At 40.2% G+C, this 60,311-nt stretch overlaps 2 protein-coding genes across 2 annotated transcripts; both read right to left on the bottom strand.

The window, feature by feature from the left end:
• Window positions 1–4,325: 4,325 nt before the first annotated feature.
• Window positions 4,326–8,946, bottom strand: slc5a1 (solute carrier family 5 member 1). The gene is made up of 12 exons (XM_068573715.1): window positions 8,887–8,946; window positions 8,686–8,790; window positions 8,478–8,583; window positions 7,988–8,068; window positions 7,660–7,868; window positions 6,990–7,125; window positions 6,753–6,860; window positions 6,514–6,664; window positions 6,254–6,422; window positions 4,846–5,061; window positions 4,623–4,728; window positions 4,326–4,540 (listed from the first exon to the last, which is right to left on the bottom strand). Exons 1-12 carry the CDS (start codon window positions 8,935–8,937, stop codon window positions 4,326–4,328), a joined length of 1,653 nt encoding a protein of 550 aa, XP_068429816.1. The 5' UTR covers window positions 8,938–8,946.
• An 18,999-nt stretch (window positions 8,947–27,945) lies between these two features.
• Window positions 27,946–53,402, bottom strand: gnaz (guanine nucleotide binding protein (G protein), alpha z polypeptide). The gene is made up of 3 exons (XM_068574007.1): window positions 53,156–53,402; window positions 37,126–38,458; window positions 27,946–29,340 (listed from the first exon to the last, which is right to left on the bottom strand). The coding sequence occupies exons 2-3, from the start codon at window positions 37,846–37,848 to the stop codon at window positions 28,996–28,998; spliced, it is 1,068 nt and encodes a 355-aa protein (XP_068430108.1). The 5' UTR covers window positions 37,849–38,458; window positions 53,156–53,402; the 3' UTR covers window positions 27,946–28,995.
• Window positions 53,403–60,311: the final 6,909 nt, after the last annotated feature.

Below are 60,311 nucleotides of genomic sequence, written 5' to 3'. Positions count from 1 at the left end.
AAAATGTTAACAACCAAACACAGTGGCGTCATGTGTGCTCATTCTGTCTTGACACTTTAAATAAAAAACAAAAAGATGTGACTGCAAATTGTGACAAGGCTGTGTTTCTATAAATTCACCAAGAAACTTAAAAGTAGCATCCTATAAGCTCCCATAACAGATCTGCCCATTCAGAGATGTTGCATAACAAGGATTTTACTTTACATGTTTTGTATCTGCTCGCGCCTTCATGCTGACCAATAAATAATCCTCAGATCAAAGTGGGGAAAAAAAAACATGATGTAATGTTTCAATCAATGTAAGAGGGTTGTGCTTATACAACATGGGCATCGGCTGTATAATGTATGAGACATAATCACTGCGAGAAGAGATTCTAGCAGTGAGTACGATACAAACTTGCTCAAAGTTTAAAGAGTATTTGCTCAACACATCATTGGTGCAATATAAGTTCCTCAAAAATGTGGTGCAGTTTTTTAAACTCTCATTTTTTACATCACATAGTCATGACTAGTGTTGGGCAATAATTCATTCTCATTTTTTACAGTCATATTTTTTTTTTTATCTCAGTAAGGACTGAGAGAGAATAACAGCACTCCAGCCGAGGCTCATGTCAGCGAGCCGTAATGGTCCGTTTATATAATAATACCTCCAACTCAACATGAGGCCTGCAGCTGGTAAAGTTAAACGTAATGAGTCGTACTACTGAGAAGTTGATTAAATATTAAAGTATTAAATATACCTACTATTTTAGTTTCAAGAGTAATTGATTGAATTCTAATTATTAGTGCAGTTAATAAATAAAGCACCACACTAGCATTCATTAAAATTATAAAGGCAGCTAATCTGCTTTGGCTCGCCCATGTGAAATAACCAGAACTGGGGACGGAACAATAAATGAAAGAAAGCTAAATCACCAAGACATTAGTTCAATCACTACACTTAAAGTCATGGCTGACAGATGTTTTAACAGTTTCAGATATATAAAAAGGAAAAGCTGCAGGGAAAATTGTTTGTTTGTGTAAGAATAGACGAAGAAAGCTGTTATCATTAACTTTTTGGAAATGTCAGCGGACCAAAACACTACAAAAATGTGTGTGGGAGACTCAGTTGGCCATGAACTAAGGTTTTACAGCAAAGTCAAGGTCTTTTGAGTGTATGATTTGTTTTTCCTCCTCAAAGAATTTTCCCATTGCTGTCTTCTAAGACGTGACCTGAAGTTCAGAGGAAGCTAGAAGTAACTGAAGACATAGCCTCAGAGACAATGACACCTGTCATGTGCACAAAGAGGGCATGGGGTGGATCAGGGTGTGTGTGCGCTTGTGGTATAAAGGGAAATACATTTTTGCTGCGAGCTAATTGCTGTGATTCAGGTGCCAACCGGCAGTGCAGGCGACCTTTGACCTTGGTCTGATTCCCTTCTTGTTGCAGTGGGTCTGTTCCACCAACAAACCTCTTTCAACAAGGCTTTATTTCTACTGTACTTGTGAGCCTATTGTCAGCTGAGGGACGGGCTAGAGAGGAAAATAAATCACTTTTTTTGAAGACAACAGGTCACTTTTGAGTATGTCTTGTATTTCGGTAAGGTGGAATCTTTTTTTAGACCTGTAAATAAAGACCAAAATACACAATATCATCGCTGCATTTATTTGTACAGTGTTAACTATAGCAGTTGGTATGTATATAACGATCACCTTTTCCGCCGTTGCATACCTGCCTGTCCTTCTGTACTTTTTGTTTTTTGTGCAAATATAACACGCAACATTTACTGTGTGCAGAGAGAAGTTTGTATGCAATTTTAATTGTGAACATTTATTTTCAAATGCGTAAACCATATCCTGCATTTGTAGAACAGTACTTCACTTGAGTTTTAGGAGCATGACGTTAATACAGAATATAACTAGAACATTATTAATTGTATTAGGAATATTTAGATTTCACTGACAGCCATGCCTGCTAAAACTGTCCAAGAGTGCACTTATTTCCACTGGCGTTGTGCCATGTTTAAAGAAACACAGGCCATATGTCATCAGGATAATTTGAAATATACTAACTCATATCTAGAGACACTGACTATGTTTAAAGCTATAGACAGGAAGTCTATGTGTGGGAGTGAGACCACCACTGCACAATTGCAGTAAATTCTGTAGGGTACCACAGCCAGTGGCGATAATATCCAGACAACTGGAAATGAATTGCTGATAAGTTACTTTACCCAGAGCTCGTCGACAGTGGAAGGGGTTAACTCATGGAGCTATGCAGGAAATTGTTCTTTGTAATGAGAATCCTGAGCCACGAGGTGGCCACTTTGTTTTCACCAGCTTAATTGCTCTTTATTATGGAAGCCCATTTTCGACACAATAAATAAATAAAAATTAGGACAAAAAATAAATAAATTGGACCAAAAAAAAGAAAACGTAATTAGGATCAAAAAAAATGTAGTGACTTTTTAAAAATACTTATTTATTGTTTTTTTTTCGTTTTATAACCATGATGGTGATGATTATTTCTTTAAATTGTTTGGATATGAATATGGCACAGTGATGAGAAACACTTAACTCAGAACAGAGCAACAAATTTCAAGAATATAAATGCTGCACATAAATAAAGGACGTGACATATTTTAAATAATGTTACATTTTGAGAATTGTCAGGTTCACCTTATTTATTGTATGTATACAATAACTTAAATTATTATTTAAAAAAAAAAGTGTTTCATTTAATTCATGCTATGCTGCTGTCAATGATAACCGACTCAATCTTTAACAATTTCAAAGAATTCAAAATGTGTCTTGTTTCATCACTATGAATAACGACGGCTGACAGATGATGTTTGGTTTCTAGCACAAACACAGAAATATCTCCTGTGACTGTGGAGATCCAGACAACTCTCCATGTCGACCTCTGACTGGCTTGTTGCACTTAGTCACCGTCCAGGCAGCAGAATCCCTTCCAGATGTAAAATTTAAATACATATGAAGTCATTCTAGGAAAATTAGGCAGTGGTAAAAGAGATAAAACTTCAGAAAACAAAGTGGGCTAGTCCAAGGCAGGAATCATAAATCATTCAACAGTGGTGCACACATTCAAGGCCGACATTAGTGCACATTAACCACAGTTAGTGATAAGAGAGAGATAATCAGTGTGTCACAATTGTAATGACTTACAATACATTCAAAAGTGGTCAACATTTATTTACCAAGCACATTAAAAGACTGAATTTACCTCAGTAAGAGCAGATTTCACCAGAAATTGAATGTGCAATAAAATAAACAGAAAACTAGTGTCTTACATATTGAGCAGTGAACCACAAGAGGGAAGCAAAGAGAGTCAAACAATAGTTCATGTAATTCACAAACCTACTTCCCTGAGATGTTTGTATGCCTTCAAACTTGAAACAACGAACAATAAGACGCTTATTATTTTTTGAAGGGAGAGCACTCGTGGACTTTGAGCACACATGAGGGAAACAGGCTTATGTAGACTGAGGTAGTAAAGACCAATCACTGGGAATATGTAATGTATTAAAGTTAAAAAGGCATTTTTCTCAAAAACCCATACAAATTAACTTAGGTCAATTTACTTTCTTGTCCCTTCCATGTAAACTACAAGGTGCAAGTGACAATTCAGAATTTCCAGCGTAAATAGTTGAGTTGACATAATGGACATCATTATCACAATTTAAACACATTATTGCTTCAGCTAAAAGCAATCTGATTGTTGTATCAATAAAGTTCATGTGAAGGGCTGTTATCAAACAACAAATAAAATATGTCCCAGTATGACAGCAGATAGCAGAGTGGACTCTTTCTGGAAAGACAAGCGTGAGTCACTGCAGCTCCATTCAAGAGCTGTTCTGATTTACAGAGCCACCTTTGGTCTGTGACGTGTTTACAATCACATAAAGCAAAAGCAAAGACGGGAAAGAAAAGCCATAGTTAAGGCTGGAAGACCTTCAATCGTGCAGGAGATCAGGAATAATTAGATGTGTGAATATTCATACACAATATTAGCGTGTTTTAAGTTGAATATACATTACAGTGTGGTTTACTTTCAACTGCAAATTGTACACCACAACTGTGTACAGTAGTGAACTATTTAAAAAGGTTTTAGACAGGGATATAATTTATAAAAATATCTTCTGTTCTAGAGGAGTACAGTAGCCATACACGGCAAACATACATTAATAATGATACTGTTTATAAAAGTCTGCCAATCATCTTACTGAAGAGGGTTATGGGAAACAGATGACATGGTCTTACATTACACTCATAAAGAATCTCTTCAATGTAAATTATGCGCGAGCATTTAGGGCCAGTCAAGTTTCTTTAACCGTAAAAACCATGAAAGAAAACAGCCACACACAGAAGGATGAGGGCGTTTGCGTTGACGACGTTCCTCCATAGCGGCACCTCCGAGGTGTCTGTGAGCTTCTTCTGCAACTCCGCCTGCTCCTCTGGACTCAACTTGGCGGCTTTTTTCTGCTCCAGGCCACAGAAGCCCATCGCCGCTTTCTTGCAACAGCCCGGTTCCTCATCGGGCTCTGTGATGGAAGGGACAAAGACAATGAAGAACATCTGCTTAGGTGTGTTTTTATACTTTAATAGTATACGTCTGCTGATTACCTTCTATCTCCATATCCTTGGACTCTTGGTTATCAACCCAATCATCCTGTTCAATGTCCACCCGCTCCTCTGTACGGTTCCTCAAGCTCCAGCACAGTCGATACAACTAGACAACACGACACATTGAAATACATTATTTATAAAAATTGGTTATTTCTGTGTCTTCCAGTGATGTTCAGAGATTAATTATAGATTCTAGCCTGATCTCACAGCGGTTACGTACATGCTTGTCGTCAATGGGTTTGGTCACGAGAGAGACTCCCAGGATGACGACACAGGAGACAACAAACAGGATGATGGAGAAGTAGAGGTAGTGGACTCCACATATGATGGTGGGACAGTTGCTGGGATTAACGCAGCTGCCTGTCCCAAAAGCAAACTCAGCAATCATCCTGGACAGGCCAATAAGAAGGCCAATTATGAGGCCATAAAATGCACCCTGAGGAAAGAAGAAAGTAGGAGAAACTCTTAATACACACAGGTCTACAGCTATTTACCTAGCTGCTAAGTGGTGCTACATATTGCTGACCCTAGCATGCTAACATGTCGGCTGGGTCAAAGCTAACCTGGAGATTTTAAAGAAGTGTACAGTATATGTTAACTTTATCCACCTCTTCATTTAGGTGTGATATCTAACAAGAACAATATATAACAATATCTAACTCAAAGTAAACAAGCCCAAATTAATTTCATGGCAAACCAACAATTAGTTGTTGAGATAGGACAGTCTGTAAGTGAGGGACCACCCAACACTAAATACATCCAAATAGCATGTAATGCATTTTATTGGGCCACAGAGTCACTACAATACAATGGAGCAGCATCCAGCACACACATATAATTGGTAGGAAACATAAATAATGCAGATTGCATGTTAAGTCATGGCGTGTTTGAACAGAAACCCAGAGCAGGAAGAAGCTGGAGAAATGAGCTGAGACACTATTGGCAGCATCATGAGGAAGAGGGAGTTGGTCTGATTATAAAATCCCCCTCACTCCCTTCTGTGAATGTGTGAATGTGTTAATGACTGATAGATCAGCTGATGACATGCATGACAGCATTTGCCGAAGCTAATATGATGAACATGAGAGGAAAAAACATATCAACAGGGATAAATCTTTACGTCACTTCCCAGTTTAACTTTTTCAGGACACATAATGCATATCCAGTGATTCAACTGCTTTATGGTTCAAAGACCCCAGATTAGACAATAACCAATATCAATACACACACAAAAGCATTTGTATCCCCATTAGAGGCACGATGGCTCTAGGAATGGCAACGTCTGTCGTTTATTGGCCAACATCTCAAAAACTACTAGATGGAGTGCCATGACATTTTGTACAGAAATGTGTGGTGCCCGGAGCATGCAGGCTTTTGGGATTTTGCCAACATTTTGTTTTTCACCATTCTCAGCTGTGCCAAACTAAGATGGTTAACATAGCAAACATTGTACTGGCTTAACATCAGCAAGTTACCATTGTCCCTGCTCTAAACACCTTACAGATGCAAGGATTGTATTAGACTCTTGCTCTTGTTTACATGCAACAGACAATATATTTATCTCGAGAGAAATGTGAAAAATAATTTAATTGAAATAAACAAAGAGATGAATAAAATGGAAAACTCACAGACTCATTGACACGCTTGCAGAAGATGGCAAGCATGAAGACAGCTGCAACAGGCGGTGTGAGGTAGCTGGTGATGGACTGGATGTAGTCAAAGAGCTGACCACTCTGGGCCGATTGCACCACAGGGATCCAAGCTATGCTCACACCAATCAGGACCAAGATAAACACTCTATACATAGACAGAGATAGTGACAGTAAGGCATGCACAAACTCTCTCATTGTCATAAAGCTTAGTAAACAAAACCCCAAATGTGTTTTACCTGCCGGCAATCATGAGTTCCCTTTCACTGGATGTGCGGCGAATCTTAGTGTAGATGTCCATCGTGAAGAGAGTACTGGCACTGTTGAAGATGGAGGTAAGTGAGCTCATCAAAGAGGCCAACATCACAGACAGCATGAGACCGCGCAGACCTGACACGGATAGAATAACAGATTAAAATGGGAAAACAAAAAAGATGCAGTTTGTATTCTCAGCTCACAGATTTCTTTCGCAACACACCATTGGGCATGAGATCCAATACCAGTTTGGGATACGCGATGTTGGTGCAACCCACAGTGGCACCACAGTATTTTTCACATTCAGCTGGCTCCACACATGCCACCTCATCTTGAATGAAATGACCAAGATCAGAAGGATGTTAAGGAAGATATAACACCCACATTGTGGTAAGACGTGCATGAGCTACATTATGTTCAGCCAGCGAGCCGCTTCCAGTCACATTTCAAACTCACTCACTTGGATAGAGGATCCTGCTGATCATCCCGGGGAAAACCATGAGGAACATAGGGAGCAGCTTCAGATAGCCACACAAGATACAGCCTGCCTTGACGTGAGATAAATTCTTAGCCGAGAGGCATCGCTGGACAATCACCTACAGCGAACGTCGCAGACAGGAAGAGATCAGTGGTGCCATGATGCAATCAGGAAATGGGCTGGGTAAATGGACGTTAAGAAAAAAGGTTATAATGGACTCAAAACTATTATTAACTCTATTTTAGGTTGAAACATATTTGCAGAGAGAATACATCACTTAAGCCATAGAAGAACAATATGGATATGCTTGCTGATAAGTATTCTCATCTGAGCATTGATAAAGGCGAACGATAATGTGTTTATCGGTGTGCTGGATGTCAACATTTCAACTTGCATCTACTTCTCTGCCGAGATCCAGCAATAGTCTGCTTGTTAATCTTATCTCAGTCTCTGGGAGTGCATCAAGCTCTAAACTAAAAGCATGTCACTCCTCATATTGAAGGCCACCTCAGACCGCTTGAGTGAGTCTGCCAAAAACAGGCAAGATTAAGGAACTGTACATTTGTGTGGGAATCAATTGAATGAGCCTGTGTGTTTGGGAGGATTGTGTTCATGCAAATGCCCAACATTGCTGCACATATCGGGAACTGACCTGATCAGTGCACCAGTACCATATTGCCTGTATGGAGAGCCCAAAGACAAGACCAGGCCATGGCAGGTCTCCTGTAATCGCATTCCTAAAAATGTGGAAGGAGTCGTCTCGGGGCTCGTAGCAGCTCGCACTGATGTTAGCCGTGAAAGACGGGACAGACTCCATGTAGCGCTGCTGGAAGCTTTCATAGCCTCCCACCTCATTGAAAGCTGCACATGTGTGTACGTTAGATTGACGTTTTGACTTACTCTCACAAACAGGATTTTTCTGGTCACGATAAATAATACAAACGAGGATAAGGATTAAAAAAAGGAAAATACCATATTACCAAAGCCCATGAGGATGAATGATCCAACAACCACGATGATGGTCTGTAAGGTGTCTGTGTAGATCACTGCAGCCAATCCACCTGAGATACAGTATGTGAGGTTATCAGTGTATGTATGTACAGAACTGAATTTACTGGAGAGAATTTTGTACATGATCCAATTCATCGCAAATTGGATGAGTCAGTGTAAAGCGATTCAGTGTTAAACTTGTCATGTAAAGCTAAAGTTCAGGTGTGTATGCATTATTAAAAAACAGCAACAGAAGGCAATCTCCTGCTTATCGTAGTTCATGGGTAATTTACTCCATTAACACACGGGATAGGAGGACACAGTCTATATGTGTGTGTGTCTCCATCTCTATATGGTCTCCAAAAGACTTTAGCCCCAATCGTAATGCCCCTCTGATAAGACTAGATAAGACTTGTGGCTATTATATATATATTTCTGAGTTTGGTGGAAATGAAGAGAAAGCATCCGAAGGCGACAGACCTGTGACCGTGTACAGCGCAGTAATTGCTAGCAGCATGATGACAGCAAGGTAGATATTTAATCCAAGTGCCAGGTTGATAAAAATGGCGCCAGAGAACATATCTGCCTGAGTGGAGAGGAGAGAGGAAAACACATCATTTCAATCAATATTGTAGAATACAGTGTTGACATTGAGGACATCACTGAGGGTTACGATGTGGGTACTTACTGAGATTTTAGTGAAAACATATAGGAAGAGGGACAGCACGGAGAGATAGATGCGAATACGCTGTCCTCCAAACCTCTTCTTCAGGTACTCCGGCATGGTGACCACCTAAAGGCATAGATATTAAATCTTTATTTGTGTTTGTTTGACTAACTTTTTTCCTCTAAAGTTTTATAATTCCAACATGTGGTGCGTTCTGTTTACCCCAGCTTTAATGTAGATGGGGACAAAGAGCCATCCCAGAATGACGACCATAATAAGAGCCTGAAACAATCAAACATACAAGAATACAATAAATTAGCAACGGCACTTGCTCCTGAAAAGATAAAGTTGACTTCTGTTGTTGAGCTGTTTCCTCTGTTGGGTGAAACTCTAGTGATAATCTACTCTTATCAGCATATCTGACAGAGATAACTGATAATATATGTCACAGGTTAAAAATGCACAGGTGTCAGAAGTGATAATGGTGTAACTGGCACATCAGACACGACTACTCACATTCCATTCAAATCCACCGATGGCGATTCCTCCAGCTGCAGCAGTCCCAGCGATGCCGACAAAGTGGCCACTGCCAATGTTACTGGCAAACAGTGATGCTCCAATCTGGAGAGTGCCTAGTTATTATTATTATTATTATAAATCATCAACTATTCATAACTTTCGAGATTCACAGGTGACGATGCTTTGGTATGCCAGGGAGTCGGTAGAATAGTGAATGCTTTGTTTTTCAACCTGATGTAATATGTTACAGTAACTAGCACAAACAATAAAAACCTATAATCAGTCAACATGAGATACCCACCGGCCACCACACCATACTCCTCCCCGCAAGGAAGAAGCCGCCGACTGTGGATCGGTTGGTGCGGACCATAGCCTGCGACACGACGAGGGCACATTTTAGAAAATCCAGAAATGCATTTGTGCAAAACAGCAACAGACTCGCTATTTTAAAAGTCACTACACATTTGTTAATGATCACATTACACTTCATATGCAGCTGTGATGAAAACTAAATCACAGCATACAACTCAACCACAACACAATCATAGTACTACTCATAAATGTATGTGAATTCCCTCAATATGAAGTAATCTAATCTGGAATACAATACTGTAAACCAGGTTGTGAAAGTAAAATGCTGTGATTGAACTTTATGAGTCAATGCCATTGCATATCATTTATTCCAAAGTGCAGCTGTGGCAGTGCTAAGAAAAACAAGGCCTCTGTTACTAAAAGTCAGATGTCTCTTTTATCAAAACATAAATGGTTATTATCCTGAATTTTCCAACTATAATAAATCCCTATCTTTTCTCTCATGGCTCAATACAGATCTTTTCCCCTTATATTGACGTAAAGCTAACTACAAATCTCACAGCTGTGAAACTGGTGAAGAGTTAATTATTCACAGAGAAAAGGGATTTTGAAGAATGTTCAGCTGAAAGACTGAGAAACTCACCCATATTCCAACAGCCAAGACAACCAAAAAGTAAATGACAATAACGGAGATATCGGCTGGGTTGTTAACAGCCACGGTGGCCGTGCCGTTTCTCGCATTGCTCCTTATTGAGGAGAATCCAAAATAATCCTGAGACATGTTGCTGAGAGGCTGACCAGAGAACAGGACTAATGCTGGAGTCGCTCCTCTTTGATCGAAGCACCTGCACAGACACTTATGTACCTTTGGAGGAGGTGTGTTTGAGTGTGGGACGGATGTGGGGCTGGGAAAGAGAAAGTGTGTTCATCTTACAAAAGGCTCGCTATTGTGTTTGGGTGAATGTGTATTTGGATCTGCAAATATAAACCTTGCTGAGACACTACAGTGTAAATGTATGTTAAAATGTGTAACCTTTCAGTAAATAATAAAAAAAAAAATTCTGTTAATGATCAACCCACGCGGAATTACCAAGTAAAGAAATATGTGGATCTACAGGCTTCAGTGGTACTGCAGCCAAGTTATATTTAATCCAGATCAATTCCAACACAAACATTTAAAAGAATAAAACCAAAGCGTAGTCTATAGAAGACAAAAGGGAAATTCTACTGCTTTAGCCACCATTAAAGTGCACTTCACAATCCTATCAATCAAAGTGAGGCCTTCATTTTTTAAATCTCAAAACAAGTCTACCACCTCGGTCATATTCTCTCATTTACTGTAAGTTTTGTACAAATGAAAGGCACTTAAGACTAACTTCACTCCACCCACAATGAACACTCCTAGTTAAAAACACAGTGTTTAGTTGTGTGTTAACTATTAGACAAAAGGCTAATGTTTGAAGAACGTTACAGAAGAGACTGAACAACTGATGCTGCTCCAGTCATAGTCATATAATCTCCCCCTCCCCCAAAAAAGAAATCAACGTACAAACAGTTAAAGAAGGTACGAGCAGCCACTAGGTGTCTCTATAGGACAGTGAACAGTGAAACTATAGCTGTAGCTCATACATATATTTAAAAGTTTACTGTAATATTCACCTTGTTTATCTGTATTTTACATTGTATACTGCTTTCTATGGCAACTCCCATTTCAGAAGGAAATATTGCACTTTTTACTCAACAAAATGTATTTGCAGCTGTCTTAACATTTACATTTTCCCAGAGTTTGGCAAAGTCAACAACACACATGTTTATGATATGAGAGTGATGGTCAATATTTTACTTTTTATTTAATTTGTAGATTATGTACCTAACAGAAGAAACACATTTAGGTTTTTACCCAGCTATAGTTGTGTATAGATAAGCTAAGCAACATCCTTATAGTAAGTACATCTTACCCTGATTATAAACTAATCCAATTAAAAGAGTAATGAAGTAATTAGATCCTGCAATTAAATGGGCTTTTGCAACTATCACATAAAAAACATCTAATTTACCCTCAATGAGTTAAAGACTGAGTTGCATCCGGTGTACCTAAATGTCTCATGACTCAGTGTACAGGATGACTTCAAGATGTTAAACACTTGTTTGAAATGTATTCAATAATCAGGGTGTACAATGAGCTAAATGTAATTTCATTTTGTTGTTGTGTTAATGTTCCATATCAAAATGATCAAAAACCAAACCACTACATTGACCACTGCAGCTTCGGAATTTTACACACAAGAGAGGCAAAGGAGTGAGATGGGGGGGAGTTATCAGACTGATACTGTTACAAATGGCTGCTTGAAATCTCTAAATGGGGACAATCAATATTCACTTGAATGAGAATCAATTATTGGAATGAGGCCAGTGCACTGTGGGGATTAAGGCTCAGTCATACTCACTGATTTCAGTCCGAGAGAAGCCTTTGAATGTGTAACCCCCTCCAGACAGGTCAAGACTTTCTCAGATTATTGGATTTTGTGTAGCCCAGTATATGTATACATTCACTGAGACGGAAATATGATCATAACCCTGACAAGTACTAAACCCAAACAGAGCCGATCACAACTCAGTGCAGCAAGACCACAAACAAACACAGCTGATTAGTGCAAGAAAGTGATTTCTGGACTTCGTTCTCCATACGTAGTATCTGAATGCTGTGGGAAACTACTGTAGTTGTCTTTGGCAAACAGAGAAGTGATTGAGTGTCCTGACCTGCAGTCAACATACACAATTGTGTCTTTTAAACTCCTCCCTGTCTACAGATCTATTATTCAGGAAACTCTGGCAGAAGGGCCTGTGGACTGAAACAGGAAAAGAAACTCACTGGGCTGGCCTCAAAAAACAAACGGGTGGACAGTAATTATCTTCACCACCATTGGTGAGCACTGCAACTTTTATTCATTTTACTTTTCTTCCACTGTTTTAATGTTTTCTTAACTGTTTTTAAATCTGCATCATGTTTTGCTTTTAATGGTTTTCTGTGAAGCACTTTGAATTGCTTTGTTGGTAAAATGTGCTATACAAATAAACTTGCCTTGCCTTACTCCACACACTTTGTCCAGGTTTCTGACGGGTTAAAGACCAGGGCACAAGTCTACCATATTTACATGATCATTTAAACATCAGCTAAGTTTGCTCATGATTGTCTGTTTCCACCAACATCTTAAAAAACAATTTCACCCAGGAGACTTTTCAAAACCATCCATAATTCTAGACCCATTAACAGTAGTAACAATATTGGATGTAATAGATGACCTTTTTAAAGTTTGTTGACTTTCTTAACATATTGATAGAAACCATTGACTGCTACAAATAAAAATGTGGTGCTTTTTTGTTTATCTTTAATTTTAGTATCTTGGTATCGTCAAAATGGCTGCTGTGAAAAAAAAGTGTGTTCTGAGAATATTATGTTTCCACTTCTGTTCAAGTTCAATAAAAGATACTTTTGATTCAAATACATGTTGTTTCATGGAAACTCATGCAACAGAGCGTACAGAATCCATGTCGTTCAGTGAATTGGGAAAACCTCAGTTTCCAAGTAACTGATATTTATCATTTAAAAAAATATCAATAACAAAGACTGATTTGATAGAGTTCAACATAATTGATGCATAATAATTCATAAAGAGTGGTACTGTTCAGCAACAGAGAGGCATTGTAGCCACAAGTCATGACAAAGACTGCGGGCTTTCCACCCGGCTGTTAATGTCATCCAGCGGGTAATACGGGTGAAGAGAGTGCTTCAAGGTGATTAGCCTGAACGTGCACATGGACCCTGTGGCAGTTATACAGAAGAGGCACAAAACCACAATGCCCCTTGTTTCTGATTGCGCTGGAGGAGCAGAATTTTGGGTCGAGGCATCCAAGGCCTTTTCTTCCGCTCAGTGGCTTGTGCTGAGCCTTCATCCATTTACAGCCACTCTCCTTCAACAGTAAGGGTAACAAGTCCTTGGAGCGGCGGCTTTGGGGTCCTTTTCACAGTGGACATTTTGACTTGGCAAACCCAGGTGCAACTGGGAACATCGTTAGCTAGAACAGAGCCATCGCTAACGTTATTGGTTCCGCCTGTCTTTTTCAGCAATGACAGGTCAAGATGTCTGCTGTGAAGAAGTCATGAAGCTTAACTGTTAAAGGTGCTGTGATATTAGTAAGGGATAATAACACTTATACAGTTCAAAACATTTCAAGTGCAGGAGGCACAGTGTATTTTGAGAGTTGTCAGTCGAATCCAAACGATGAAGAAACTTGTCTTGCTTTATGTTAATCGTTAATATAGAAGAAGAACATTGTATGTTGTGTCTAAACCTCAAAGTTTAACTTGCAAATGTCCCACAGAAGCAAAGACTCAACCTGTTAAAGCTATGGTAGCCACAAGGTGGCAAAGTAGTCCAAAACTGCTGAAATGGTGCATCACTGTGATCTTACGCAGAAGAAACTGAAAAGGCTCTCGCAGCTCGAAAAATAGATAACTTTAAAGGATTACTCAAAGAGTGTAGTCTTAGGTCTTCATTTTATGAACTATACTCTCTTATGTATTGTTGTATTGTATATTGGAGGCTTTCTTTCAACAACTCAGTAATGCCCAGTTAATATCAACTTTACTAATTGTCATGAAGGACTGTGTTGACAGGTGTAAATATTTAATATTAATATGTGTATGCTGTCCTTTTCTTAGCTTTCCCGCCTCGAAACAGTTTTCTCCTATTGTGAGCAACACATGCAGAGTGAGGCTCTTATGCTTTTTAGATTGTAGTTTGTAGCTTTAATGTTGCTAGGCTAACAGTTTCCCTCAATCTAGCGGTAGTCTGTCTGCTAATTAGTGCCTAATAAATCCAGTTTAATTCCCACAGATTTTGTTCTGCTCATTCTTGTTTTGTTGTCAAGAGACGAGTGGAAAAATGTGCCCAACCTCTTGCCATTGCAGAAATACCAGAAAAGTTAGTCATCTATGAAGCCAAGAAACATGGCGTCGCAGAACGTCATGTTAGTTTAGATAAGGCTAATGCTAACAGTTGAAGAAAAACTTTCTGTTTCTCATAACAACCTGCTTCCAGTACCTGACAGGATGAAACGGAGACGGACGCCTGAAGCCTTCTAGCTGCAATGCGCCTTATCATTACGCTACCTGTCAGAAGAGATAAAACTCCTGGGGAGTCAGTCTCATTCAGTCTGTCAACCATCTCAAACCAATTTCAGTCATGCCTGAACTGCAGGAAGTTTCTTTTTGCCTCCTGCTGGCCCCATTATCTTCAACCCTTTATGGGAGGGAAATATCACCAATTTGTATAGTGTCTGAAACTACAAGTCATGTTTCATTTGTTTTACTACCTTACCTTGATGTATGTAATGTATGCACCCAGGTCTAATCATCACCTGCCATTTAAACTGTTTTCCTTTTTCATGAATGTTTTCATAAGAAAGAAAAAACAGTGTTCCAATTTTGCTTCAAAGCATGTTGCTTTGAAGCCCCTTTTAAGGATAGAGACTAGTTCCCTGAACCATATGGAGAAATAAGGAGCACTTAGCCATCCAATCCTTAGCAATTATCCTCTTTGCTCCTAATATACCACATAAGGGTCTACTGCGCAGTACGGGGCAGTGCAGAAGGAGCATTGGAACAACCAAACAAAGCAACATGGTGCATCAGGTTCAATCTGCAAATCCTACATTTCACAATACCAGGACATCCTGGCAATAATGTATAATCTTACAACAAAACCAGAAAGCATGACCGAGAGTATTTTTTCAGATGCTATGTCTGTCACAAATATAAAAAAAGGCATTGCATATATATAGTTTTCTTTGGAATCATGTAATCCATGCATGACTTTGAACTATCAGCTGCAACCTGGCATCACTTTAACTTACATTCGCTTCATCCCCTTCCTTCACACCTCCTCAATCAACTCCACACCAAGATCTGCCTCCAGGCAGATTTGATGATACGGTCATAATAGATAACACATTTAACACATGTAAGACACATTTTGCGACAACCAGGATGTTGTTTCACTAACATTCATTACTAAATAGGATAACCAATTATTTATTACGGATGGAGGTTCGACAAAATGTCATACTTGTGAAAAGTGGCCTTTAGTAAGGGAGAATGTTTCTTTCAGCTCCAGATGCAAATGGGTTGTTTAAAATCTTGGTCAGATTGGGATGTAATACAATTACTATTGCAACAATAAGAGAATGTAGAGAAAACTTTGACGGCCCTTTTGTTTTTTAAAGTGAATTGAGTTTTCTTCCACTTGATTCAATAGATAATCTTTAGCAGAAAACAGAAGCGCTAAAAGAGAAGTTTCTGGGTGCGAGAGACTCCTGTTGCAACCATGTGGGGGTGTCAGAGAGCTCACTGGAGGGCATGAGGGAACCGATCTTGCCAGTAAATGAATGCTTTTTATATTGACTGCCAAATCTAAACGTTGAACACTGGAGGGGATAAACCACCCAATTCCTTTGACTTCATGTCTTGGACATGGGTTGTATATCACCAATTAAAGATAATTATTAATACACCAAGTGCTTTTAAAGATATAGTTTTATTTAACTCAATAAGATGTAAAATATAAACACATGCAATACAATCGTTGATATTTTTTACATGTGAAGACCAGCTGCAAACCTGACTCCTGACCCCCCCTCAAACCTCATCCCCTCTTTGGATTGCTGTACTCCGTCGCCATCAAGTTCCCGTGAGTAGAAACAGTACCACAGGCCTTACATGGCAGTTTGATTATAATTTCTTTAGAAACTAAGGAGCTAATCAGTTTTTCTCACCAGTAGTCATCCCTGACCTCAAGTTTGCCTTGTATCAATTAGTGTGTGGCAATTTGATTAAACACACATTTGTCTGGGGACATGCACCATGTGAGCACAAGTTACACAAACTGAAATAAGATCGGGTCATAATGCAGCAGGCATTATAATGCCCTTATCATTTCAATTAATATTATGTGTATTTCTAGACAAATACATATTTTTTGTCACATTCGTATTTTTTGTTTTAAATCGGTGGTCGTAGCAGGAAAAGCAGGTCGAACCAATGATGTCATGGGCTGCTTAACAATGGTGAGCCACGTAAACTCTGACATTGAGCCAGCGTGCACTATACCTGGACTTAATTAAATGAAATGAAGCCAATGTTATTCGTTCTACATGTGCATTTCCTGCTGTGACATGTCAGAATAATTGCTGTGAAACAGACATATTTGCTATTAATTAAATTACAACAGAATTTGCTCACAGTAAACCTGCGGCTATTGTCTTCCTTAATTACCTCAAATAATAACAAAGAATGATAAGAAATGAATAAATCCTTAATTGATTCATTTTAATCTATGTTATAATCAAATATATGTATTTCTCATTACATAACTCAAATAAATGCATACCCTCCACGATTGAGAAGCTGGAACCAATGAATATGGCATTTTTGCTTGAAAGATTTGTCCGATTTACTCCATCTTTACAAGTGACTTAATGTTATTTAAAAGTAACATTTAAATAGATACTCAAAATGAAATTAGAATATGAACTGACTGGATTGTGTTATTGTAACTCCCCCATCATAACTGATCTCTGACCTGAGTGGGGTCTGTAGGGAGCGACCAGAAATTGGGGGATGATTGGATTGTGGCGAGAAGAGTTGAAAAATACCAAATGTGGAGGTAGATAAAGCAGGGCTTGACGGATAAGTGTTGCATTGACATCCATTTTGAGAAATTGGCGACCAATTCTTGGCATTTGGTTTCCATGAATGGAAACTGCATTTAACATGTGAAAGATATGGACAGCAAAATGAAGTGTTGCATCAGATATATTTGAGTATTTCTGTTACAGTCTGGACAAGAACCACAACGTTGCATGTGATAATACATGCGCCTTTCTGCGGTTACTCGCATGCTCACACACATCTCTTTTAGAGACGACGGCACAGCAAATAAAGTTGTTTGACTGTCAGGTGAAAAGTTCAACTAAGCCCTCATCATCACATGCGGATGTGCAAATTGATTCAACTAACAAAGATTAAGCTGAATCTGCACAAAAAAAAACAACCTAAAAGGACATTTGTGAAGTCTTTAGAGGCAATGCACCGTCTCGTTCTTGTGTCAGAGTCCGGCTCTGTGGCTGCATGTGTCTTTGTGTGTGCTTGTGTTTTTGGTCTTCTTAAGGTTTAAGTGTTTCCTGCTTTTATTTTCAGTAAGTTCACTTGCTCCCTGCGTCCTGTCTGGGATTATTTCCTTGCCTTGTGGGTGTTTTTTATTCCCGCTTTTGTTGATTGTCGCCCCCGCCCTGATTAGTTTCACCTGTCTCATCAGCGCCGCAGTCACCAGACCTTCATGCTCACTTCCCCATTCGCCAGTTTCTACACTAACCAGCCGAGTTCCTTGTTCCTTGTCGATTTGTCTCCATTTCTGTTAAACATTCAATTAACCATATACTAATAATTGATAGAAAAATCTGTGTGCTGTAAGACGAAGGTTGTTGGTCATATATGAACCACAGAACGCATTTTGAAACTAAAAGTTATGTCTGAATAAAATCTTCAGTTTTTTGTTCGCACACTTTTGTACATATGTGGAAAGCAGACATAAATGGATGGGAATCAGAAGGTAAACAATGTTTTGAGTGGAAATCTGTAATAAATTAATGTTGTGATTATTAGAAGAGGATAATTCAATGCTAAAATGTTTTCAAAGGTTGCGTTGGATGTTAGCGATAAAAGCATTAGACAGAGGCAGTTTCAGTCCGGTGTAACAAAGCCTGGCAGGAGGGCAGATTGCCCAGAATTTGGAAGCCAGTAAGCCTATTAATTATAGGTGGATTGCTTCTCTGAAATCATATCTTTTTGAAGTAATGGAACATATGACAACAAAAGGACTTACAGGGGCTGGAAATGAATCATCCCTTTAAGTGGGATCATGAACAGGAGCGTCCTCATGGAAAATTGAGATAAATAGAAGATAAATTGGAAAATAGTTTAGCCGCGTTCCGGATGTGGAAGAGAATTATAATTTACTATATAAGGGTTAGTTATTTATCAAAAAGAAGTGTTTTACAACATCTAATGTTGTACTTATTAGGACAGAGGAATTGTAAGCTGGTCATTCTGGTCAGGAGAGTTTATGAAGATTGTCCTCATCTTCCACTTTGAGTAGTAATGAGAAATGGTCAGAAAGGGTCCAAACAGGCCTACAGTTCAAATACAGTGCTGCCAGTTGTGTGACCGGGACTAGTCGATCTCGTCCCTCTTAAACGAGAGAGCAACAAGAAAACATCCTTCTCTGACTTTGAGGCAGGGTGGTATTCTATATGTTTCTTCATGTCAACAAGTGACATGAAAGGACCAGAACCAGCAGCGGTGAGCTAACACTAACAACTGTGTATACTTCAGATCTAGCTTATGCTTCTATTGTTGTACATAAACAAAACATGTTTACATCCACTGCTGAAAATAGTCCCAATAAATGCACTATTTACTGTTGTTTGAGTAGCATTTACTAAAAATGTATTGTACTGAATACTACAGTGACCATCTGTTTTAGTAAATTATTAAGCCTTTTTGTATTATGAGTTGTTAATTTGAAAAAAAAAAAAGACCATCTTCAGCAGGAACCAGTGAGTTTATGGCCAGTATTGAGAAAACATTGCTTGCTTGGATCTTTTTTTCCCCTGCGGCTTGAATAGCAACCATACCATATTGTTTAAAATGGCAGCTGGTCGGAGTGAAGCACTGAGTCTGTTCAAAATGCAAGAAAGCAAAGTTACCCAAACTGAAAGTCAAAGTAAGAAAAAATGGATGAATGGAAACACATCAGCTGACATAGTCTCTAGGCAACAACTTAAGGGAAACCATTATTTTGACAACAAAGCCGATTGATGCAGAGCAACTTTTGCTTGAGTCTTAACCCCTCCTAGAGCTTTTATTTGTATTACAAGGACAGTCTGGTGAATTGATTTTATGCAAATGTTCCATATGTCAGTCAGTCACGGGAATGATGTACTAGGGGACCATAGCAAATCAAGGTCATGCCCATGAAAAAATGACAAACCTGTGAACTCCCTGAGCAGCAGATGCACACAGCCTCACAGTGAGATACATGAGTGGGTTTGTGCAGAGCAGGCAGCACAGGAAATGACTGGTGGAGTTACCCAAGTCGGTACATTTTTCTCACTCCAATAATGCTGCATTTCCGCCAACAGTCAAACACCTAAAAGGTGTTTGAAGTTACGCAATTGCTACAGACTACCACAGGTTATAGCACTATAGCTGCTATAAAATATTAGGGTAAGTATTGCAGTTAAATTCAGAGATAGCTGTTTATAAATTCACTTTGCCAAAATTAGCTTTTTACTGCCTTCATTTAACAAAAGAAATGACTGGATTAAAATAAGCAGCAGAGTGGAGCTGATGAGAGACAGTACACCTATAGGCTGTGGGTTAGTTGTGTGCTTTTTATTTGTATAACCACAAGGACTGTGAGCTCTACATGCACTGCTTTATGTTTCTATCTCTCAACAAATACAGACAAACTGTGGCTTTACACAAAAGTATGAATCCTCATCAGCAGCTACGTCTGTCTGTAACATTCGAACGCCACTATTCTTCCATATACAGTGACCTTGATTGTGATATATTTTCATGTGATAGTATGATTGTAAACATGTGCTAATCTATTTATTGAAAAGGATAATTAGGCTTCTTGTGTAGCTCAGCCTTCACATTCAGTGAATATGAATCATTTTGGGATGGCATACGCTGAAATCATGATTGGAAATTGGTCAACTTCATCACTGACAAAACTCAGAAGGATTATTTTCCTACCTTTTTACTATAATCAATTGAAGCCTAGAATAAAACACACCTGAGAAATCTTGCTCGGCTACATTTTAGGGTTTCATCCTAAGTCACAGTTCTGTACCACCACGTTTCTTATGGACGCAAAATAGTTTGTGAAAATAACTTCTAATTGTGAGAGCAGAGACAAATAAATACATTTAGGAGATACTTAATATACAGTGAACTCGTACATTTATCATATTTGTGCACAATCAAATTAGAAATGTGGAGAGTCTTTGACTATTGGGCCTCATCGTGACGTAGTGTCGTGGTATTAAGGGGTGAACTGGTGATGCTAAATATCCCCCCGGAGTCTAGACACTGGTGGTGGCGAGTTAGCTGTCGGGATGTGGAGCGGGACGTCTCTTGTCATGCTGAGCTCAGCAGGAGGAACCTCGAGCGCTGGATGTGATGAAGATTTGTTCATACTGAAATGACAGAACTGGCAGCAGGGAGAGAACAGCTCTTTACAGTTCAACAGCGGCGATAAGATTGGCTTTAGGGAGCAGAAGCCGCAGAAGTGAGAGACTGACAAGAGACTGAACTTTATTGCATTAAAAGTCATTCAATTTGCAGCATAACAGCTGTGATATAATATATACTATCATAACGTTTCGAGGTTAATTTGATTTTAAAACGCCCCAAATTAAAATAAAAATACAATCTGTACACATACAACATCCTCTCTCTCGGTAATTTTATGGCATAGTGTGCGCTGGCATTGCCATCTCATAGAGCCGCATCAACGTTCAAGTCCGACAAGAAAGGGCAATATTTTGGAAAATGTACTTTCAAACATATTTTTATTATACTTCACAAAAAACACAATTTCACATTTTTATAAGCTGTTATGATTGGCTGACCGGAGCCCTTGAGCTTCAGGTTAAGGATGTTAAGCTCCTGTGTCGTGTCCACTAGTAATGCAAAGTCCATAACTTATCTTGGATCATCAAATTCGGAAATATCCAATCTGCCACCTTCCATGATTTTTTTAATTTCTGCTCTAAACTTCCCTTGCTGAGACAGCGCACCTCAGTAAAATAAAGTGCATCACTATATGTTAACTCATTTTCTTCTAAAAAAAAAAAAGCCCTGAACTGGTGATGCTGTAAACTCCTGGACCTGATGTAGTCGGTACATTTCAGGACAACAGACATGACATGTTTATGTTTTGCTGCACAGTGCCTGTTGGTGTATAATGAAGAGCAGAACAACTGCTGGATCTGCATTTTCTCCCTCTAACTTTCTTTGTACCAGCGCTACCAGTCTGTTTGTTTTTTTCCCCCGGCCAAAGAAGGAGCTCCATCCTTCCACAGTAAACCAGCTCGCTCCTGAAACATATCCTTGGCTGTGGTGCCAGTGTGCACTGGGCACAAATCTCACTTTGAAATGCTCATTAATGCCCCCGATGAATGAATATGGCGAGCAGAGCATTGTCCGTTTTGTCTGTGCTTTCATCAAGCGCCACGGAGTAGGCTGTGAAACATCTGGCTTGTTCAATATCTGATCATAAATGTTTCTCCATAGCTCATTAATCCGCTCTGCCACTGTGTTTAACCGCTGAACAAGCTCTTCTTTTCTGGACGCCGAATATCAGCAACATGCAACCCTTCAAAAACCGGCCTTTAGTGAACGACTTTTGTGCTTTGGGGATGAACTCACTCACCCTATATAACTTGCCTCAACTGCAGCATTGCCGTCCTTCTCGGCCTCATGAAAAGACGTTGCTGAGACGTGAGTCCTCTCTGAAGCTGCGTGGCTCGTTTTCTCCTCCTCTCAGTACTTCTCATACTGCTCTCCGTGTTTAGTCGAGTAATGGTGCTTGAGATTGTTGCCTTTTCTTTGCATATCAGGCAAGTAACATTTCTATTGACCTCTTCAAAAATATACTGCAATGTCCATCTGTTTTGAAACCGTCTGTGTTGATCATCCACTTTCCTTTTTGGTTTGGAAAGAGACATTTTTGTTGTTCGCAGCCAAACAACAAATCCCCCGTGAAACATTCTCTCCTCTTATCCAAAACGGCCCGGTCATGTTCGGTCACCTTTCACATTATTTTGATTCAAGTGGTAGTTTTAAGGGACGTTTGAATTATATGAAACAACAAAAAATAATTAAATGGAAAATATAATTTTGCAGGCCGGATAATATGCTAATTTTAGCATTATTTAGCAGGCCGTAGGGAGGGCCGTAAATGGCTCGGACACCAGCGGTCCCTCCGGTTTAGGGTTCATGTATTTTCTTGTGTTTTCTGGATATTAAAGATATGTAATATATAGTAAATACATATTGTTGAAAATGTTTCCCATTTGACTGTGTCTTAGTCGTCCACAGTTGTATGTGTTACTACCGAAACGTTGGGACTCTAGATGCGCTTCGTGTTGGTCTGGTGTACTGTTGCAACATTAAGTGAATTGGCACAAGTTTACTTTTTCAAAATGGAAGAAAATTGAACCCATATCATGTGGCTACCACTGAAATGAATGGATTTCTGACTGAAATGTATGAAGCCTGGTAAGACAGAGCCCTAACCCTCTCCCTTATTTAATATGTCTCGCTGCATTTGCTGGCCATGTGCTATCACGTTCAACCTCGGCTGCTAAATATCAGTCACATTTATACGCTTGCTTCAGCGCAAGAATGTTGGCCCCAAAACACTGTGAGATGGAATTGATCAATGTGAGGCCTCTCCAAAGGCCGGGTAAGGTAATCCCATGTTTTTATTGCATCCAGGCCACAGAAGAGAGTGCTGGTTCTTATAGCAGCAAAACAGTTACCTTGCGAGACCTGCTGTTGATAATATGAAAAGACAAGGTTGAATCTTGAGCTTCTTGGACATGGAACCATACTCGGTGGAGAGTCGCTGAAGAAAAAGAGGTTATGTTCGATGTATTCAGTATACCCAGTATTCAGTATGTCTGCAGGGTCTGCAGTCTCCTGGCATGTCCTGCTGGCACAAGAGGAGGGCTAACGATGACGACGGACTGTAACATTTACGTACATTTAAACTGGCAGGGAACAGCAATAACAACTTAATGTGGCCATTATTGTGAGCTGTTTGTCCTCATAGATTCACAAGCATAACATGCTATCCAGTGGATTGTCATGTATCTTTTTATCCACACTGTCAGTTTATTTGGATGTTGGTTAGTCAAACGAGCAGGTCACCACTGCCATGACATTTTGTGGAGACGTTCTTCGTTTTCAATCAGCTCACTGGTTATGTTTTATTTCACTTTTAGCACAGGCTTGTACAGCTTCCTTTTAGAAAACCACTCACCTGGACTCTCGCATAACTTGCTTTAAAATAATTAGAATTAAATAGACTTGCAGCAATGGCAAGAGTGCCAAAGCAAGGCGTGGCAGCAGTCGACGTCCAATCCAGTTTAAGGTTGTGTGAGGAGAACACTGGCTCTAGAGACAGATGGTTTCCAGACAGATGTTAGGGAGGGGTTGGCGATATCAGTTGAAAAGTAGAGCAGATCAGCAGTGATAGTCCTTGAGGAGGGGGGAGTGGGTTCAAGAGTACAGGAGTTAAGTCTGATCATGGGATTTTTCTAAGACTTCATTTTAAATATGTTGAGGGAAATGCCGGATAACCACCACTTCACCAGGCTTTATTTTAATAAGGTGCCAGAATAGATATCCACACACTTAAATCTATGAAGAGATCACTTTACGTTCAGCTTTAGGTCTGAACGACCTTCGTCAGAGTGGGAGCAGATAAATCACTTCCTACACTTAGTGCTGTTGGTGTGAGGAAAACCAGTTCAGGAGATATGTTAAGGAGGGGAGTGGAGAGGGAAATAAGTGCTGGTCAGCAAGACAGCAAGGGTTCATGAGAGATTAGTGGCGAGGGTCCTTGTCCTTTCTCTCTTTTTCTCAGAAATGTCTGAATGATTAAGGAGGCATAGAAATGGACAGGACCGTAGAACATGCTGGGATTATATATATATATATATATATATATGTGTGTGTGTGTGTGTGTGTGTGTGTGTGTGTATTGTTTCAGAACCGTCATATAGCCAAGCATTTCTATTTCTGCCTGTGGTTGTTTGTCAACTACTTAGATTTTAGAAATGTCCTCAATCGCTTTTCCTTATTAGATATCAGATATCTCCATACAGAGGACAAATCTGAGTTTGGCATGGCCCCAGCTGAAATCTCACATCTATGGACAAATCTCCTTTGACGTTTCCAAAATCGAAAAGCAAAGAAGTATTTCTGTTCAGGGTTCCTAAATATTATACAACCTCTCAGAGAAATGCTGATATTGAATTAGATCTGCTCGCAATTATTAAAATTAACTTGGCAGAACATTGGCATTAGAACAATAGATTGGCTGATTTACTCTCCTCCCTTTCTCATGCAGCATTATGACATGTGGCCTATGTTAACCATCATGTTGTACTGTAGATATCACTACACATGGGAGCAGTCTGTGTCAATTATACAAACTTCTTTGCATTAATTGCACTTAGCGATTAACAGTTTAATAGTATCCCACTGGTATGAATTGGAGTAGTTTTTGCACAGCGTGTGTTTGGTCTCCATGATTCATCTCTATTCTGCATTTGAACAACTTTGAATTTCTTGTCAGCTGGTTTGTAGTGTATGTCTCCTTCACATGTAAAACGAATTGTCAACACATTTTGTGATTATCTTTTGCGATAAATACAGAGAGTCTGAGGTATTTTAGTAAAATATAGTAACGTCGCTCTTACGAGGTCTTCCAGAGGTTGTTTATTTGTATTTGGTCACCTATTATTGTAGCTGTTCAAAACTTGTTTAACCCGAGCAATGTAATGTCGAAAATTGCGGATGGTTTGCATTCCCATAGTAAATACTGTTTATCTCCTCAACCCCAAGGTCTATTTGAATCATTTACAAAGCTATGATATACAGAACACCCCTGTGAACATAGATAATATGGGCATATATGTTTTAGTGGTATATTATTTTATGATAGTGCACAAAAGGTAGTTTTTTTCTTGTCGTAACTACATTTGTGAATGTCAGGAACATATGTGCAAAGTTTGGCTTTGGTTGAGTGAAGTTAAGTATTTTTAATAATTATTTTAGTCCAGGATTTTCGAGCAATCGTGTCAACTCAGCCGACACTTAAACTTGCGTACCTCTGTCCCTGGAGCTCCACAGGAGCCATGTGGAGGACACGAAGCTATACAGACCAAGAAAGGCCGTGATGAATCATATTTCAGCCATTTTTCTAAATCCTGGACATAAATGGCAATGTTGTACGTATCTTTGGAGAAGGTTGGTTTCTCGGCGGATTACGTTATTGGAAGATTCAGGAGGCTCTAGGGATTCCAGACCTGTATAGTAATCATGTATAGCTTCATGCCATCCATATGAAAAGTCATATTTTTGGTTTATGCTAATATCTATTGTGGAATAGTGTCATAAACATGAAAACTTGACTAGTATTGACTTTTAAGGCCAGAATGTGCCATTTTGTTTGGCTGTATCACACCAGAGGCCCATATATGGACTGGTGTGGCTTGAGAGATTGATGGAGACCCTTTGTGGTTAGTAAGGTTTTGTTAAGACAAAATAGGACTTTAAGCCCTCCCCATGCAGTATTGGCCAAATAATGTATTCAGTATTTGTACTCATGCATTCATTTAGAGTTGCTATACTGCCAATAAATGTAACCCATGATTTACAGTCAATTACTTGAACATCAGCTGCTTAGCACCACCCTGTAAAACCAGTCGTGAGAAAACCTCAGGCCCCACCCGTTTTACGCTGTCACTTCCTCCCTGATTCATTGGAACAAGTAAAGGAAGAGTTCTATACCTCCTTTGATGAGCCATTGAGTATCTTTTTTTTTGTTATTGTTGCCACAGACTCCGTCCACATGACAGTCACAAGGCAGGATTTCATCTCCCGTCTCAATACTGGATTTTATTTATGGTCATCTATAAAACAGATTCCCACTGTTGCTGAAATGAATCCTTCAATGAATATCCTCATGACTTGATGTTTTCCCTCAGTGATGTACAGTGAATATAACATGAGTAAAAATCATTTAAAAAACCATGAGCCATACAATCATTTTCATGTTTTATGTATGGTCCCCATAGTCTGACAGACTGAACACATCATCAACACTAAAATAACGTTTAAAATGAAAAAAAAAAATCTTCATACCACATGCGTGTAACAAAGAGACAACAGAGTGGCCTGCTGAGTGGAAACATCATCCTGTTACAGGTTTTTATCATTGTATTGTTCTTATGCAGTGGTTGAGGTTTGCCAAAACGTATCTGCATGAATATTGCATTAAATGGAATCAAAAGTGTATATAAGTGGGATATTTCACTTTTTAAAGATTAAAGATGGCAAAACCATACTTTTATTTGGGGATAGACATGAGCAGACGTGTTGGGTCAGCTGGGGTTCATACACTAATTAGAGTGGAATCCGTCCGCTGTCACCTCATCACACATAGGCCGAGTTCATTCAGGAGTAATTTAATTGCATACTTCATGTCCGAATTATTCGTGCCCCAGCGACTTCATTGTATGGCGAGGACAAACACTTTTTATGTCATGGTTTTGTACACTGAGGCTGGAAGCCGGGACTTTGGACAGTGTGTCCTCTTCCGGGTTGCAAACCATTTGATGCAGTACAATTATGAAAGAATAAGAAAGATGAACAGTCCTTCCCCAAACACAATCAAAGCACTTTTGACACCACCCAAAAACACATTTACTACACCATGGAAATTTGCATAAGTTGTTTTATTCATAGTTATTGTCCTCTTTATACTTCTTTTTTAGTTGTTTTGTCTTTTGTTGAAGTGGACATCCCATAGTCAAGCCTGAAGCCCTTAGCTGAGTTGTTTGCACATCACCCTCTGAACTGAAAAGAAAGGGTAAGAGGAGGAGTGGAGTGGGGTTTTCCTCCTTCTCTTTCTCTCGCTCTCTCTTTCTCTCATTTACAATAGCCCAACTCAACCTTTATTTTCATTTGTTTAAACAAAGAGTGTACCGTACAGTATATTTACACATCATACTCACTGGCTGTTTAACAATTTCCACTTAGGTAATGCAAGGAAGATTGAACTTTCAAGATTTGCTTTTCATGTTTTTCTACAGTCTTGTTCTCCTTTTGATCCACTTTTTCATCTCGTGCTAACTTTGCAGTGAGACTCTCCTTGACATTATTGTAATCAGCATCCCCACTATCATCATCAGTCATCTTTTTCATCATCATAATATCATTTTTACCTTTATTATATTGATATAACTCTTTTTAATAGATTCCTCTCTGACAACTGTACAATCGTACACAGTGTTTGACTTATGTATACATGTATATATATATATATATATATATATATATATATATATATATATATATATATATATATATATATATATATATATATATATATATGTATGTGTGTGTGTGTGTGTGTGTGTATATATATATATATATATATATATATATATATATATATATATATATATATATATATATATATATATATATACTTTTGGGAATATATTATTTAAACCTAAGAATAGAGGAACATAATCCCAAAGAAAATATATTAGTATCCCAAAGTAACAAAATCATGCATGTTTAATGTATTTGTCCATAAAAAATAAACAAAAATGAACATAATGGATGGGATCTGGTTTTATTTACAAATTGATCTTGGCACTATTTTTGTTGTCTCTTTGCTGGAAACTGGAATGATCATAAAGAATACTTTTGACTAGTGAGCATAACACTCTCTTGGTATTTTAAGTCAGTGACCTGCTATAAAAGGCAGGTTTGAGAGACCTATTCTTTTTTTAAACCACAAAAAAACGATAACAGATAGAGGGAAAAGAACAACATTAGAGAGTTTACCGGGAGGGAAAAACAGAAATAGTGTATAGAAAACATATTTCACTTCAGCTTTACACTGTGGCAGTTTCCTCTTTTAGGCAGAAACCCTGTGACATCATGTCTACTGACATATTTTTTTTCCTCAGATATACAGGCTCTCCCCACATCTCATCAGGTGCACTCACTGGTTATTGTTAGGGTGACAACCCAATAGAGAACATTGATTCTGTCAAAAAACTTCTTGTAAAGCAGCATTAATTGACTGTGGCAAATAAAATGAAGGAGACCAAAGTAACTGAAAACCATCAGTACAGACCTACTACCTCGGGTTTGGCAGGCAGGTAGGGGCAGCTGTCTAAAACCTCCAGTGTTGCCTTCTCAAACAAGTGCTTGACTGTTGATCAGAAGATCTTTTGTGTGAGCAAACATAAAGATATGTGTTGGTGCGTGTGTGTCTGTGTGTTTGGGTGTCTCTGCATACTCATATTCAGTGCAAACACATTGGGTCAAAATCCCATCCTGACCATGGCCCATCAGCTCTTTTGTTTCAACTGAAACACATAAATCTACAGTATCGTCCGTCCCTGACCATCTCACTACCTCACTTCTTTTGCAGGTCTCTGTTGCACCTCTTCAAAGAGATAAACTGTCAGGCAGACGGACATGCCTTTCGTTTATCCAGCCTGGTGGCGGGCCGACTGCTGCCAAGCGGCCCCCCACCTCCCCGCCAGAATCAGGTCCTAGCACAGCCCGATGTACTTGAGATTGTTCTGGATGATCACGTCCGTGACAGCGTCGAACACAAACTGGATGTTGCTGGTGTCAGTGGCACAGGTGAAGTGCGAATAGATCTCCTTGGTCTCCTTGTTGCGGTTGAGGTCCTCAAACTGCCGTTGCACATAGACGGCTGCCTCCTCATAGGTGTTCTGACCTTTGTAGTCAGGGAAGCACACTGTCAGAGGAATGCGTTTGATCTTCTCAGCCAACAGGTCCTTCTTGTTGAGGAAGAGGATGAGCGACGTGTTGGTGAACCAGTTGTTGTTGCAAATGGAGTCGAACAGGCGCAAGCTCTCGGCCATGCGGCTCTGTGTGGATGCAGAGAGAGAAAGGACATATAGAAGAAGATCAGACCATGAAGACATGATTTACTTTGAGGCATCAACCCAAACTTGCCCGATCTATCACACGAGAAGGGTCATGTAACCCAAGAGAGAAAATAGAGACCATGTACGGCAAGAGTTGAGGGTGAAAATGAAGACTCACTGGCGGGCCAACGGTACGGCTTCTCTGTTATGTCAACAGAGACTTGAGACGCAGACACGTGAAGTCCTGCGTTTGAATTCTCTGCATATTCTCCTCTGAAACCTCTGATTACTTCTTTTTTACCTGTTTCTACCTATTTAATTGGATTACTTCTTTGAAACGGTCATATATGAAGATCTGAATACGTCACATGGAGGCAGATACCTGTGTGTGTTCACACTGAGGACACACATTCTCTTCCAGTGCTCTATGATATTGATTTATTCTTCGGCCTCAACTTCGCACATTAATCTGAACAAAGGTCCTCCAAATGTGGATGCATTGTCATGTATAGTCCTCAGGACCATATTAGGTGTTGCATTTTTCTTTTTTTTTCATGGAAATCACTGATTGTCTGCCTCGTCCTGCAGATACATGAGTTACTCGAAAGATAAAGCAAGGAAGAGCGCAGCAGCAAGAATGTGAAGCAAAACAAAAATATGAACCATGTGTTCTCCATTAGCATTAAACCAGACCGTAACACTGTACCATACTTAATATGGTACTTATTTTTTATGTAACGTGTCCATCATTTCTTGTTTTTTCATTTTCCGCATTGTTTTGTTATTGGTGCAATTTCTTGACTTTGGTCCAGTAAAAATGTGTGTGCGTGTGTGTGTGTGTGTGTGTGTGTTTGCGTGTGTGTGTGTGTTGATTTGCATACGCTCATGTGACGATGAATGTATGAGAGAAAAGAAGTGAAAAAGAAAGTTGATTTGTTTATGGCAGCTGCTGGCATGTGGCAACTGGCCAGCAGCTTGTGACTGGGAGGTTGTCAGAAGGAAGACTGCTGTTTAAAAGGTTACAGAAACAACATGGTGCTCGGAGCAAATCACAAGATCTGCACAGCATGAAAACAGATACTGAGAGGAGTAGCCATTTGACAATCATAGTGTAGATTAAAAGTTACCCCTTAATATTCAGTATTGTAAGTGCACTACTAATGGAAAATTATGAAAAGTCTACAGTTATGAGAAACCAAAGTTGCATGTAACACTTATATGCAGCACACGTTTTCACATCAGCTCAAGTTAATAGAATTGTGTTATTGTATTATTTGTGTCCAATAAATTGTCCTTATTATAATAGATTACATAAACAAATATAGTGTGCATGTTCAAATTTGACACAGTCGCCCCTAATAATCAATACTTCCCTGAAGCAAAGTACTGTGAACTAAGACACTGTCCACATTTTCTCTAAAAACACTTTTTGTCCGATTTAACAACATTAATGACATGACATAAGAAGGAGGAACAAACTAAGACTTTGTTCAATACAAATTGCATAAGAATGTGCTTGCACATTCCTGTTCTGCACTGATCTTTCTTATTCATGTCTTCCACTCAGCTTCCGTTCTCTCACGTTATTTCCCTCACACTGAAAACTAAGCTCTCCTTTCCGTATGAGTATGTTTTCCCTCTGGGACTGAGACTGGCCCCTAAACATTGAATGTTACACAAACAATCATGTCTGGCTGTTGGACCTCACTCCTCCTCTTTCTAGGGTGTGAAAACAGAGAGAGTACGGCAGGAGACGGCAAGCTGCGCCCGGGAGTCTTTTCAACTGGACACTATGGCGCTCCTACATTAAGACTTTCTTAATGGGGAGCGGGAGGAGGGGATGAGGCGCCATCTAGGAGCACTAAAGCATGCAGACCCCCCTTCCTACGCTTTAAACACCCACTGATACACTCACACACACACTCACACACACACACACACACACACACACACACACACACACACACACACACACACACACAACCACACACTCTCTTTTCTTTCCCCCCTCACCTCTTCCTGTCAGAGTAGACCAGAGGCGCAGGCTTTAATTAAGCTTAAGTATTAATGAAGAAGTCATTGCTTTGTTTCCCATAAATACAAATCACTTAAGTGTATAGTCAGCCCTTCCTAATTTATTAAGGTTCATTTTAAATGCCACAGTCTTAAAAAAAAAAAAGGAGTGCTTTGCTCTTATCTACTCAGATGATCTTCTTAGTCATAATGTGTGTTTTTCTGCTGTACCTAAAAAAAAAAGTCTCCCTTTCTGTTTTCCACTAATATCTATGTGGCAGCTACACACATTGAAATTTGATTTACAATTATGTATGATCTCTGTTTGTGTTGTTGATGAAGGGAGATGTGTTCACACTTAGATTAAAATACTGTTGCTGATTCTTAATTATTTCGTAATGTTGTGGATAACATTCTTCATCCGCTATCATCCAAACCTAAAAGGATGACAAATAGCTTTGTTCTACTCCGAGGTCGAGGTGAGACTAGTGAGCTAACATGAAACATGGATAGTCGCGTGCAGCACTAAATGTTCAGACTCAAGGTCATCTGAGAGCATCTTTAGTAACATTTAAGGTAAATTGTGTCTGGACCGCGTACAATAAAGAAATAACTTAAATAATATTCCGCTACTGTAAAATATATTCACAATCTCAATCCGTTTCTTTTTCAAAATGCCTTCATGTTATGACACAATTAAATTACATGATAGTGATACCTTTTGATAAGCCATTAAGCGATGAAGATGTTCTAGACACAAGTCTGACACCGTCCTCTGCTTCTGAAAGGACCTGATGTCATTTAAAGTCCGCGATCAGCGAAACATTTCACGTTCAGACCGGTTCATCGGTCGTCTTTGCTGAGGCTTTAAAGGACGACGTGATAAACTTTGACATAAAATCATGAAACACTAGCGATTAATTTCCATTCGTCTTTCATGTGACGGCTAATTAATTCCTGTTTTGAGAGATTAACAAAAAAAAGGAATTGAGACAATATAAATAGAGCTGACGCTGCAGTCAGAGTCTGCCTTGATGTCTGGCTAACACCATCTTAAACAAGCGTTATAACCCACATCTCGGCTTTACGTTTTCAACTCGCATACACAGGATCCGCTGCAGTTGCTCAGCCTCAGCCACTGAATCTAAACCTGCACTACACATTCATGATACTGCACCCACAAGCACTCACGCAGACACACACAATACAAGCACGCACACATACACCTCATATCTATTCTCCCGAGCGCCGATGTTTGTTGCGCCCTCCTCCTCCTCCTCCTCCCCCCCCTCTCCCTTACCCCTCCCTTCTTCCCTGCTCTCCCCTTCTCATCCTCCCTTCCCTAGTCACAGCTCACTGTCAACAGCGCAGGATTAGGAGCATTTGACTGGCCTGTTGCTAAGCAACAGTATCCAAGGCAACCAATTCATTACGAAGACAGGGATGGGACAGGGAAAATGCATCAGGGAATGGGTTGATGGGTAAATGTTATACTGTAATTATTATGGTGTCTTGTGTGAGCTGGTGCATTGAAAGTGAGCCGACGTCGATGTCGTCGGATCGGAGTTTGTTTTCTGCTCGTGTGACATTGTCAAAATCTTTATAGGGTGAGGTCACTCAGATGATCACTGCACACAACAAGCCGTGTTCAAGAAAATCTCACCTTTCTTTTTTTGGAAGAAACATTTTTCCATATGTGTGACTGTTTCCAGGAGCTATGAATTAGTGAGTACATGTGCGTGCACAAAACAACTGATGAACCCTCTAAATTTGAGATGTGCGTCTTTTAGGCGTGCCATTCAACTTCTATATTCCCTGTGCTGCTGTTTTCCATTCAAGCATGCTGCTATGGTTCTTGCACTTGAATTCAAATTGATGAGTCACCTTTGTTCCAGAAAGTTGAATCAGTTTCAACTCCAAAAAGGTTCATGCCATTGAACACTACTGAGTTGGGTTGTGAGAGGTAAAGCACATCATACATATCCTTTATGGCGCGTGCCTGTTGTGTTCACCAGGAGCCACTACTGAGCAATCAAAGTAAATGTTGTGCAACAGCTTCCCTGTAAATGTATTTAACATTCTTCATGAAAAGTTGAACTGAAGGAGGAAACATTTCTTGGAAAGGTGTAGACACAATATTTCCCCCATAGATCAGCCTGCCTACTATTTTGCTATTTATTATCATTCTTGCTCTACTTAACTGTCAGTATCTGCTTTCTGGTATGTTGAGATACATCTCAGTTTGGAGCATGGTGGCTGACATGTTTTTCCCTGTTCAGATAACTGTGTTGGAAGCATGTTTCCTGCCTAACAAATTGGTGGCTTCTGAATATGTTTGACGTATTGTATTCTAGACATGGTATATTAATTTGTTTATTCCAAGGGAATAATATTGTGTTCATATATTTGCAAATCTGCTGAATTTATGTCTTTATTTTCAATACGACTGTAGCTTGTTAGCATTCTTCACTCTCTGCACTTGAATCAGGGTCATTTTCTTTCCCTCACATTGTACTGACCTTCATTCCTTTAATATTAACTGATGTTCAACCCAATCTAATAGAAACCAATTTGGGTTTCACTGCTGTTATTTCTCCATGTTACATTATGCAAACCTTGTGAACACATGCCGTACACGGAGACAGACACCCTTCTCTTCCTCACATTGCAGATGTATTGAGCATTTAGAGGCTATACATTGTGTTCGGTAACAGCTGTTCAGCAGTGTGGTGTCAGCTGACTGTGGTTGGAGAAGCGGACGCTTCAACCTATAGGAAATCACAGAAGAGCCTTCTGTAGATGAAGGAACCACAGCAACATACTTGCACTTAACCCAGTAGCATTTAGACTAGGAGTACACTGAAAGTGACTTTTAGAGTTGTTGCTGCATCATGCGTCTGCCGGATGGTCCTGTAGATTTAAGAAGGCGTGGCCTGATGTCCAGTGTGGCCACCACCATGTGGCGCTAGTACAACCTCTCTTCCAGTAGTCTGCATATAGGATGCAGTATACAAGATCAAACATTGTATTACAAATGACTGTAACATGTCAGCCACTAATTCATGTTTTTCTGTGTTAATGTATGGGCGCTTTGTCACCCATGTGTTAAAATGTACATATTTATTCAGCATTGCTGTGGTGTGACTGCATCATAATTACACGCCCCATGCACAGTGTGATATTCAATTCAAAACGTGGGCAGATCATCTCTCCAGGTCATACTTTAATAGGCTGTGCATCATAATACACTTTTCTGCCATATGCATGTTCTATCCATCCATTGTATGTATTGTTTATAACTGCAATTGTACTTGGGGGCATTATGACACACACACACATGCACGCACACACACACACACCACAATGTAATTGCAAGTTATATAAGATATAGCCTACTATGTACAACTATTTTACATGCACCCTACAGAAGGTTGATTTTTACTACATTCTTGTCTTGATTATTTATTGATTACTTGATTAAAAACACGTTTTTTTAAGTCTTAAAAGTCATGAATATTACTCACTTATTACTCACTTATTGACTTAACATCTTAACACATTTAGCATTTTTAAACCCGTGTCTTACAAAAACAATAATATAATTGCTTCAAATACAAAAGCTAAAAACAATATTAAGAATTAACCTGTGATGTGTTGACAAGTACAACTATTCGATGTGTCTCAGTGGGACTGACCCCTCAGGGTCGGGTTAGATGAATGCATCGATGACCACATGTGAAAAGCACCTATGTAGTTTCTGCTAGTGAAGAAAACTACTTTGTGTGCTTATCACAGCAGCTGCAGCAACAACATACAGGCAACAATGTGAAATCTAAAACACATCTAAATCTAAAATGTACAAGATGTATTTGGACTCGTTCAGCTGATGTCTGACAAGTATTTGTGCTAATGCAGTTGATGGGAACACAAAGGCTGTTTTGTGAACGGGTTTCAATTGAATCAGATAAGGCAACATGTTACAGTCTGGCCTCTGAAAATCACAGCCGGTATTAATGTGTCACAAGTTTTCCATCGTCCAACTGAAGAAACCCCTGGTGTGTTGAAAGAGATCATTTTCTTTACGTGTTCAAAGACATAAACTTGTAAAGGCAGTAATTAATTCAGCCACAACCCAACCATGAAAATCATATTCATAGCACTTTTGATCCTTTGCTTAATATTCTTCCTCTCCTGTCTTAGAATAATACAAGTTGTTTTTTCCCTCGCACCTATGAACTCCCATTGCTACACAGTGCCTTCACAATCTGCTAATTCTCACAGGTACAGCCTCACGCTTTATTCTGTGAACTCAATTAACACCATGCTGCATTTTTCTCGTCAGACTTTATTTTTAACCTGTAAAACTAATTGATTTCATGTTGTAACCCAGCATGGTGGACTCCCTGTTTTATCTGGGTAACCCATGCATTATCAGGCTTCTTCAGTTCCAGGAAGGACAACGTTTCCTCTGTTCTTAAGGTATTTCTTGTGTATAAAGAGATGTATATAGACACTGGAATCTCTTTAGGAAAGAAATGTGATCATGCCTGTGAAGGAATAGAACATTGACCCCTCATAGCTGGTGCAGCCTACAAAAGTAAAATAGTATCTATTGTTGACCTTCCACTATCGAAAAGGCAGTTAAACAAGCAATACCTACCCAACTATTCCAAAACACTTAGATAACAACACAGACATGTTAATCATTCAAATTCCACAACCATGAAAAGGAGATTAGAAATGTCCATTCATGCCTCCAGCTAAGGAATTTTGGATTAGGACCATCAAATTTGGATAAGGCTTTCTAAATTGTTTATTAAACAAAACTAAATGAACTGTAGAGGGATAGCATTAGGTAGTGCTGTTTTTTTTAGGATGAGAATAACGGTGAATCTGTGCCGTAATAAATATCTATCCAACATGGTAAGAAGTTTTTTCTGACTTCTGTGGCAAATCTCTCAAAAAGAAAAGATAGCTCACGCAACCTTTTCTCCCCAACTTTGGGGATACGTTTAATTTCCAGAGATTGAACATTTTACATAGTTTAATTTAAGTTTAATTTTTCTGCTGTAGACCTGAACTCAAAGTCCACTAAATAGTCCACTTAGTAGAACACATGTTATCACTGTTTGTTTAGGTCTGTTTCTCTTCTTTGATTGATAAGCTGTTCAGCCGTTTGGTGCTTTAGGAATCTTTCAGTCAGCAAAAGATTGGGTTCCCACAAAGTAAACATACAGAAAATGCAATGTATTTGATCTACTTAGAGAAATGCTGGGAAACAATCATATATTGAATTCATAATTGGTGCATCTATTGTTCAAGCTCCTAAAGCTATTGAATAGTATTATGCTAATTAGAAGTAATCATCAAACAACCCAGTTTCCCATACCCATTATTCATTTCAAATTGTCACTATCTGAAACACGTGTCTTAAGTAACGTAAATCTTAAGTAATTGCTTTGACAGAAATCTAGAAACCAAGGTTATTGGTATCAAGTATCATGAGTTAAAGATTATGAGTCAGATAAACATTATGTCTTACGTAAGAAATATTTTCTCTCCACTTTTAGAAATAATGGCAACACTTCTCCTCATGGATGGTTTCAAAAGTTAATAGGAGAGAGAATTTGTATAACGTGTGCTAATTGGGTTAATATCTGACCTCTGTGTTAGAGAGAGGGGCTGCTGTGTGCAAGCATGTGTTAGTACACGTGTGCATGTGCATACATTTACTGTGTAAATGTGGGCCCTTTAAAAAGAGATTTTTCTTACCGTCTGGTTGTCCTCGTAGAGTTTGAGGTCATAGCCACTTAGCTCGACACAGAAAATGATTGCGGTCACACCCTCAAAGCAGTGGATCCACTTCTTTCTCTCCGAACGCTGTCCACCCACATCTACCATCTTGAAGGTGAGCTCCTTGAAGGTGAACTTGTTCTCCACGATGCCGGTGGTCATGTCGCGAGACCGTAGGATGTCCTCTACAGTTGGGATGAACTCAAGCGCAGAGATGCGGTCCAGATCATTTAGGTAGTAGGCAGTGTTGTCCTCTAAGTGGTACTCATTGGATCGTTGAAAGCACTCCTGGACCCCTGAGTCGGCCCACAGACGCTTCATGACTCCCTGCAGCTCTGTGGTGATCTCCCCTTTGCTCTCGGCCGGCCCTGTGAGGGCAAAGAGCTGCACGGCATCGTAGGCGCGATCAGGATTGTGAAACTCGATCTTGAGGGTGGTGAGCGCGCGGATGATGCGGGTGAGCGAGTCGATGGCATTGTACAGGATGAGGGGCTTGTATTCCTTGCAGGCCTCCAGGTTGAAGCCGCCGCTGTGGATGATCTTCATCTGCTTGACAATGGTGCTCTTGCCCGAGTTGCTGGTGCCCAGCAACAGGAGCTTGATCTCACGCCGCTGCCGCTGACTCTCTGAGCGCAAGTGGCGATCGATTCGCCGAGAGCGCCGCGCCGCTTCCTTCTCCTCCGAGCTCTGACGGCATCCCATGGTCCTCCACCACGTGGTGAGCGCAAAGGAACTCGTGCTGCTGCTTGATGGGAAAGCAAATTATAACGAAGTGGTGACCTAAAAGGATCTGGTGGAAGAGCTGGAGACGTTTTTTTACGGAAAGGTAGGAGCTCGCCAGTGAAGAGGCCGACGGAACTTCACAATAGACCAATTTAACACTAGACAGGAGAGCCACCACACTGAGGAGTGGCTCGGGAGTATTTCATACTATTTGTTCAGGCGCAGTCGGTGAGTCCTGTGTGGGCAGAACCCAGACTTGTGGGATGCCCACACAGCGCCTGGCACTGAGGGTTGGACTGCCTGCTGAAGGCAATGGAGCCGGGGTGCATAGCAGGGGCTCCCCCTGAGGAAAAGCTCTGCGAAATAGCTGGTGAACGTTACGTTTATCAGTACACAATTTGTTTGGGCTTGATGCGTGAGAATAGCAAAACCCCCTCACTCTCTTCCCACATGGCTCGTGTGGTACGTTGACCTCGTTTAGCTTCTGCAACCATCCGCCTTAGTTGGATATTGGCCTGTTTTGTTTGATGTTCCTGATAAAATCTTCTCTGCTTCTTGTGTGGTGTGATATCTCCTCAGCAACCGAAGTCTGCCAACACACAAGACAAAAAGAGAAAAGAAAATGTATTGCTTGTTTAGGACAAGTACAAGCAGTTTCATCACTTTCCATCACATAAATAATATACGTATTAAAATAATCGTCCAAAATGATGTAAAATATGCTTACTCGCTTTCTCTTGGAGATAAAAGGATTGATTCACTCTTATGTCTGTGCATTAGATTAATAGCTTCGCATGGAAGCAGGAGGAGCCCGTAAGCTTAGCTTCCTTACAAAAGATTAGAAATATCTTGACCTTCATCTTGAAACCAAAATCTGGGCCCACCGACTGAATCCGGCAACCCACACTCTGCTTGCTGGACGGATAAACCACAAATGATTGTTTTTGAATTTGTGCCATTCAAACACACAAGAGAGCATTGGCGATTCCAATCTTTATGCTAATTACCCTCCCGGCTTTCACTCTACATTATCACACTGACAAGACAGTAACACCAATCTGCATATTTCAATTTCATGACAAACACAAGAAAAACATGTCTCATGTAATTCTTCATCCATAAAATGTAGATTGACTGATTAGCAACTGAAGCCTCGTATGCAGTCACATGCACACTGACCTGCACACTCCCCATTCAACCATTGCCGTGCTACTCTTGTTCTGTGTACATTTCCTCTTCAGATTTCTGCTTCTAATAGTTACACACCCGAACTTTCTCCCTCAGCAGTCCCGTGTTACCATAGACCCAGAGCCAAAGTAGATCTTAGCTCACCACACCCATCCATTTAACACCACCGCGCACACACAGACACTGATAATATACACAATCAAGGTCAAACAAATGCATGTCAACAGACCGAGGAAAACATACGCCACTATTTGAAAGGGAACGGGTGCAAAATTAACATGACACGTGTTTCCTTGTGCCCAATGGTATCTTCCTCTATTCACACTACAACGCAGCACCTCTGACTCTCTGAGCTGCTCAGTGCAACGTATCAGGTGAAATGCTTATTTACTACCGCAGTGGAAAAAAACAGACTCAAGCCAGCAGGTTCCTCTCATGCTTTCATTCCCTGTGAAGCCTTCTTCTCTTCCTTAAAAATATGTAGTGGTATCCTTACGAATCTATGCAGTGATCAGAAAAATAAAAAAATTGTGCTTCACTTTGCTCCTACTTTAATATATCAGCTGTCCGGGAGACGGTGTTTACTTTAATTGAACAAATACAGCATTATAATGAATTTGAATTCAAATGAAATACCGTTTTCTAGGTTTATGTAGGACATGATGAATAGGATATGATAAATGTAAAGCAAAAACAAATTCCGAGCAGTGAAAACCTGTGGGAATGTGTGATGAATAAGATGCACATTGAAACAAGCGTGCATGCTATTGGCTAGCTAAGCAATGAATGTGAAATCATACTGTGGCCTAGTTTGGTTGGGAAAACTATACTCTGCAGACCAGAGAGAGTGAGAAAGAGAGAGAGATTCTCGGCGCTCAGTGATTGAGGTCCACTCTTCAAATGACGGAGAGGACAAACAGAGCAGAACAAAGCCATAACAAAGCATCACAACACAAACAGAGTGCAGAGCATTGTTTCCTGGCTCCAGGCACCTGACTACCCTCTCAAAATGGCAAAGCCAGCCAAACCGGTTAATGCACATCACTGATTTTGAGAGCCTATGAAACACAGTAATGCTGCGTGTGAAGTCTTTTCAATTTGCTATTTTAGAAATATGCAACACTTGCATTTCCGTACTTTTTGAAGTCACACCACTTTAGATAATTGCTCAGGAAGTAGTGTACCGGCAGTGCAAAACCAGTGTATATTATTAGCAAATTAAATTTGTATTAACAGTATTCCCCATGCTTTTACACTGGATAGAATAAAACATGGTCTGTTGCTGACTGACACCTTAATAACTGGAGCATACCACAGCTGGGCAAAATGCCTGAAACTTTGAATAACAATTTTAAAAAGAGCAAAAATTAATTAAGAAAGCGCCTACAGGATAAAAACATGCTTACTTTCTGTAACAAATTACATGTTTGAAGTTGAAATAGCTCCGAATAACAGCAACAACAAATAATAAACCCTCGTTCCCACTAGATGCCTACAGTGTCGTCATCTTTACTCATTAGGGTTTCATTTCCAGGTTCACCACCTCTGGTAAGTCCCATCTATCCTCATATATGTCAAACCATCCTCCAGAGTAAAGGTGTTACGAGGACACCTGTGCTAAGTTGGCTCCGATACGAAGAAAAGACGTGCCACTTTAAGAGTAAGTGAGTGGCGGTAGAGCCATGGGGGCCACGGAGAGAGGCCAGCATCTCAATGTATCATGAGGGCTGAGGTAATGTGATAGCCAAGATTAGACAGAGCTTGGTCACTCTCCTTCACAGCCTGTGCTGCACACGGCCCATCAGCTCTCCATCAATCTTACCTCTTTTTATTATTCCTCCATGCGGCAAATAATTACAATCCCCTCTTTATTAGAGATGAGTACATGCAGTCACAGTGTATTTCTGTTGTATAATTAAAATTTGGGTCAATCACATTAGGTTGATTGGTGATTTTAATCTATTAAATGCTCGATGTAATTGCTCACACAAAATGTGTTGGATGAAAGATGCAATATGTTATCTACAGACGCCAAGAATACACTTTCAAAGATCTTACATTTACGATGAAACACACATGGAGGTACCGGTGTCTTTAAATAGTGTGGATATTTGTAGCGGATTAACACCTGAGAGGACAACCACAAAAACATAACTTTCATAACTTTGCATATGAAAAAGAAAGTTGGCAGGTACACCCTCATCTGTTTGCAGGCTCAGCGAGCACATACTTACTAATACTTTGCTTTTCCACGTCAGTAGACATTGGTAAACATATATAGAACATTCAATTGTATCTCATAGCAGCTCTATTTTAAAGATGTTAATAAATCCGTTATGTGTTGTTGTGAAATCAATCTCACCGTGGGCCATCGAAGACACAATTTAAATACAAATAATCAAACCACATATGATTTCACTGGAGAAATGGAAGGGAAAAAGCGCATGTGAAGCTGTGGCGCAGTGGTAGTAAGCATTATGAGTCCCACTTGTGATTAAAAGTGTGTTAAAGATGAGCAAGAGAAAATGCAGTAAAAAAAAGGTTTTCAATGGATGAAAATCAAAGGTCTGAGATGCCGCATGTCTCTTTTAGTCATCTTGCAATGCTTTAAGAATGAGGCGGGCAGGTGTGTGGTCAGCAGGTTTGCATTTCAAAAGGAATCAGATGAGGTGTTCAAGTGAGAATAAGCCTGCCGTCGTCATGCAGGAGGAAGAGTACTGCACTTCACAACATCTGCCGTCATGAATAACTGTTGTCTTCAGCATAAGACCAGCAAGCAGTCATGTTTCTCATTTATTAACCAACTCCCTATTTATATCAAGACCAACTTAAGACAGAAAAATGCCAATTCATCACAGCTAAGTAGGCCAAGGTCTTAGCACTGAGCATGACTCAGTTGAAACAAATATGACACGAGAATGTGTTACTCTTTGGGCAAAATGTTATACCTATAATCCGTGGTAGTGTCGAGTGTGAATTCCTGGATCTTTAATGTCCATCTGTAGAGTTCTGCAGTGGTCTTAGTAATATGTGTTTCCACGAGTCGATAACTGATTGCAGACGAAGGCCACTGCAAGGCCTGATGACTCAACTCATACACTGCCATGGATGTGAAAACAAAAAGGACATTACACATCAGGAAAACAATGCTTTAAAGATAGTGCACGTGGCAGCATATTCTTTCAATTTCAGGGTTTCCCAATACCACTTTTTTGGGGGGGGCGGGGGGGCTTCTGGTGAAATGTGCGCTCACTTTGCAAGCCCTGTTTTTTTAAGACGAGATAGTAATAAGTGAGTAAACTGAGTCACACCGGGTTAAAGGTAAAAAATAAAAAATAAAAACTAACTGCCAAAGCGTACTGTACAGCCCCCAGTTAGTGCCACAATAATCACAGTGATGACTCACGTAAACTGGAGGCCAATGGCACAAGTGAAAATTATAAAATAGCAGTGTTGCTTTAAAGCGCTTTTAGAGTTGGGTCAAATGTTTTGCTTATTCTTTTCCTTGCTGTAGTTGTTCGTTTTTATAACTGATGACCACATTTAGATTGGAGGGACCCGGTGGCAGAGGGTGAAATGATGACCCCAATTTCTTCAAAGCAGGTGGCTCGGCATTACGCGGTGTACCTTTAAAGGCTGCAACGTGTCATGATGTATTTAGAGCTGCAACTGCTGTTAACTCCTTGTTGGACGGAAAAATTATGAGCAGATAAGCTTTTGTTCTGTGTCGTGAGTTACCTTTGTGAGTTCACATCTGTATTCACAAACGCTTCATCTGTGACCAACAACTCTCTCTTCTTCAACATTTGTTTTACCAAAATGCGGACAAGAAGGGACAATTCGCATTGCGCAATGTCTTGAGCGTCACAACATTTCTTGGCATCTACTGGCAATTTGTCGGTGCCTATTTTGAAAGCACAGCAGCCAATGGTGGGACTGCGTCATTCACTCACTTGGTAGGTAAAGGACGGACTTTCACATTCATAGTCCTGGCTTCGCTTCGCTGTGATCCAGCCAAATATAGGCTGGCGCTCATTCAGCATTGTCATTAAGATTATACAGAAAAGCATTTGTTTACATGGACATCTCACCCTCAGCTATTCAGAACAGTATGATGCTACAGAAATGTGACTCCTTGATAACTGAATGGTAATTCATATCCATATGTTCTATGGGTTAGCAGACCTACTGAACCTTATGTGTTACCGTCACTCATGCATTTTCACAACAGGCCAACAATTGTGTCGCGAACATGTCATTATATAAGTACAAATAATAAGCACAACGTATCTCTTGCCTACTGATGGATGTTGGCATTGTTAGCATCCCAGCAGTTAGGCTCCCTGCAGCAAACTAATTACAGTGCATGCACAGAAAACACAACAGCTCACATGCCTTACAATCAGCCGCACAACGCTGCTTTCTCATCTAAAGGCAGCTGTTTCAGTGACTGGGAGGTTGTTTCCTGCTTCTGACTTGCTTCCCCCTGACAGCCCAACAAAAAGAGGTTACTAAAAGACTTAAGGCTGTCTGGTCACTGTCCACATACAGAGTTTTTTTTTACTGGGATATAAGAGAATGATTCTTACAATAATATCTAAAACCCCACGAGTGAAACAGTAGCTAATCCCCTGATCTGCAATAAATCCTGCTATTGTGTCAAGATTAAGCAGTTAGAGTAAAACTGCGATCAAACCTTTAGGCCGTGTCGGATATGTATGAGCTGTGTGGCAAGACCAAGTCTATGCAATCTATACGTTCTGAGTCACAGTCTTTGTTTTCAAAATTGTATAAAAAAAAACAAAAAGGCACGGAAATCAGCAGATAGAAAAAAGGGAGGAAAAGTGTCCCAACCAAACAGGGCCTCTGAACGAGACAAGAGGTTCTGCTCACGAAACGCCATTAATCCATTTATGCCACGAGGTAGTGAATAAGCAACGTATTAGTGATTAAGTCTAAGGTGATCAATAGGTATGCTTTCCTCAGCTGCTGATGTCTTCAACAGTGTATATGGTCAACACAAGTACACAGATAGTACTGGTTTGGACAGATCTGGCAGAATTTTACAAAAGTTAAGAATAGGAATGTAACAGTTGATGATTGAGTTGAAATGGACAAAAATGAATGCATGAAAAGCTGCAACTCCGAAAGAGAGTGTAACAGAAAATCTGGTCAACGGCTGTTGGGGCAGACTAATCCTCTTTCAAATAGAAATGATTGTTGGTTTTATTTCCACACAGGGCAGTGATTTGAAATGTGGCAGGAAAGAACAGGCAATGAAATGATGGAAAAACATGAATTGATAAAAAGAAAGAAAGAAATGAAATGGATTTACACCAACGAATAAGGCTGCTCACCCCATAAATGGAGGTCAGGGTGACATTTGTAGGGTCGTGTAGGTCGTTGGAGCTGTGTTGTTGTTATTGAGCTGCGGCAGCGCATGAGCACTGCACACCTGCAGAACTGAAACGTCCATGTGCATTAACATTTCTTTGTAAGAGATTATGAATTCACTGTTGACAGTTGAGACAAACTATCAAAATATCATCTGAAATGGTAAACAGAAAAGCAGCACTCCTTTCGGAGCAGGATTTTAGTGTGATGCCATCAAAGAAATATTACAGAATAGTGTCTCTGCAAGTGTAAGATGTTGAATATTGATGTATTAACTCTGCTTGTTCGGTCATTGGCAAAGCGATCGTAGTCTTGAGGCTGTAATCACTGGATGTTTATAAATATTTAATCAGGGGCAGACATGTTCTCCCAGCTCTTGCCTTTTCAATAAAGCACTGTCGTTGTAAATATTCCAATTTGCATATTCTGAAAGAGATAAACCCCCAAAGTATTCTTTATTGTGATCGTGACTGATTATTGAATTCATAAATGGAACTGAAATTGGATCCACCTGCAAACAATCAATTGTACAGCTCGCTTGAACTTATTATTTTAAATTCAATTATACAGAGTCCAAATAATCAAAAAGAATAATAAGCATATCATAAAAAAGGACACGGGCGGGGTCAGTAACAAAGTAGTAAGATATTGCAACATTACATTAATCTAAAAGTGCAAGCCTTTCATCACAGAAAGAAAACACAGATTCAATTTGAGGCTCGAGACATGAGTTTTCAATCTTTGCAGCGCTAAACTGGACCACGGCATATTTGTGGCTGATGGGCTGCACATGACTCAAATCAAGTCTTTAAACTCTTTAGGCCTCACTTGTATCAAGGTAGATACCCGAAGGAAAGAAATCTGTTGGAATTAGCGCGCTGTAATATGATCCAAGTATGTAGCTCGCTTGTGGACATTGTGTGGACATAATGATAATGACCACTTACATATTTCACATTTTCCTGATAAGCTATGCACTGATATTACCATGAAGGCGTCTTATCTTTAGTGTTTAGGTGTCGCCAACATTTTTACCTTTGGGAGCTAATTTGACAACATGAAAGTGGTCGAGAGGTACTCGTAGCACCCGGTCACCACGGACAGACATACTTTCTGTCTTACATTTACGGCCCTTTAATAACATTTTAGTCACCACTGTCAGCACCTTAATTACAATCACGCCAAAGCCAAAAGGCTTTTTGTGTTTTGATATTATTGTCATTGTTTTTGGCACCGTTACCTTCTCTGTTTTGTAAACTGCTACCAGCTGTAAATTCTGTCATTCTTTCATTTTAATTTTATTATTTTATTGGGCTGAAGAAAGTTTGCATTTCTTTTCTGTAATAATTTTACTAGTGTACCAAACTGGGATGCTCAATTTGAATTGATTGGAGGATGAGAGTACTACTATGTTTATATTTGTTGAAGTTGTTTGTTTGTCTGTTTTTGGGTCTTGCACCTGCTGTCTTTTTCAGGGTTTCCTCTCTTTCTCTCTCTCTGTTTGTGTAGATGACGATTATTTTTTCTTAATTATATGGTGAGGAGGGAGGAAGGAAGAGAGTGCAAGGTTTTACCATGGACACATTAAATATGTGATTTGTATGAATTTGAAGACAGATTTTTCATGTAGCGTGTACATGTAGCAACATTTAAAGGGCAGCTATGATCCAGAATGACAGGAACATTTTTCAACCAAACAATTATGCCATAACTAATATGTGGATGAATACATTTACTTCTCATCTTTGAATCGGAAATAGAACAAATATATTGAAATATACCTTGTAAAAAGCAGCATTGACAAATGATCTAGATTCAATTCAAGCAGTTATATAACCCACTTTTTTCAATTTGTTCACACTCTCTTGTCTTATCCTGACTCCAATCTGTTCAGGCCTACTTCCTCAGAGTAGATCAGTCTTAAATCCGTTGTGCTAGAGCTACTGGAAAGAGTCCTAGTGCTGTGACCAGTCTGGCAAGGTTTCCAGGAAGTCCTACGTTTAGCAGCTAATACTGTACAACATGGAAGCTTTTGATAAGATGGAGCTGGCTACTTTGGCGATTATAATCTTAATCTGTCAAAATCCTTTTGCCACAATAAACGTGGGAACCATGAAGGGTTAAAAAAGGGCAGTTGTCCCTTAATTCCTTCCAATAAGTCTGATAATCTTTTTTCCACACTGCATTTACTGTACGACGAGATGCTAACTCAGAGCAAGTGGGTAACTGTCCAAGGGACAGAAAGGAGCTGCCCAGTAAGTCATAGGTGGGTGATCTGCGGGGAACACCGCGGGTGTTAGTTTCCCTTTACTGAATGTACTGAAACTATAACGATGTGGAATATGGGCTAAAAGGCAGACAGTCAATTTCATGCGGCGAGCAGCAGAATGATGGATCAATACAAGCCAAACGCCAGTTGCTAACACATAAGTAGATAATGTAATATCATGTGATGCTCCGGAAAAATGTGTACTGTGCACTGTGTTTGCCTAATAGATGAAATACATGTTTCTTTGTGCATCGCTTGGTGGAATTAAATAAATGAAGTCTTCCAACCTATGAGTCAGAGCTTTGTGGTCTCCACATCCTACGTCAAGATCATATGGGATGTAGGTCGCATGGCACAGCGATCCTCAGCACCATTTCACTGTTTTTTCAATGCAAGATTTAGCCTTTGAGCCGAAAAGAACTGCATCCGGACTGGCCTACTTTCCCGGCAATAATCCAGTCCATTTTCCAACACTAAATTATGTCTCCTTGTATGTCATCTGTTTTGAAGAATAGCTAGTGAAAAATGACTAAGCAAGGGACCATGTCATTCAGGCTGAGCTAGAAAACCTCGTTAACCACATTTACACAGGACAGACACATTTAAATTGGCTGTCAAAGAGCCTCAAGAATAAGCCTGTCAGCAAAATTGTGTCTAGGATTCCTCTACGAAAAGACTCCTGGGGGGAATTTTGAAAGCCTCTAATGTCATATAGCACCTTCACTTCATATGTCAGGAGACGTTGTTTCTAATGGATTTTGAATTGATGTTATCATTATAGTAAGGGACCGTCAGAGTTGTTTTGTTTTGTGTGTAGAAAATCTGTTCTGTGTAGCTTGAATGAAAACCACATTATCTGGCATTAATCAGTACTTTATTATGGTAGAAGTGGTTGAAATCATGGAGAATTATCACCCTTCTCTGCAGCTTTACGGCCTGCTTTAGAACATTGTTATGGTTCTGTGTCGTGCATATTTTTAGTTTAGTAGTTTTTTTCTGGAAAGAAAAAGAAGAAAAGCCAAGCATCAAAATGGTACAACTAGCTGGTGAGGAGAGTCAAACAGCCTGCAAAAATATGTCGGTGGGGACCAAAACAGAGCTAAAAAGAGGAGCGGTACTGGATGTGAGCCTGTAAACGCGACTCCAAATGAATGATAATGTTGCTTCATGCCTGCTGGATGTCAAGTCGACAACTGTTAGCTAATGGGCCTTTTTGTGCACTTTAGGGGCAAAAATTATATAATGCAACTTTAAGAGAAACACTGTTCTTAGCTCAGGACATTTTGTCACATTCTTTTTTCCAGCGATGTGAATCTACCTATTCATTATGGATGGACCAAATCCTCTGGGAGTTGAAGCTAAATCCAATATAAGCTAGACAATTGAATTGTCTGTCATTGGCTTTATTGAAAAAATCCTATGGTAATATAATTATCAAACCCAGTTATTATAAACACGTACTTTATCTCTCACAATTGTTTGTTCAACATTTCGTGCTATCGCTTCATGTAATCGCCGTTGACATCCTGTCCTGAATGCGGACTTCAGAGAAAGTTCCCTGTACTGTACATATGTGAGGGCATTACTCATTCATAATGAGAAACAATGATGGGCTGTGTTCTCCTCCTCCGGACAGTGGGCTGTTTAGGAGGCGGGGTGGGGGTCAGGCCTCTGTATGCTAGATACTTTTTCATGATAATGCTCCGTTTAACGTTCCTGATCTCAATGGCTGTGTTCCCCCTTCTCCAATCCAGCGGGTCACACTGAGTCACAAGGCCGCCCAGCGATGACAATGGCATGTTTGTGCGCAGGCTGAGCTACGGGGAGGTTGTGTGATGCGAAGGGATAAGATGGCACAAGGTGGACACTGGAGACTTTTGTGCATGTGCTCACTAATGTACACGCAAATGTGAGTATATGTGTGAGTCTGCTCAGATCGTTCACCGATGGTGCTTTACAGATGTTTTCCTGTCTTCATCCGTCTCTCACTTAGATCAAACCCATTCAGGTTGGTACTATACGCAGTCTAATCTTCATTCAAACACTCCAACGTAAGATTCATTCGTGTCATGACAGATAAGATAAACGCTTTTTGCAACCGAAGGAAGTTGTGGGTAACGGACACTTTCAGTCTGCAACTCCCAGACGTTATCTGCAGTTGGTGATTTGATAACTGGAACAGAGGAAGGGGAAATAACGACTGCAGCACATGCAACAGCCATTAAACCACATTATCGACACTATGAAATGCATTCTGTAAGGGACAATAGTGAAGTAGATGCTAAAAGGAATAAGAGTAGCTAACATATTGCACTAGGGCAGTTGTCCATGCAGAGACTTTGCGAGATTTCCAACAAATGATGAAATCACCATCCGAAAAAGGCCACACCTATATTTTAATTAAATGATGTATAATCTTGCTCCATTGCCAAGCCTAACTGATGCCAGCCAACAACTGAACAGTTATATGTGTACGGGATGAGTGTGTGGGGGAGAGATATGACAAAATGGCACCTGTTCAAACAGGGAAAGGCAATTATACTGCATGTTAAACACAGGAAATCAGAATTGATTTATCTACAAGACCACAGTAGTGGACTGTAGAGGTCACTGACATGCACCACCAGCTTCACTCCACTTTCGGGTATTTCATCGGAAAAGCAGACCTGCATGCCCTCATCAAAACAAGCTAATTCTTGTGCTATAAACGTTGTGTTGTATCTAAGGAAGCCCGCACGTATTCGCGGAATACGTGCAGGCTTATGTGTGCGTCCATGCATGCATGCATGCATGCACACACACTCCGTTTGTTTCGTTCAGTATAGACCAACATCCCCCACCAGTACGTAGTAGGCCATACACTCCCTCACCCACCCGCCTACCCCCTCTCTTCCACCTCCTTGTTGTCATATGACCGCTGTTATGTGTGTGCTATGGAACACAGCGTTGCTCTGTTAGTCCCCTCTGCCCCTCTCAGATTTGAGTGCTGTAAGTAAGGCCCTCTCACTCGCCGGCCTCAGGAAAAACAGTCAGGCCCCTGTATGTGACTAACAGCAAAGATTAGAAAGGAGGTTGAAGAAAAAGAGAGGGATGAATTGAGCCCCACAAAAAAAAGATAACTCACTCACTCAGAGCCCCGCCCTGAGATTGTGTTTGATTCAGCTGACAGCTTTCCTCACCGATGCTTTACTGTCAAGTCCTTTCTACTTCTGTGTCTGTCGAAAAGACGGGGCTGCCAATCAGTGTCTCAAGGGGTCGTTTGTGTGGAGATGACACTTTGTCCGAGTACCTGGCAAGGATTAAAGACCTCGAACAAACGCAAATGCTGAGCCGGCTGAAACAAAGCAATGCCCTGTCTGAATGTACAGAGTGACAAAGCAGCTGAGAGATCTGAACTTTATGGACACGTTACCTGGATGGTTTAATAGGGTATTTCATTGCTTCTGCAAGATCACTTTCGATGTTCATTCTCACAACCACTAAAGCAAATGTATGAGAAGTAGTTAATGCTGGTACTCCCTCTTCAGAAGAAAAGTGACATCTTACATTAATCATTTTATTAAGAAGGATGCCAAGGGAACTATGTTTGGCCCCCTTGGTACTTAAGTGTAATAGAGCTGAGTTTAATTGTCCATGTCGACCGTGTGCTCACCTAAAAGGTGTAAGATGACTGAAAAAAGGCACCGGACGGTGACATTGGCCTCCTCAGGGCTAGAGCTGCGACCTCAACAGCCACTGTCACTTTAAAACCAAGTCTGTCCCCGCTGTCCCCTGCCATTATGTCACCAAGTGGAGTGGATGGAGCAAGTAACAAAGGAGGTGGAAGGAGGTCAACTCAGCATAGGTTTTGTCACACTATTGCTCTCATTTTTACATGCATAAAGGCTGCTCGAGTGGCACAATACTGCATATTGCCATTGAAACAAAAGTGAGCAAAAACATCAGCTGTTGATGCGGTTGGAAAAAAGCTCCATGCTTACTTGATGAGATGTGTATTCCACTGGTTTAAAAATTCATGTTGAGGTTTGTATATTTTCCGGAAAAAAATACTAACACTAATATTTTCAAAAAGTCTGAATGAGGGTGTATGATGACATTTTTCTGTGTGTGTGTGTGTGTGTGTGTGTGTGTGTGTGTGTGTGTGTGTGTGTGTGTGTGTGTGTGTGTTTGTAAGCATGTGATTAACCTTCATATTCCCCACTGGACCTTGTCGTCCATCCTTAAAGCCAAGGTCATTAGTGATCTCTGCCATTTTTTGACAACTTGCAGAAGAAAACTGAAAATTCAACAGAAATAATTTGGGTTGAGAAGAGCTTTTGTCACAGTGGATGTAACCTTGGTTTGTCTTCTAGTATCACCAAGTTACAGAGACTAGGAGTTGATTTTGGGAGGAGAACAAGATCCTAACTGAACAAAATCAAGTCACCCACAAGTCACTCTGAATTGTGGGTGAAGAAGCACAGACGACAACACTGTCTTACTACAAAAAGCTGTTTGCATGCAAAACATTTCTTGTTGTGATATTTTATTATCGTGATATTATAGGCCACTGTTTTTCTTCAAGTAATTAACATGGAAGCAACATGACGTGTATCTTGTTGAAATGGCATCATGAAGAATTAAGTATCTGCACATTTTGGTAACCGCCCTAAATCACAACTCAGACCCTTTGGAGTTTTAATGAAAGCAATACCGCACTGATTTCACTGACAACAATACATGACTTTACTGCGCTTTCATTCATATAGACTTGAACAAAACGTATAGATGTTATTCTATTTTGATTTATCAATATTGTTTATTTGAGGTAAGAAAGAAATAAGCATGATATAGATTCATTTCAGCTCATGGTAAAGTTACACATCCTGAAAAATATGGTGCTTCAATCTCTGCTTATTTGAATTCCATAATGTCAAGCATTGCTAAATTGAATCTAATCTATCTTAATAACAAACTAGCTACCCACAAAGGCTTATTCCAATCTGTCAGCATTATGAAAGCACTATGAAAGCGATCAATATTCCTATCCAGTTTAATTGCGTTTCATCACCAACCTGAATCATGAGAAAAGTATCAATCTATTCCTGATCCATTTTGGTATCAGTAGTGCTCAAGAGATAAGGGCATGGTGGAATTTATCCTCCATCTTTGCCTTGATTCAAAGATGTCTCAGGTACTCGATGTGAGCTGCTGCTGCTAGAACTATCACAGGCACATCCAGCGCTTTTTTTTCCTCTTCTTTCACATGCTTAGAAAAGCGCTGTCTTTCGACCGACATGAAATTATCACAGTCTTTCCCCCTCCTCTTTCATCCAATCTGTTCTAAATCTTCCCTTTCCTTCTCTCTCTCTCTCTCTCTCTCTCTCTTGCTCTCTGCTGCATCAACCTCCGCCCCTCTGCCCCATCTGCCTCCCTACTGTTAAACCCCCCAGCCCCTCGACCCCTCCCTGCACTGGTTCTCTCTCTCTCTCTCTCTCTCTCTCTCTCTCTCTCTCTCTCTCTCTCTCTCTCTCTCTCTCTCTCATGTAACACAAACACACATACAGTACGCACAAATACACATGCTCCAGTCCCAACCCCCATTGAAAAAATACAGTACAACTCTGTGACAGATTATTGAAACAGAGAAATCGTCATGAACGTGCTCTGCTCTCTCCCCACTTGCCCCCTCTCACCGTTAAGATTTTACATTCATAGACTGACCCAACTTAACCAAATGCATCCCAGCTGCAGATTATTAATGAATGGTGAGGTACGTTTCCCCCGAAGAACAGCAGACAGAAAGCTCCACTCAAATCCTACGATGTTCCTGTGCTGCTGTCAAGCCAAAATGTGCCCGCTTATCCCGGTGCCTGCGAGAATGGTGGGATTTGTACACTTCCTACAGCACATTTACATCCAGCATCTGGTGAAGCCCGTTGTAAGGACTGATCACCTGATAGTGTGCTTTACGCTCTCATTTACCCTCTTTCCATTTCTTAGCTTATGGCCTGGACAGACACTCACATAGACATATGCACACACACACACACACACACACACACACACACACACACACACCGAACACACATCTTTGATGCATCCTTCACTTGTCCTACATACAGTAATTACATGTACTAAGCATTCAGATAAAGCCATCCTGTATGGATCGAGGATGCTCTGGGTAGATGATAAGTCAAATTGCAAGCATTAGATGTAGCAGCGTCCGTTGGCACGGAGCAAGCAGGGTGGAGGAGGGGACTGGACAGGCTGCCTGCCTTGGTGCCATCTCTGAACATCACCTTCCCCATTTTATCAGAAAAACATACTCGCCCTCAACAGAATGACTACAATGAAATGGCATCTTGCTCTTCCTCTGTGCCCAAACCAGAGCCGCCTTGCACTGATTACAAAAAAAAAGAAGCGTTGTGTCTGTTTGAGAATAGTCAGGCTTACCGTGTTCACAAGCCAGCATCCATTTACAAAGGATACTGCAGACAAGCCCTTAGAGGGAGATAAAGGCTCTGTGCAATCCACCTTTAGTCCTGCTGCTTCATCTTCAAATCTTCCTCATATTCACAGGGTCACACACTCAAGCACATTTCTCTCTGTGTCTCTTTCAGCACCCCTCTTTCTCTGTCTTATTAACGTCTGTGTTCTATATCCTCTCTTGTTTGCTCCAAGGCAGTTGAGACACTGCAGCGATGGGGGTGGAGGGCGTGTATATATGTGTGCGTGTGTTTGAGTGTGTCAGAGACAGAGAGGCAGAGCGAGGGAGTGCAGGGCAGAAATGGAGGGAGGAGTCAGCAGGGATAGAGAGAGAGAAGGGGGAAATGGTCAGGATTAAATTATGAGAGTAACAGTCAGAGAGAGAAAAACAGGCTTTGATGGGGCAGCTACCACCCAGTGTATCTTTATTTCATGCTATAATGATCAAATATACATTGTCCATTAAGAAATCTGAGCCCCTCCAGATGGAATAAAGATGATACAGTGAGTAGATCTGTTTCTTGATGCATTACATGGTTTGCTGACAGGCCAGCAGCAGGATTGGTTGTGTTTCATTGATGACTGAAAAAACATACAAGATAGGGAGAGAGGAAAGAGGAGGAGGGGACTAAAGAGGAGAGGAAGAGAGGGGAGGGGAGAAATGACGACAAAGGAATGGGAGGGGGATTGGACGATGGTGTAATGTGCTGTTTCCGTGCCAACTGTTTCTGTGACAGTGGGACCACTTCCTTTATTGCTATTGGCTATAACCAAGAATTGATAGAGGCTTGGGCAAATGAGGCAGCATGCCATGGGGTGCATATGGGTGTTTTTTTTTTGTATTATTATTTATTGTTCATCTCTGGGAACGACCAAACAATGTACGTGTTTTGCTTGACTGCAGCCACAGAGAAGCCATGCACGCACGAACACATGGAAACATAATGATCGCAGCGCCGGAGCATGATGTGAATTATTGCTTTGTCATCATGGATGCCACCAGTGTGTAAAAAGACTCCTCCCTTCCTCCCGACACACACAAACACACTGTACAACAGCGGGAAAAATCCCCAGATCACATTGCTCAGGGTGTGTAGTGTAATAAAATTGCCCGGACATCAACCCTAGTGTCATGCACTGTGAGATAATTAATGGGCTATAGGCCAAAGCCAGCGCACATCTGGTGGGGGTGAGCAACTTTGCCTCTCCCTGACCTTTCATCCAGCCCTTTTAATCCTTTCTGGCAGGCAGGTGGTGTAATTGTCCTCATTCTTTCTCCCTGTCACTTTCTCCCTCACTATGAACATCAATTACTTTCAACAGAGGCTCAATCTCAACCTACCGTCGCTTCCTCTTTAGTGGCCATTTAATATAGCAGAAATGTATCAGCTCTCGGTTTCGGCTTGGGAAGCGAACTCTCTAAACTTCTCAAAAATGAGTTACAGAAACCTGCAGAGAATATTGCATAATGTAAATCAGGTGCATGTAACTGCCATCTGCCACAAAACCACACTGGGATGTCCCTCTCCATTTCAGTCGCATTAAAACACATCTGACACGTGCCTGTTCGGAGAAGACGGCACAAGCAAGGTTCTAAACTAGGTTGTTACCACTCAGGCGCAATGGCTATGTTTCACTTTGAAAATGTTAAACCGGATACACCTGACCACATCACACCGGTGCGCTAGAAACAGAATGTATGTTTTGATGTTCTTGAATCTGAGATGTGTCACTCAATCCTGGATGACAAGATCTATTAGGCTGATGGAAATACAAAGTTAGACATTTACCCTATACACCACTGATTGTGATTGGTTCTGATGTTTGCTGTAATGAAACATGCGCTCAGTCTATGCTTCCTTCCTTTAAAATTGTGTGTCATTTGGTAACTTTCAAGCATTACACATGCCTTCATATTTCTTTTTACATTTAGATGACTATATTATTCTCTTTCCTGTTTTCCAAACTGCAGCAGCTGTTTGCCAAGTGAAGAACAAAAGATTGTATCACCCCCCCATTAAGCAGTTCTACACTGGTTGCCTGTTAGTTCTACAATTGATTTCAACATTTCACTATTAAGGCACAGCAGGCTTTGTCAGACTTAACACTTCATGAGCTGCAGCACAGCTCGGTCCTCTGGGAGAGCTTGCTTTGTAACAGAAGGTGACTGAGCTCCCACAAGGTCTAGCCAGAAAAACTATGGCTGCATTGTCTTATAAATCGCTTGAAAAGACATTTTATCCAGAACATGACTTTATTTGTACTTCTTGTTCCTCTTATTAGTGGACTGGTTTATTTCTTCCCTGACTTTTTCTTTAGTTTCTCAAGGTGTTCTCTGGCAGTGCCTAATGACCCCTTCAACATTTTTTCATCCCTTTCACTCCCCATAAACCTCACTATCCCTTTTTTTGTCTCTCCCAGATTGTCTCTGTGCCTCTCCCAGCTTCCTGTCTCCCTAATCCTTAATCCTGTGGAAATCGGTCAGGCAGAATGAGCCAGCTTTGATCAGGCTCTCATATCAGGCGCGATAACACTGTCAGCACACCCGGATCCCACAGAACCCTGGAGCCCAGGGGGAGAGCTTCAAACAGGCGTTCACCCCCTGACTCTGCTTGAGAGGGAGAGGGGCCGCCGAGATCCTGACTCAACTGCAAGCCATCCGTCTCTCTTTCTTTTAATTTAGCAAACATCATGATTTAACACCATGTAACTGTGATGGCACCTCGGCTTTCGGATAGACTTTTTTCTGCATGTGTTAAACTTGCTGTGGGAGAAGAGATCAGCAGCCAGTGTAGAGCCATTTGAGGCTGAGAACGGTGTGCAGCACAGGGATGTGAAAGTCACTTCTGCTTTTGTCAGCGGTGTCCTTGACAGTAAGCATGCAATCTGTGTCACTGGTGTTTTGATATTGTCATCCACAGCAAGGGATGATACCTGTCTGAGTGGGAGGCATGTCACAAAACACATGGTACACTTGTGGCACAAATGGATCATGCAGGAAAATGAGCTCTTCTTAAAAGATCAGCATTGCTCAGAGCCCCTAACAAAGTCCCAACGAAATACACAAACTGTTTCGTGCCAAAGCGATTTGTGCTTGATTTCATATTTTAATCCAAACATCCTACCTTGAAGATATGTTTGGAATAATCAATACAATGACTCAAACCAACGTGCCGTTTTCACTTCACATAAGTGTTTGAAGGCGGAGCGATTATCTAAAAGCAGATATTTACTGACTCGGAATGGATGCCATAAAGTATAAGAGTAAGTAGCAACACAAATATCCAAGTAACCAATTAATGTATAATGTAAACTGTGCACACAATCTGTATAGGTGGGGCATATATTCGTAGTGGAAACGTAATCCTACATTGTTAGATTTGGATCTTGAAGGGTAAAATACACTATGCTTTTACAACAGAAACTTCAAATACAATCACGTGACCTGGATGTTAGAGCTCTCCGCAGATGTACAACAACACTGACAGCGCACTCAGTCTCCCCATCAAATCAGTTTAGGATGTGTTGGCTCATCAGGTAGACAAGTGGAGCATCGAGCACAGCCAGTCTGTGGAAAGGGAAACATGTAATGTGTTTAATGAGCTCCATTCCTCCACTGAAGGACGAAGGAGGGAAAACCCTGAAAATATCCTTGTTCATAATTGTTCTGTAAAATGTTCATTTTGCTAACAATAAACATACAAAGTACGTCAATGTAACTGATGTGATACCTGCATTAATTACAGCAGCAAATGGTTCATACAAAGATGAAGATGGTCACATGACAAGAGAGTACATTTCTGTATGTGTAAATAAACTGTTGAACGCACCTACTGCTTTTCTGTTACAACTCTTTTCCTTTGCATGACTTGTTGTGGTCGGACCCTCTGTGTCGCTTGTCCAGCTTTCTCAAAGCAAAGGCTGACATCTAACGGCCAAACTGGTGTACTACGCTGTACACAGGGAAGTGGTTGTGTTTGGGTGCATTTTTTTGTGATTGCGCACAGAATATTAAGTAAGTAAAATATGATTTTCATGAATTATAAAATATTTGATTAAATGTTCAACACAAATAACGATTAATTCAACCTCAAATAAGGAAATAACTATACTGAAATTGAAAGTGAAACAGATGACACAGTTGGCCCAATTTGTGCCAAATTCAGTATCCACATGTTTAGGTTGCTCATGTATTTACTTAATAATGACTGCACTACTGCGCTAATCTTGAGTACCCACACAGCAGTGAGCCGGATAATGCATTCATATCTACAGTGTTATTACCTAACACCTTTCTGTAGTCAGTATGTATTATTGTAAGTTGTTTTGGATAAAAGCGTCAGCTAAAATGAAATGTAATTATGTAGCTGACAACAATATAAAGCAAATTGAGCTTAAAAAAAAATAAACGACAGCCACTTGAAGCCTATACTTGAAACATACTGTCAGAAATCAAGAATTAATTAACGATGTTTCCATCAGACTTTATTTGTCTTTTTACAGTTGGAGAAAGAAGGCCAAACGTGTGTGTGTGTGTGTGTGTGTGTGTGTGTGTGTGTGTGTGTGTGTGTGTGTGTGTGTGTGTGTTTTTAACAGCAAACCTCTGGTCTTTAGGATTTGGTTCAGACTATCAGAGAAAATTCAGGCGAGGTCTCCAAAATTTGCATTTGCACGCATCTGTGACATTTGACTTTTTTCATGTACCAAACAATATATTACACTTCCATATTTCTCATGGTATTCAATACATCCAAAATACAGCAGTTTAGGGCTTTTTTCCCCATAAAACAAGCCATGATTTACAGTTTTATATAACAATCGCTCACTCTGCCCCCCCCCATCCCCTAGGGGGGGCATTGGTTTTGAATTGGTTGTAGTTGTTATAAAGGCCTCTCTTAAAAAACCACAGAACGTGTAGCTACGCTTTGGCTTTAGGCTTCGAGAGATGGACAATAAATACAACTGATTTAGTTTTGTGTCACAAGGTAGCTGAGTGCTGATCGGTGGATGTTGCAGAAGAAAACAACTTCTTTGAATGAATAAACCTTTTGATCAATGCTGCTGCTATGTCTCGTGAATATGAGGTTTTGTCACTGAGAACAGAATGCACGTAATCTGTAAGAAAATCAGCTCTTTGCAGGCTTTGGTAATCCCCACACTCTTTGGCTAGAGGGAATCCCGTTGACCCCATTCTAAACCCTGATGCCATCTTTATCTACAGGAAAGACACTGTCTGGTCTGGCATCAGCTAAGCTCCTTTAATAAAGTTTCCTATTGTCAAGCATGATGATTAATTCACTGGGTTTGAGTCTGTGTCTAAAACGTACCTCAGATTAATACATATTTAACAGTGGAGATGGTGGAAAGGGAAAAAGAGGCTTTCCTTTACTTTTTTTTGTGATGTTAACTTCATCAGGACGGGAAATTAAAAGCTTTGCAATGGTATGCCTGCAGCCGTGCGGTCGACTTTCAATAAGGCAAAACATATTGCACGTGATTTATAGCACGCTCATGGGTTCACATGGATGGTTCATTTCACTGAATAGTTTTGACAGTAAGCTGTTCCTACACCACACATGGCTATCAGGTTCTTTATTTGTCTGGCAATATAAACAATGTTCTTTTGGCCAATACCATTGCCAACTCTACCGGATCATGCACCAGTATGGTGAAGCACACATCACCGTGACCTTTTTTTTCATATTGCTTCATTGTTTTTATCTAATTTGTTTGTATTATCGATTGATATTGAACTAGTGTGAGCACTAATAGAAGGCCAGCATGTTGCTAATGTACTCCTTACACACTTTCTAAGGATAGGTATAATTCCTTTTCTTGTTCCATCAATCCATGTGTTTATGTATTTTCCCCTGACAATTATGGTAATGTATCCCCACAACAGATTAATTCCATGATATTTGCTGTAGATGTTCTAGTCCCCAAAATAAAATGAATCATGATATTGATTACCTTCATTGGTTCTCTGAAAAAAATTATCTCGATTTGAATGACCTCATTGTCTTTCAGTGGTGTTGCTTACTGATAAGGCTCCTTAGAACAAACAAGACAAAGAGTCCAGCCCTGCAAATGGGTTCAGTCATTATAAAGAACAAAACAAACTATTTGAGAGAACCAATAAATGATTGCACAATTTTGAAATGTTGAATCAATGATTTCATTAGATGAAAGGTCAGAGCATTCCTACGCTCAGAAAGACCATGAATGACTGCAACAAATGCATCTATCCCACAGTTTACGAAACATCCACAATGGCAACCTCATAGTGGCGCGAGAGGAAACATCAGGGGATAAGTAAAGTCTGGAGACTTCCCTGAAAACCATGGGCGGCTGTACAAACTTTAATGGCAATCCATCGAGTGGTTGTTGAGATACATCAACTTGGACCAAAGTTGAAACAGACTGATGACCGACATTGCCATCCCTTGAGCCTCGAGCTTGGCTAGTACACATTGTGTGTTGTTTGTTCGATCCAACAGTTTTATATTGAGGGTTGTATATTGCAGCCTCTGGTGGTGCCAGTGGGGTTGCAGTACAACTGGTCAAAGCGGGCAATCATCATGTTTGTTCCCAAAAAAAATCTCAAGCAGTGTTGATGAACATATCATGAAGGGGAATGGTAATCTATGTTAGACATGGAAAAAAAGTAACAATAAGGACCTGACCTTTCGCTGAGGATCTTTAAATACATATAAATGCAATAATGCATTTATTACAGAGCATAAAATCGGCTAAAATTCCTATTACACGTTCGCCAACACTGATCAGAGAACTCTCTTAGGAGCTGTCTCCAGTAGAAAATGTGTCTTCACTAATACTTGTTTCTATTAATCACCTGCTTAAACCCAAACGATATTGTGTTTACATATTTTTTTATGGCCACCATTCGATACAGCATTTTTGTAATTAGATTGAACCGCCTGATGGGGCGTCACATGTATTTGCTAATGAAAACATTAAAAATAAATAAATGGGTAAGGCCTCAGGTATTTTCGGAACATTCAAATTGAATGAAATTTCGTAACACAACATAATGTTTGAAATATAGTTATTATTTTCATCTTACTCTGTTTTATTATGTATTATAGCCTACTTTATACCCTGG

Source organism: Clinocottus analis, unplaced genomic scaffold (genome assembly GCF_023055335.1).
Source record: "Clinocottus analis isolate CAN_PGR_092001 unplaced genomic scaffold, fCliAna1.0.p SCAF_13, whole genome shotgun sequence".
Classification (NCBI taxonomy): Eukaryota; Metazoa; Chordata; class Actinopteri; order Perciformes; family Cottidae; genus Clinocottus; species Clinocottus analis.
The sequence above is the reverse complement of the archived record's forward strand: the minus strand, read 5'-3'. Positions and strand labels throughout refer to the sequence as shown.

Bases quoted from the DNA above. Each gene is read 5' to 3' on its own strand.
- gnaz (XM_068574007.1), bottom strand. From the start codon at position 37,848: ATGGGATGCCGTCAGAGCTCGGAGGAGAAGGAAGCGGCGCGGCGCTCT. The intron at 29,341-37,125 runs GTAAGAAAAATC...GCATCCACACAG, and splicing joins TCTACGAGGACAACCAGACG to AGCCGCATGGCCGAGAGCTT.
- slc5a1 (XM_068573715.1), bottom strand. From the start codon at position 8,937: ATGGTCGTCATTCTGGGATGGCTCTTTGTCCCCATCTACATTAAAGCT. The intron at 7,869-7,987 runs GTAATATGGTAT...ACACATGTGCAG, and splicing joins ATTCATCCTCATGGGCTTTG to CTTTCAATGAGGTGGGAGGC. The intron at 6,861-6,989 runs GTGAGTGAGTTT...ATTTCATTCAAG, and splicing joins CAGCAGGATCCTCTATCCAA to ATGAGGTGGCATGTGTGGAG.